Genomic DNA, 72,089 nt, shown 5'->3' with positions numbered 1-72,089 from the left:
AACAAGTGGAGATTAAATGTGCTTACTCCCAAGCTGAAGGCGTGTTTATATTTAGATGAAGATGCGTTTGTAAGTGTGAGAGAGAACATTTGAAAACGTTTGTCTGCAGATTTTTGTGACGTCCGCTTCAGTGCGGTGCATCTGTTGGGTTTTGGCTGCTGGTTTACTGGCCTAGTCTACTTGATTCCGCTCCAACCTCCTGGGGGGGGGGAAGCGTGCTGGCACTGCTACTTGGTGGCGAGCCTGAGCCTGAGCCTGAGCCTGAGCCCGGGCCGAGGTGGGGTGTTTATTATAGTTGAAAAATAAGATTCATGGCCCAAAACGGATCTGTCTTTTTTCTTGAGTCGCAGAAATATCCTGACGAGAGGATATGGACAAATACAGCTGTGTGTGTGTGTGTGTGTGTGATCTCTTTTATCTCTTTTATAAGTGTTTATTGGTAACAGGTGATGGGATGTTCCAGAGGTAGATTTGATTTCAGGAGCATCAGCGACTCATACACACACAGAGCTCAGATCACTTACAGACAGATGGAAGACAGTAGGACAGTTGACCCCGAGAATGTACAGAAGGAGCCAAATCAAATTTAATGTCATCCTATCACCACCCTGAACACCACACGATGAAGCAGGGTAACCGATATCTGCGGTGTCATCCCCACACACACGTTCTCCCTTGTGATTAATATGGACTCACTTTATTGTCCACAGCTTTTTAAAGCAACTACAACATATCTGCTCTTATTCTTAGTGCACCTATGGCAATAAACGCACAGAATGAGCTGTTGCATCGTCAAGGTTATTCCCCCCCCTTGAGGGACAATAAAGGTGTGAACTGATTACTGACCGTGTTTATACATGAAACTCTCCCTGAGCTTCGTTTAATTCCAAAAGCGTTGCCGTTGCACTTGCGACACTCCCTGCCAATAATAAGAAGTCCATGAAACTCTCACCATGACGAGTACGCGGTGAGTAAAGTGACTTTGTGTGACCTCAAAGCGGGGTGCTGTGAAGATGATTTATAGCGAGGTGACAGACGTATCTGTGTCATCGCCACTGTACAAACGTGATACATGCCATCGGATGTCTGGAGCTGTATTTTTACACAAACAACACCTGCATGCTTGGAATATGCATGAGGTGGTGTTGTGTGGTTGTTGGGTGAGAAATAGGCTTGGATGATATTCTAAATGAAGGATTTCTCTGTCTGTGTGTGTGTGTGTGTGTGTGTGTGTGTGTGTATGTAATAGGCTGTGAGGACACATTTTGATTTAAACCTATGTGTGTGAGGAATTATTGAACTCGTGCTCGTCCTCCGACTTTAAAGGGCGTTTTGGAGGGTTGAATTGTCAGGACCAGTAGTCCCAATGGAGACCAAAACCTGGTCCGAATGCAGCAGAACCTCATTTATAAGGAAGTGGTTAGGGCTAAGATTTGAATTGTAATTAGCTTTATTTAGGCTGTACAAATGAATGGAAGTCAAACCACTGTCCTAAGAATAGTTGCACAAACGTCTATGTGTGTGTGAGACATTTTTAGAGAAATAGAGCTCTTTAAACTAAACTTTAATCTTTGATGTGGCTCAACACACAGCGTACAGTGCATTCCCAAATATATACCTATTTATAAAACTACTAAAATACACTGCACAACACTGTGTAACATAAAAGTACCTAAATGTAAAGTGACATTGTGCATATGAGTGTTCTTGATTGCTTATTGTTGTTTAAGATGTTTATGGCTGTGGGAATAAAAGAGTTGCAGTGAGTGTGAGTGTTTCTTATGCAGGGGGTGAGTGGGGTCTCCTGTGATGAAAGTGGCTTTTCTTCTGACTCTTGGGTGTGGAGTGCTGGTAATTGAGTTTGATTCTTGCCAGTTGTTTTTTTTTTCTTGCTTGATTAATAATCCAGGAGAGCTTTGATTTATTCCTTACCGTTGTGTCGTTGAACCAAGACGTGATGTTAAAGGTGAGAAGAGATTCAGTGAGTGATTTGTAGACTCAGGAGGATGTCTTTCTGTGTCCAGGTACCTGAAGGCCCCTTCCTGCTGTGCTGGAACTGCTGCCATCCTTTTCCCCCACACCCTTGTCTCCACTTGGGTAGCTGTGGACATCTAGAGGCAAGGTGAGCACAGTGCAGTTTCCATCATCCGTGTGTCCATGTTTCCATTGATTAAGACTCTCCTCAAGGTTTTTTTTGATTAACTTAATTAGCATTGTCAAAAGTACTGCACGTCTTAAGCTAAGTTATTTAGCTTAACATACTTATAATAATCTAAAATGTATCAAATCAACTAAGTGGACAGTGGAAGCAGTGTGCTCTGGTTTCGTCCCACGGTCCAAAAACATGCAGAGGTTAACTGGAAACTCTAAATTGACCATAGTTGTGAATGTGAGAGTGTATGGTTTGTTTGTGTATGTATGGACTGGTGACCTGTCCCCGCAGCAGACAATGAATGAATGAATGAATGAATGAATGAATGAATGAATTAAGTGGACTCCCTTTCCTGTTGTAGGACAGTGGAATGAACACAAGATGGCACCAGAGCATTTCTGTTTGACTCAGTACTTGTGGACGGCGATAAGAGGGAAGACAAATGAGAGGGCACGAGAAAGAGAAACGAGAGTGAGTGAAGTCAAAAACCTCAGTAATGTTTTATGACAGGCAATTAGCCGAGAGCTTCCATTTAAACCAACATTAATTAAATTTATGGCAAATTGAGTTTGCACAGTGGAATTGCGTTTTTTCTTTACTGAAATCACTTTGAGTTGATTTACTCCATCTTTTCCACTTGGTTGCCCATAATTAGAGCCAAATGACTCAGCCCTCATTGCAGATGTCTCCCCTGGAATTTAAATACTTGTGTTGACTTGCTGCTCATCTGCCTGTGTGTGCGCGCGCACATATGCACATGCACACAGGCACAGGCCTGGAGGTCTTTAATGATGTTACATTAGATACTTGCATTTACATTCTGAGTGTACTGTGGCGTATGTTCTTCTCTTGGTGGCTGATGAATATACTTTGGCATTGGGTCACTAATGTTCTCAGTCTAGGCCGGCCAGTTTAGTACTTTTCTGCCTGGCCGACTGTCTGTCAGTGAGTCATGTTTGAGCTTCTCTCTGGCTCTAGCTGGGTAGGCGGGGTCATCCTTGTCTCTTAAATCTCAGTTTCTCCCTCACTGTCCTCAACAAATCACTCTCAAAGTTTGCCTTTGCTTCAGAGCACCTTGCCTCTCCTGGTGTATTTGAGTGGGAATACTGTACTTGCTACAGGTGCATTTATCATAAGCGTCAGATTTTAGGGACTCGCATACATTCATGCGAACACACATTTAAATTAAGTGCAGTATATACATGGTGCAATCAATAGGCATGCCTATTGAATTTACACTTTAATCTCTCCATCATCTTTTCCCAAACATGTTAAACTGTAAGCCCTACATTTAACCTCTGTGAATTTCCATTCCCCGTGTGTCCATGCTGCTCTGAACAATGACATGATCCTCAAATGGCTTTATTCTAAATCCCCCCTGAAATCCCTAACAACCACCGGCAAGAAAGTAACCCTTTCCCACATGCTATTATTCTCTTTCTTCCAAACAAAAGGCACTCCGCTTCCCGGCTAACAAGACTGAACCTATGGTCTTGTGGTTTGAACTGAACAAAACATTTACAGGCACCTTCTCTCCATCCGACCACTGGTAAAGTTTGAGGGTCTACCAGAGGCCATGAGCCCCTCTATTGTTGTGTGTGTGCATCTATCTATATTTGTTACCTCTTTACGGCCTTTTCTGGCAATCCTGATCTTGTCAGGACCAGTAGACCTCATGGAAACCAAGCATGGATCTAAGAACATCATCTCTGACGCTAACAATGTCGTAAACCATGAATACAGACTATTATCATCCGGCTGAAGGTACACGTGTTCCATATTTTGATAAGGTTAGAAGAAGTCTTTGGAAAGAACTCCACTAGATAGGAACAGTGGACTGACAGAGGGTGAGAGTGCAGAAGTGGGTCCAAGTGCAGAAGGAGATCGGGCAGGGGAGGGGGGTAAGTGCCAGGACAGAAGATGATCTTGGAAGAGCTGGGTCTTCGAGAGCTTCTTGAAGACAGACGGGGACTCCCCTGTCCCGGTAGCACTCGGTAGGTCATTCCACCAGCGTGGAACGACACACAGAACGAGTCTGGATTGTCTTGTGCGGGGTGTTGGCACCGGCAGACAACAATCAGTGATTTGAATTTGATGGTGGCTGTTTACTGTCTGTAGGTTTCAGGCATGTCCTGACAATAGTATTATCAAACGTGTTATCGTATTGTATCGAATAAAGCAGCAGAACCTAATTTCTAAGGCCGTGTTTCCCAACCCCGGTCCTCAGGGAACACTGCCCTGCATGTTTTAGATGTTGCCCTGCTCCAACACACCTGATCCGAATCAGGTGTGTTGGAGCAGGGCAACATCTAAAACATGCAGGGCAGTGGTTGGGAAACACTGTTCTAAGGAACTGGGCAAGATTAGGGCTAAGATTTAAATGGTGCTTGTAAGTATTGAGTTAGGTATTAAGGTCCTCACAACTTTAAAGGTCTTTTTGGGGGTAAAGTTAGGCATTTATTTGTGATGGTTAAGGTTGGAATTGGGAGCAAGGGAATGCATCATGCATCTATGAGTGCCCTCGGTAAGAATGCTGCGCAAGAATGTGTGTGTTTGTGTGGGTTCATGGGGAAAAAGTCTAAATCAGAACAGTGCTGTGGAAAAACAAAATTAATCACGACAGAGAGCCACCCACCCAGTTACTGCACTTGCATTCACCACACTCACAACAGCTAGGAGACAAAAACAAAGACAGCAATAACAATGCGAAGTGCATCAGGGACGCTGGTACAAAAACACCCCTACAATCTACAATATCTGTGAATAGAGAACACTGAACATCACAAACAGATTAAAGTATCAAAGTGTGTAACACGGCAGCATCCACATGATGATTCCGTTTACATTACTGTGTAGGAAAGAAACTGTTGGATACATTTTAACCCAAGGAATTAAAGGGGAAATGTGGACGTCCAAAACTGTGAGCTGAACACTTAAAAATGTAGTGCCTTAGTTGCCCTAGTGAAGGTTGCCCTTGCTGTCAAAAGGTTGGCAAAGAAGCAAAACATCGAAGAAAAAAACTACTATCACTATTCACTATTTGGATTAGTTGCAGTTCCATAAGTTTGATCATTATCAGGCAAAGCAACACAAATACATGTTAAATGTCTGTGCATGCGCTCGTGCGTGTAGCGTTTGCTTTGATTCTTTATGCCTAATATTGTTGGCTGGGTCAAATCTGCAGTGCAAGAAGAAAATATTTGGTTTTGATTAAGAAAAGAAATTGTCACTGACTTTTGAACTTGCTTTGACCCAAAGAGATCAGGGAAGATGGAAACTGGATATGTAGAAATGTGTTAGACACACAGGCACCTGTAATCCAAATCGGGAACTGCCGTGTTGAAACAAAAACGTGGTCCATACTGGGGAAGTTCAGAATTTATTTTAATTGCAAACGGTCAATATTTCTTTTTCCTTCCCCCCCGTTTTGAAAATGCACACATGTGACGGTATCATTTCTCACTGCTCCACCCTGCTGTGCACACTGGGAACTGTGCTGCATACTTCTGACTGTTCCTACATGTTCGCCAAGTGGCCAATTTAGCCTGACCAAACAGAAAAATTTAATATTACACTGCAAGTGTTTCAACAGACAGTCTAAGAGAGATGGAAGTTGTGGCTTGGTAAAGCCATCAAACAGAATTACCTGTGAGGGCCGTGCTAACCTCACTGTATATGTACCGTGTGTGATGTATGTTATTCTGCTAATTCAATCATTTCAATCATTTCCTACGGTTTTCTCCTTCACTTCTCTCGTGCTTTGCCAAGACGTGATTGACAGCTGTGCCGAGGCGGTTCTTTGTGCCAGTGATTTATGTTTCTCAGGTGCACATACAGTCAGGCGTCTTGGGGAAAATGTCATGACACAGAGTGTCATTTTGTTACGAATGTTATCCTTTAATAATGCGTCTCAGGTGAGCGTGCATCTGAGAAGCCTCCCCCTCGTGCTCCCGCGCTGTACATCCATCACGGTTGCTGATAACGAGGTGTTTGCTTAGTCTCACACGGAGATCCATCGCGCAGCAGTAACTGCTGACCGCACCATCACACGGTTCCTCTGCGTTTGGCTGCAGCCAAGTGTCCCGCTGCTCCCCCGTCCGCCCCCATAAGGCTGCTCTCATCATATTTTGTGTAACGTCGCAGAAAAACCTCATTTCCGCGTTCACCCCTGAAGTTCCCACTCACTGTGCGACTGCTGTGTGACAACCTCAGTCAAAACTTACATAAAGAACCCATTACGCTTTCATGCCCATTACGCTTTGTCTCTCTGTGTCTGTTTCCATGTTATTGGTGTGTGTGTGTGTAGGTTTAATGAATATATAAGTTAATGCTCTTCTGCCAATGAAAATGTGTTCTTTACTGACGCAGCATTTGGAACAAGGAACATTTTGGAACAAGACATTAAGTGAGGCAGAGACACATGTCATCAGCCAGGGACACGGTGGGGCAGGAGATTTATGAGTTGCTGAGACTGACACAAGCTTCACTTATGTTACTAATGTTGGCGATAAAGAATAATCATAAACACCCGCCCGCCACACCTAACATGTACACATAAAACACACAAGCAAATACTGTACTCAGTGTACACAGGTCTATGCAAATGTGAATGACAGCTTTCAAACACACACATATGACCACACATACAGAAACACAGTTCTGCCCATATGTAGACAGCCTTGTCATTGTCCTGTGAACACAACAGCAAAGAAATGAGCAAATGGGGACAGGGAGGGTTGAAAGATTCTCTGTGTTTGATTTACTTGATTTATTAGCTGCAGATTGGACAATTAATTGTTACCAGTCTGACAAAAAAACAGTTAGGATGCAGATTGAAACATCACGCTGCACCGCGAACGACGCCTGCAGACTTTAGGCTCCAGTAACCAGAGCCCAGGTGCTTTAGCTGTTCTGCCGCAGCATGTGTTGACCATGACGGGCTGCGCTCTGGCTCGCCTCAGGCCTGGAGGTCTTGGTGAGCTCCAGATGTGGTCTTTAGACCCTGGATGATTAGATACAGAGCGGAGGACCGACGAGACTTGGCTGCCCTTATGGCCCCCACCGGACCAGAAGGAGTGGGCAGAACAGGGCCATATATCATTGGTATATATGATTTAGATATACCAGACTGTCCTCATTGCTTTTTGATGATGCAATGGGTTGTTCTGCCATGCACGTTAATTGGTCCGTTTTGTGTTTCAACCATGTTTTATCTGTCCGTAAAACGCACCGATGTGTGTTTTATGGATTGTTTTTAAGCTACTCGATGGTAACCAAGGAACTAGTTAACTTTACGTCGGCCCCTTTTTGTTGTCATATGTCCTACAATGGAAAGAAATCTTCATGCAGCTCAGTTGTGTTTTAAAAACCTTAAATCTTTACAATAGGTTCTTTATATTCACGTCTTGTATTTTGACGAAGCTGCCTTGTTTTTAAACATACGATATCTAGGATTTATGATATTAAAGGAGGGTTGAATCAGAACTGGAAACTAAGGTTGCAGAGATTAAGAGATTTAAAGTGAAAATTAGGGTAAATTAAATTAAGCTAGGACTGTAGTATTTGGCAGATGGCTTTGATGCATCGGCATCACAGTCGGACTTAATCCTCAAAAGACCAGAGACATTTTTATTTTCATCTACAGGCCCCAATTCCATTAATCACTGGTTTATATATGCAATAAGAAAGTCAGTGAGCCATATACTGTACATTCCTGTGACGTGCACCATGCAAACACACTCTCTCACACACACACACACACATTCACACAGAATAATGCTGACATACTGTTCTTTAAGGGGCCTCGGTCTGCTGGTTACATTTTGTTCTGTAAGTCTGAGACTGAAAAATGGAAATCACAGTGGACTTTGGATAAGTACAGTCTAAATTTTTCGCTGAGTCCCACATTCTTCAATTCGTGTCTCTCATCAGTGTCTAATCGACATTTAGCTGCTTCACTGGTGCTCTGTGAGTGTGTGTGTGTGTGTGTGAGTGAGTGTGTGATATTTAATGTCTATCTTAGCAAGGACTGCTTTTAGTTTTAGATCTTGAGAGTCAGGATATTTTGTTCGTTCAGCCATACCTAGAATTATGATACAAACTTCTTTAATGAGGAAATGACAAATATAGTTTGTGTGCATGTGTTGTGTGTCTTCAGGAAAGAAAACCTTTGCGACAGCAGATTTTATTTGAGAGCGAAGGCAGAATACTTCTACTGTCTAAAACCAAGCTATAAAACTATGTGATTACATTTAAATAGAATATTAGTTGAACAGTTTCAACTGAATTTCTTTTGTCTTAAACCTGAGAGGGTTGGATTTGTTTCTGTATGCACGTTGCAGTACAACCCTTAATTTATAACCTCAGACTGACAAACTGATAATCTTCATATGGATAGTATGCACTTTTGCTGTATTATTGTTTGGATGCACCGTAGTTAGTCGATGCCTGGTGCTGACTCATAACCTGTTTTTGGGCACCTGGATGCCCCGAGTGCCTTTTTATTTGAGGTGACGTTGCATTCAAAGGAACCAGACTAAACATGCTTTACCTGCATGTTTGCATGCATGTGTCAGACTAAACAAGATAAGAAGTCGGGGACAGTAGATGTGGTTTAGTTTCAAATTTACATTCTGTAAGCAAACGGGAGGAAATATGCAATTAGTCCATCAAGGCACATGTGGCTTTAACTACAGCGGTCAGGAGTGAGCATCTGCAGAACCCCGATACTGCCTGGCAGGGCATTTTTTGTGGATCCAGGCAGATTGTTTGTGTGTACACATGCATCATGTTGATGTACATCTGTAACTGTGTGTTTTCATGCTCACGTGTGGCAGAGCCGTCTGAAGTCGGGATGTCGGCGTCTGTTTGCACAGGCCGTAATGATTCTGCCAGGCAGCTCTCCCATGAGGGGGCAGTGCAGTGGCTCAGAGACACACACACTCACATCACTGCCTCTAATGCATCCAATACTTCGTTCCTCTCAGGACATTATTCCCTCTCTCATATTTACTCAGGCCAGTTTCACTGCCATGGTAACCAGCAGTGTTTTGGAGAGTGCTTGTTTTGGGAATGTGTGTCAAGGGACAGATGAGCGAACGCACGGGACCCTCTTTGCTTCTGCAAGCACCCGAGAGGGTAGGAGGGCAAATGGAAAGTAAGACAGCAGAAGACCAAGTCTCTCTCTCTCTCTCTCTCTCTCTCTCTCTCTCTCTCTCTCTCTCTCTCTCCCTCTCTCACTCTCTCTCTCTCTGTCTCTCTCTGTCTCTTTACAAGTAGCTGAGAAGGTTGACCAGTCATCCAGGTCATCAGCATCTTCAGGAGTGTGCTGTAAAGGCAACTGGACTTACTAGAGTTAAATTGAAGGAGTTTCACTTCTTAATTTCTGACTAACTGGTGGACAAATCCAGGTATTTAGCCTTTTTCGGCAGAATACCAGTCTTGGGAGTTGTCAAGGTGTGAAAGAGAGTTCTTATTGGGTCACCCAATTGTGCTGAAGTTCACCTTTGTGGAGTGTGGATCTCAGACACTCAGTCCTGAGCTCTCTTTCTTGGATTTTTCAGTCAGAAATGAATAAACGTCTTGGATGAGAGCTGAAATGTCTTCAGCTTAAATCGAGCAAGTCCACTTGCCTACAGCTAAATACTTAAGTCTGCAAGTGAATTGTGTGATTGTAATAAAACTCTTCTGTTCTTGAGGATAATCATCAAATTAGCTCACGGTCCCTTGACAGTAGAGAAGAGACCAAAAAATTAAAAATTTAAAACATTTCCTTTTGGGAGTGGAACATAGAGAGTCATGGATCTGCAGAACACCGCTTCATTGTTGCACGCAATGGCTGCAGTGAAAAATAGGAGCTTGTGTCTTTTGGAGCCACTGGATTTTTTTTCTTAGGTCTGACCAAGGGCAGCTGAGGTTCAGTGGTATCATTGGTTGTCTTTCAACTGGAAGGTCATGAGTTCATTCCCTGGCTGTGACAGTCTGCATGCAGATGTCTCTGGGCAAGGCACGTAACTTCAAGTTGCCTCTCATGGCTGTGGCGTGAGCATGTGAATGTATGAATGTGTGAGTGAATGGGTGTGAATGGCTGTACTGTAAAGCAGCTCATCAAGACTATATGTGTTATATACCATTTACTATGATTTACCATTTCCTTGTTGCTCATGAAACCCAAAGACACATCATCACAGCAAGTTTAGAAATGACTGATTATCATTTGACTTTTCCTTAAATTTCCTCTTTAACTGTAAAATGACAGAATGACTTATCTGGATTTCATAATTATCATTTTAGAATCCTCTTAAAATCATACTCTTTTGAATCCACTCAGGACCAGAAGAGGGCAGTCATGTGCAATGTAAATAAACATTGACTGGCACCTGTGTATTTTCTCACATTAAGTATTTTATATTTCCTGTCTTATTTTGTCTTAAATGCCTTGTGGTGCCTGTGCACTGTCCTGGGATGGCCTCATGTGTTGGGTTTTCCCCAGTCAGTGAAGAATCTGGAGAATGTGTACGCACAAACGGGTCTAGAAGAGAGTGTGAAATGCTTCTGTCAGACACTTGGCAATCACACAATGGCTTTCACGCTGTCAAACAACCAGATTCAACTACATTTCGCTCACCCACACTGGACAGTATCTCTCGCTTCCTGTGACGGTGGCTACTTCACACAGTGGTGTTATTAGATTAGAAGTAGATATCCTGTGAATAGACCTGCCATTGGCCAGGACATGAGGCTGATGCAGAGTATAAGTCTGCTTCAAAGGGAGCGTCTGCTTCATGTAGTGGGAGTGATAAAACTGCCCTTCAATGTAAGAATGTTAATGATCAAGGCTGCACTGCTTTTGATGGAGGAATATATATATAGAGAGAGGGAGAGAGCGCCAAGTGAGAGCGTGTGAAAGTGAGTACCTACGATATTTCACAAAAAAGGCCACGTAAACCAGTGTTTGAACATGATCCTTATAGCAAAGTAACACATGGGAGACTTGACTCCCTATCTCTGGCTCCTTCCAAGATAGCAAGAAACTTGGGTGTCATGGTTGATGACCTTTACAGATCATGTTGCCTCTCTCGCCCGGTCATTACGCTTTGCACTATTCAGTATAAGAAAAATCAGGCTGTAGCTAACCCAACAGGCTGCCCAGCTCCTTGTGTACAGGCTTTGGTCGTCTCCCACCTCGACTGCTGCAACGCCTGCTAACAGGCCTCTCGACCTGTCCTCTACAGATGGTCCAGAACGTGGCGGCTTGTCTGGTCTTCAATCAGCCTAAAGGGGCACATGTCACCCTTCTGTTCATTGAGCTCCATTGGCTGCCCTCAGCTGCCCGCATCAAATTCAAATCACTGATGCTAGCCTACAAAAGGCTTCATGGGTCTGCTCCCACCGACTTAAATGCTCTCAGAAAGGCTTGTGCTACCCCTCAACTACTCCGTTCACCAAAGGGTTGTTGTCTGGCGGTGCCAACACCCCTCACAAGACAATCCAGACTCTATTCGTGTGTCATTCCGCGATGGTGGAATGACCTACCGAGTGCTTCCAGAACAGGAGTGTCCCTGTCTATCTTCAAGAAGCTCTTGAAGACCCAGATCATCTTCTGTCCTGGCACTTACCTTTACCCCCTCCCCTGCACAATCTCCTCTTGCACTTGGATCCACTTCTGCACACTTACCCTCTGTCAGTCCACTGTTCCTATCTACTAGACTTCTTCTATGACGCTTATTCCTCTTTTGTAAGTCGATTTGGATAAAAGCGTCTGCTAAATTCTTAAATGTGAATGTAATGAAGTATCAGTGAAGGCTGTCCAGTGTGCCTACTGTCCACTGTGGGTGCTTGACAGTTTGGGAGGTTTTGGAGGGCCTGTTGAGCTGTGAGAGGGTTTAATTCACACAGCCACTCAGGGGAAATTATGAATCAGATTGTTTTCAACGCTACTTCTTGACTTTGGGCTGGAGAAAAAGAGAGGGAGAGTGAGAGAGAGTGGCATGGAAAGAATCACACAGGATTTATGATGTCTGAGCCCTCCTGTGAGAGAGCTTTTCCTCTGACAGGCAAGGAAATACTTCTCTCCAATGTGTCTTCCTGCTGACACCAGTGCGTAACAGAGACATACATGTCCTCCCCTCCCTGTTAACACACCCCGTGCCCCCTCAATTTTCCTGTGTCACGCTCCATCTCACCCGTCTTCAAATCTGCTAGTAATGATGCAGCTCGGTGAAAGTGGTGAGAGTGGAGGAAAGACAAACTGGAAGGAAACAAACGTGGAGAGAAAAAGAGGGATCCGTCGAGTCCCCGGAGCCTCAGTGACTCCCGTTGCTGTGGAAAATGTGCGCTCATCCTCTCTTCATCTTCCTCCAGAGAGCACAGTTTCCAGGAAGTGCAGAGGTTATACACACATAGTTTGGTGCTGACCTCTCACCTTTGATTACCCTAGCATAGCCGCTAAGTGGTTCTCTGTGACTCCTTCACTCAGCCCGCAAGCTTCCTGAGCTGTTTTCACACAGTAGCAGGCAGCGCGATGTCACGCGGCTCTGGCTATTGTGGTGAATGGATAACTAGTGTAGATCGTTACACGTTTAAGATTCATGATAAGAGGGAATTATACACACATCACCTGTGTTCACCTCGAGGTGCAAGTGGCAGAATACAAAGTGCAAAAGGATGTTGTCTTGACATAGTCCAAAACTTTGGAAACATTTATTACAAAATGTTTCCGTCCATCCATCCATTTTCTACCTTAGGAGGGTCGCAGCGGGGGCTGTGCCAATCTCAGATAACATAGGCGGGGTACACCCTGGACAGTTCACCAGTCCATCGCAGGGCCACACATAGAGACAAACAACCGTTCACTCTCACACTCTCACATTCACACCTACGGTCAATTTAGAGTGACCAATTTACCTAATCCCCACATCACACCACATCCACATCACACCAGGGTGACTAAGCCTTTTCTGCAGCTGCCCCAAACCTGTGCAACAATTCACCAATTGAAATTAAATCTGCCCCCACCATTGAACATTTTAAATCACCTTTTAAAGACCCACCTCTTCTCCTTGGCCTTCACTTCAGGATGAGAATAGTCACTTCTATCTAGATTTTTACCATCTTTATAACCTGTTTATGCCTCGCCTTTTACTTTGTAAAGCACTTAGACCCTGGTTGTTTTGAAATGTGTTCTAGAAATACAGTTGACTTGACTGGACCAGATCCAAATGTTGCGTCCTTAATTCAGTTTTTGTTTCTTGGAGTAACTGCTCAGGCTCGGCCTCTGTTTGACACATTTCCCCCCACATCGACGGTACTTCACTGATGAATCATTACACTCAGCCCAGTGTAGCTGGGATATGCTGATCAACAGCCGGCTTTAGTTCTGTTGCCGTACATGAATGCCTGCTGCTGTTGGTGACCCCAGACTGTTTGTGGCTTTGCATTGTGTGACTTAAAAGCTCCGCTGCATGTGAGCATAACCAGCGGCTTTGCTCTTGTTTTTTCCTCTTCCTCCTCAGCTGACCCATTTATGACCCCCCCCCCCCCCCTTTTTTTTTCTCGTCAGGCCTGATATTAGAAAAGTTTAATCATTGCTGGGAGACACACAAAGAGGATTAACATTCCTGCTTCTCCTACACTCAAATGTTACCTTTCACCCTCCTGTTTCTCCTCTGTTTTGGTCTTTTAGGCCCCCCCCCTTTTTTTTTCTTCCTCACCTCCCTGCACCTTCTGCCCACTTTCATTCCTGCACAGGATCCCTGTCAACAGTCAAATATGTAATTGACTACAGTTCTATTTACACATATTTACTCCAGCGTAATGTCTGTGAAAGTAGTAGTGTACTACAAAATCAAAGCTGCATTGGCCACAGCAGGTAATTAATCATGCTCTTGTGATTCTCTTCCCCTTCCTTTGTTTGTTTGCATCTGTGCAGGATGTGACCAAACTGTTTGTGTTTGTACTGGACAGTTAGTTTCAATTACGGTGCTTCATCATGGAGGCTGCTCCTGCTTTTAGACATGAGGGCTGAAGACTGTGTGTGGTGTGTGGGCTCCCCGGTGCCATGTCCTCCAATACACATCCAGAATATGTCTGCTGTCTGTGTATGCTGTATCAACAGAGCATCTATATGCTGTCACCTACTGTACACAGTGCTCTCTGTATGGACACTAATAGCGGGGCTGTATTTCACTTAGCGGTGATTTTGAGGGCAGATTAGTGTAGTTAGTTTATGGCTCTGTCTCTCCAATCGGCTCCGTGTTTCTGCCTGTAGGCGATGGCGTGTACGCGTCTCTGCCCTCTCTGCACGCACACACGGTGCGAGTGTGTGAGAGAAAAAACACAAATAATATCTGATAAGACCTGATAGATCAGTTCCAACCAGCTCTTATCAGGTGTGGTGGAGGAAAAGGATGATGACCACACACTTTTTTGGGTGTATCACCTACTCCCCTCTAACCCAGCTATTCGGCAATGCGAGACAGTTTACAAATACACTTCAAGAAAGAGGAGTATTTAATGTTTCACTTTTTATTCACGCTCCAGCAGCGCCAGGCACACGTTTGACCCTCGTAAAATCAAATTTGACACTAATCCACTGTAACACAGGTTTAAAATCAGCACATAGGTTCAGTGTGTTGATAGTTAAGTGTGAATGTGACACTGATTTTGATAGTGAAACTCTGTGGTTTAAAAAAAAAAAACGAAAAAAAAAAACAGGAGATTGATAGTGTATCTAGGCATTCCACATGTAGATGTTTTTCATGAGAGGCCATGTGTGGGCTCACAGCAGATACTTTCACTGCAGCCAAGGAGCAGGCTAGTATTTCCAGAGTTTGTTTGATGTATGATGCTATCTATGGGATGTAAAGCACCACCTCGGTGCTGTCACCAGATTGATGAGCAGTCTGCCTGAGGCTATACAGTAGAGACTCTGCCTGCCTTTGAAGTTCTTTGTTGATGAAGTCTGTCGTCATTGTTCACACTGGTTTAAGTATTTTCTAGTGAGTAGCTGCAAATCCAACTAACTTAAGAATGTGTTTTTTTTATAAACTACACGATGAAAGCCAAGTGCTGCAGAGGGTGCCAAATGACAAAGTAGAAAAATATTAATTTTTATTACTGTGTTAGACCTCTCCTGAGCTACTTTGAACTCTGCCATCCTTTTTCTGTAAGTGTCTGCAACTTTGCTGGAGCAGTATGAAAACGTTTTTCCATGGAAAATGACATTACTGGGCTCTTAATTTCTGTCAGTAGTCGCAAGAAAGCACTGCCCGAGGCACCAGTCCAAGATGTCGAATTTAATAAGTGCCGAGATGTGACTGACATGGCCGTGGCATATGGTTCACATCATTCCTCCACTGCACCGTTTGAGTGACCACCAGATTCTGATGGATACGGTCAATGTCATCCTGCAGACGACCAACCCGTCAGCACATGGCACAAATTGATTTTCACCATGACCCGCTGCAAGTTAATGCATTTAAGACATGGCAGAAATGCACCCTATTGTAGAAAAGCTTCCGAAACTGCCCGAAAGACTTGCATATTTTGTAATAACCTTATCATCACCAGTAAAAAGCTACGTCCTACAGGGTACATTCCTCCCCCAATGCATTAATCTTATTGCAAAATTGTGTTACACAGTGAAAGAGCTCTTTTTTGTGAGCATTATCTTTTCTGCTCCATGGTCCGCCCTGTCACATTCTGACCTCTCTCTTTCCATCAGAGTTGCAGCAGCTTTCATCAGTCGTAGAGCTGTTCTCCTCAGCCTATCATCAGCTGTCGTTAGTGCTCTCAGAGGCCCCTGCTCTTACTCACATACACATGCACACTACAGGTAACAGCACAGGCCACTCTTTAGGTTAATGCCTTAATGCTTCACTACATGACAGTCTTCAGTTCTGTTTTCTTTGTTGTCTTTTGTGTCTAGCCCCCCTTCATATTTTGGAAACTTCATCATTGGCTGAAACCTTGCAGCCTTTGCTCCATGTTTTTGACCTCGTCAGGGGACGAGAACCTTTACCCAGAAACCCTAGCACACACCCTAATTGATTGCTTTTGGTCATTGACTACGACCAGCCATAACACGCATACATAACCAGCCTTTTCTGATATGGTATCTTCTCCAAAGGCATTTCTTGTTGACAGGTAGCCAATAAAGCCATCATCTCCAGGAGTGACACTGAATTATTGCAACCAGTCCAGTCTCCGTGTCACTGAGTACACACATCCATCACTTTGACAAAGATATGGCTGAGTTTTATACCCTTAAGACCTGTAAACAGCCCTTTAATCATTACTGGCTTCTTTGGGGTACATGCATATCCCTTCCACCCATACTCACAGTACTAGTTCTTTTCAAATACTCTTATGTAAGTAGTTTTAATCCTTTGGAAAAAAACTTTTTTTTTTTACTTGGGAGTCCTTTTTAAACATTTGGCTTGGGTAATAAAATGTGAGTGGTTACATACACTGCCCACAGATTAAACACATTAAACATTTACATGCCACATTATGGAGGGGTCGCTTCGCGGGAGTAGGCAACATTTTACATTTCAGGCAGCAGACCAATAACAGAGACGGATGAAAAGGAGTAATATATTTATATTTGTTTATACAGTAAGAATCTCTCTGCTACAGTGCTAACTGATTCAGTTAGCACTGGCCTCTTCTGGGGCCCTGTCTTTGGCTGCTCTGACTTGACTCTGAGCGCCTGTTGTTGTTGCTGTTAAAATGTGTTAGTGTTTGCTCTGGTGTGGGGGGGGAAACCTGTAAAAGTCTATTCTTAGCCTCTGAAAAATTAAATCAGGCAACCACCAAGCTGCTGGCTGTGAACTGAGTGACTGTGTCATGTTAGTGCTTGGTAAACATGGACAAAAATGTGCACACATTAGTGACAAAGCCGCGCGATTCAGGTGTAACCGTGACGTGTCACAGGCATGTCCATGTTGACGTGAGCATGTACACTGTATGCGCACACCCGTGTCTGTCTATGTGTGGATGAGCCAGCGCAGCACAGTTTGAGTGTTGTGTGATGAGTTTGGCACAGGAAGCCGTAGATTTGTTGACTTGTCCCTCTACAGCAACAGAGCCGCCAGCAGTGGGTCTACAGGAGAATATGAGGGATGTTGAGGGTGCACCACAGAACCGTCCTGCCTCCAAACGGATCGTATTCTAATGCAAATTGATACCCTCATATAATGTGATTTCATCATTCATCAATTTTGAGCAGCTACCAGCTCTTAGTAAAGTACAAAGCGCATGAAATAATCCGCTCTAATGGCGTCAAAGGTGGCACTGAAAACTCAGGTCACATATCTGAATATTTGGACAGTGAATGTTAGCATGGATTGAAATCTAATGCTTTGCCTTCCAGGCAAAAAGGGTTGGGTCTGCTGGTTTTTGCCACTGACACATTCAACAAGGGTAACTCATCCATAGCTTGTGGTGGTGAGTAAACAGACTTACTGGTCAATGGACAGTGGACAGAGTGATTAATAAAGGGCGAATGGATGAGGGTGTGCTTCCAGGAAGACGATCTAAGGGACGGGGGGATGAGGGATCAGGGCATTAGTGCGGGTTTTGCTTTCATAACAGAACAGCATAGTCCCCTTTCACTCGCAGGACACACTCATAGCCAAGGAATCTCCCTTTTGTCATGGCCGTCCATTGTGTATGAAATCAAGTTTGACCACTTGAGAAATGGTGTTATTCAGCATCACCTACGTCTACCCAATCTGTAAACGCTGAGCTGCTGTTGTCTTGCACTGTATAATATTGCTTTGTGTGCCTTGAGTGCATAATTCTGTGGGCTGCTGGCACCGTTTATTAGCTGGTGTTGACAGGCAGAGACAGCGGTTGTGTCGAGTGTGATGAAGGAGCAAGAGGAGCTCTTTCAGACAGCTGAAGGTCAAAATTACCAAGGGTTTCTTCATCACTCACTCACTCACTCCCTCACTCACTCACTCACATCGACCACACTCACCAGCAGGTAACTGCTCTTCCTGACAGCGTACACCACCCCACAATTTTGCAGGAAAATTAAAGCAGGAAAAACTGCAGAAATGTAGATCGAGATGTTCATACATGTTTGAAAGTCATAAATTGCCATTTCATGCAAAATCAAGCAATTGTCTGTGCATCCTTAAAGCATCTTTGTACCTGAGAGGCAGCTGCAAACACGCAGAAAAACAGAACTGTATTTCAGCTGTTGTGCATTGGAATGTTACCTGGCTGTAGTTAATCAGGATTTGTGATTGTTTTGGTCAAAAGATCAGTTTGTAACACTTACAAAGAGGACATTTTGTAACAAAGCATTGTGAAGTCGGTGCAGAAGCTACTTACATTTACATTATGCAAGTGGAAGGATTATACTGCTCAGCCTGTTGTTTGGCTTTAAAGAAAAAGAAAGAAAAAAGATGCCTTGATCCTGTGTATCCCATGGCTTCAACCTCTTTAGAAAACCGCAGAAATGCTCTGCGGTCCATGTGAAAGGAAGTCTGTTTCTCTGACTTAACTGAAAAATCAACATATAACAATTTTATAGTGTTAACATATGACACAGAAGTTGACGCATACACACCTTCTGGCACACGACCTAACGTACTACTTGAATTCCACTTAGTGGAAAATGTCCCATTCTTCATGTAGGAAGTATTTGGCTGTCCTTTGAGGCTGTTTTAGCTCCCTCTGTGATATTTACTGCCTCTCGGCATGATGAATAAACCTGCTCCTTCTCTGCAAAGCCCCTGCTGTCAATAGCACAATGCACTTTCAGTACAGTGTAACGAACATTGTGAGGTGCAGTGCAATTACAGAGCAAGGTCATGTTCCCTCTACGGTGTTCATATAGCTACAGCTACTGCCTTTCTGAAACCCATCTGGCTCTTCCAACAATTGTGGGTGTCTTCCGATTTTCAAGATGATTTGAACAGATTATCTGGCCAAATTATCCTGTAGTGTGAGGGATTAACAGACGCAATTTTAATGCCATCGGAGTCTTCCCGATTTCAAATCATTAAGTATTAGGGCGTGAGCAGAACCCCGCAATTATTAATGAGAACCAGTTTGACAGGGAAATGGAGGTTGCATACTTTAGTTTACAACCGCAACTTCTACAAGGCAAGTTGGATCATCAAGTCTGTGCTTTCTCAGGATTAAAACAATGAAAATCAGTTACGGAGTAGTAGTAGTAGTGTGGGGCAGACTTAAGTGGCCCCGGTGCAGAAACAGTGAGTGTAACGCAACATAATCTGTGTTGTTGGGTAACTAAAATGTTGATTATCAAGACAAGATACAGCCATACCTGGCCATCAGAGCTGTACCTATTGATGGTAAATTATATAAACCACATAATCCCAGGCTTTGAAGTACTATAAACATGTAATAACTGATGACAGGAAATGTTCTGTTATTCTCTCCTCTGTCTCTATACAATTGTAAAGTTTTGTATGTTGTGATTAGGTGAATTGAATTAATCCATTCATAAGCATGCATTTTATAAATTAAGTTTATTTGGTCTCAAACCACCTACAAACAAGGCCTTTTTCTCTTCACTGAGATATGCAGATAATGACACTGGAGGCCTGGGGCCTGTCTGTATTGGCCCTTTACTCTGTGTGTGTGTGTGTGTGTCATGACTCAGCCAAAGACTCATACAGCACAGAGGTGACAGCGCCAAGTTTTACTATAAATGACTAAATCATCAAGATAAACAAAGCAACCTTCCAAGCCCAATTTTATTCATTAAGAGTTGGAAGAGTAAGGTGTTCCTTCACCAAAAGGCATCACCATATCCAAAAAGCGGTCGAAATGTACCGTATAGTTCCTGTGTGCACTTAGACAATGGAGAACATAAGCAGCAGCTGTGAGTGGAGACGATGTGCAAGGCCAGCGCAGGCCCACAGCTGACCACTGCAAACAAGCAAAAACCACCATGCACTCCAATCCACACTGGGAGCTTCTGTTGAGTCATTTGGTCCTCCCTGTTTTATTACAGTGGGCCTCATGAGGATCGAAGGCTCAAAGTCAAACTTTCCATGTGATCCTCTAACACCAGGAGACATAATCAGAGAGATGTTGACTAGAGTTTTGAAGTCTTAAATTTGATTTTTGGACCTCTTACTTGAATGTGCCTCTTGGAGTGGGAAGAAAACTGGAGTTTTGAGCTTTTGGGTTCAATCATCACAATCTGACTTTTTTTTACTTTTGTCGTCCCCTGGGAAATAAGGGTCACTTGTCCAAACAAATAGTTCATGGTGTTACAGGACTATCTGGACGTTTTGCAAATGTGAGATCATCCATGTGTGGCTTAGCGCATTTTGAATGTAGAAACTAAATTGAAGACAGAAAAGTGCTCAGAGGGAAGCACCGGGTGTGAAGGGGACTTGGCGCTGTAGTGTGTTTAATGTGATTATAAGGCACCAGTGGTACATTATGGTTCAAATCCTGAACATTCTTGGTACTTAGAGTTATATTTCATGTCCAAAAACGTCTTGTACCCCAGCAGTGGCGCTGCATCCTCCACTGACAGAGTTAGGTGACTTCTCCAAGTTTGAAACACAGAGCTCCAGCTCTTACATAGTTTCACTTCACAGATGCTGACTGATGTGTGGTGAAAACGTGTTCCTGTTTCCTTCCTGGCGCAAGGCTCTGCAGAAAGCTCTTCTCCGTGTCTTTTAGACTCTTATACTCTGATCTCTGCAACAGAGATGCAGATGCAGACATTGTGAAGCACAGATAAACAGATTGCAAGTAAATTGAGACTAAAACAGTGTGACAGAGAGAAAAACACAAGAAAACAACAGAGCGGAATGAGGTGGTCAAACATGGTAAACTGAACTGACTGACCTTGTGTTTGTCTTGGCCAGAGATCAGTGGGACGATGCATGCAAGGAAGAGTCTCTGACAGATAGATCACATTTATCAGGGTCTTCATTTCATACATGTTCACAAGTTTCCAAAATCAAGTAAGCTTAACTAAAAAAAACCCTCCCAAAACATTCTTAATCATTTACATCTGGCTTACGCTGCCAGACGGACACTAGAGTCTTGCGGGGGCCATCTTTTTCCCGTGACCTCCTCTGCTTCCATGCCTTTGTCTACAGAGGTAATGGGTGGTCATCCATCCATCCATCCATTAACCCACCCACCCATCTGATTCATCCATCCATGCATCCACCCACCCATCCAATTCCTCCCTCCATCCATCCACCCACCCATTGATCCATCATCCACCCACGATCCATCCAACAATAAAACACCCATCAAAAATGATTTTCTGGGCACAAGGACAGAACAATCTGTCTGAATATTTTGATGAATCAGAAAATCGGTCAGTAATAAAATATACAATCGTAGTTGGTCGTCTTTTTTCAATGCATGTGTTATGACCCCGTTCAGACCCGGTCGTAACATTCGTCCTGAGTGTGTCCTTGGATCCAATCACAAAGGCCACATTTGAAAGTGGTTTGAGGATTCATGTGGTCACATTCTTGAACTGCAAAAAAATGCAGTCTGTCCTAAAGATGAATTACAGACCAAAGACCAGAGACCACCTCCTCAGCTGATGTCCACTGATCTGCTGCAGTTTCATTTCATTTTCACGCTCATCAGCAACCATATTTTGATTGATTTGTCACCACTGACGCAATGTTAATACTGATCATCATATAATTAGTTTTTTCTGAAGGTTAAAACTTATTTTACACACACACAAACACGCTGACATGTCTGTACAGTCAGCCGTGTTCAAAAAAAACATCTGTTTGTTTTCACAAACAGTCATGACAACACCGCATATTTGAATACAGGGAGGGGAATCCAGATCTGATCATGTGGCCCCACGAGAGGCATCCAGGATACATGTTAATGACACATGCGAATAGTCGGGTCTAAACAAGGACTATCTGTTTGTGGTCACACAGTTGATTTCTGTTTGACACTACCTTGTCTCAGACTACACAAAACCTCAAATTACACATTGTAATACAACATAACTCTGGGATAAAACCTTTTCCATTGTAACAGGCCTTCCCCTGTGTGCTCTACTATGCCAAACATGTGCTGCTCCTTTGAAAAGTTGGACCATTAATATCCTCAAACATTTCAAACACTGCAGAACGATCGCTCCGAAACTGGCTCGTTGCTTTTGGTGGGGTAATTATTTTAGGCAGTGGGGAGTGTATGTACCAAATTTTTGGGCGAGCAATTTCCTCATGGAAAGGAATCAGATGATTTGCTGTCTCTATTCGCACCAGGGAAATACCAGCAGGGAACATTTCAGGACTTTGGTTACTGTGTTAATATTTATTGAGGCCGATTTTATTGCAAAAATGCTCATTAAAATTGCGAAGGCTTTCTGATATGTTGTGAAATTCAGTGCGTCATTTGAGATTAAAAATCAGAAACACATTTTGGGATCAACATGCGTCAAAACAAGAGGTGTGACGCTGTGTATAATTTACCTCATTTTACCCTTTTGTAAGACTGAACTAATCACATTATTCTACGCCTGCGTGAAACAACCATAACCATGACATTAACATGTATTTTGTTGTATTAGTGGTCTGTGTGATGACCGCGATTCATTACAAGCAAATCCTGACATAGGAGGTGGATTGTGACGTGCCGAAGCCTCTGAACCAGAATTGCCTTTCCTGTCACTGAATATACATATAACAAATAAAAATTGCCTGTACTGTCAAACGTAAGAAAAAAGAAGCAGAGAATTGGATGTAAAATATGTAATTATATTAGTTATAAAATTAAAAGGAGCCCCACATGGTTGGTGTAGTGGTAAGCATTCTTGCCTTTGCTGCAAGAAGACGCAGGTTGTGACCCGATTGGAAGAAGGGCCTTTCTGCATGGAGTTTGCATGTTCTCTCTATGTGTGTGTGGGTTTTCTCTGGGTTCTCCAGCTTCCTCCCACAGCCCAAAATGGGGACTCTAAATTGACCATAGGTGTGAGTGTGAGAGTGAGAGTGGGTGGTTATTTGTCCCTGTGATGGACTGGCGAACTGTCCAGGATGTACCCGACCTATCGCTCTATGTCAGCTGAGATTGGCACGGCGCCTCCCACCACGACCCTCATGTGGAGGATAAAGCGGTAGAAGATGGATGGATAAAATAAGGAAGTGCAAGTGCAGCATGAGAGGGATCCTTATTACATGTTTAATGCGCAGATTGTTTTTGGAAAGTCACCTTTGGGTCGACCTACATGTATAACACCTGCCACAGGGCAATGGTTCAGGATGGTTTTGAGAGGGTGAGTGACTAAAGCATTAGTTGCGACAAGATGGAGTAAAAAAAAGTGAGAATTTGGGAATTTCCTGTTTTGTATAACAATAAATAGAATTTCTTTTGGGTTTTGGAAAATTAGTCATACAAACAAGCAGTAGAAGACGTCACCTTGAGCTCTGAGAAATTGGGATGGGCATTTTCTTACTCAAATGTTTACAGTGAGTTCAACAAATAAAGACCAGATAATTCAATAATGGAAAGATTCAATCGTTGCAGCCCTAAAGATACCGGAGAGGAACAAATAGCAGGCTTCACATCAGAAGAGGATGACACACGATGTCATCGTCTCAGATGGTTCAATCATAACACAGTGGAAAAACAAAGGTCTTCTCCTGTGTATTCTATATGATTGGTGTGTATTGTTATGTTTCAGAGACATCCAGCCTGGGTTAAAGGTTCAACACATTCAAAGTCGGTACACCTCAAACATCTGGACAGACCCATGATTGGAACACACTATGAACAAAAAGGAAGGATTCATGGGCAATAAAGGGATTTTATGTAATTCCATCACTTTTAAGATCTGCACCAATTGAAGACATCCAAGTTTATCGTGTTCTTTTTCTCTTTGGGCTACAACCAGTTTAATTTTTATCACCATGTCAACCGTCCAAACAGTAACACAAAGTTCCGTTGTTAATGGGATCAAAGTTATTTCTATGAGGGGCAGACAGGGACGTTATTCAAAACTACCTCTCGCATACACGCATGAAACCAAAAATCTTCACACGAGACTGAAAACCACACACACACATACAAGTGAAAGGCTTTTACACAAACAACTTAAATACTTTCATACAAACAAGTGGAAAAGTACTGATCACCTACAGTACTACATTGGTTGTACATCAATGTCAGTGTAATAAAAGTTTTATATATATATCGATATGTCAAGTTTTTGTTGTTTTCTTAGTTTAAAATAACTACAGTTCACTTGTTTACCCATATACAGTATTTATGTAATGATGGTGTGAGGTTGGACCAGGTTTTGGTTTATTCTGCATTATTACTTATTTTTGGTCAAAGCTGAGAGCACCACCTCAGCTGTGAAACCGCACAATGACATACATAATAATGGAAGACAGCCTATTCTGCTGTCGACGGCTTCTCACCCATGCCCTCGTCTATATCTGCAGTGTTCCAAAGTATAAATATCCAGACTTTTTTGAGTTTATGTAATGCTGCATACCCGTGATGGAGTTGTCGTGAATGGTCCGTTGGGTCATGAAGGAGTAGGAGGACACTTTGGGGGAGAACTAACAAGAACACAGGGACTTTAACTTGACAATAGCAGAATGCCACCCAAACACAACCACAGTGATTGTCCCGGTGTGTTTGAAAAGAAACTGACAAGGAGAAGAAGATGGGAGATTATGTCAATTAGTGGATGCAGGGCCACCTGAGCAGACTGTCTCGTCTCTCGGGGTCTGATGGGGGTTCAGAGGTTACGACCTAACTGCCAAAACATGGAGCCTGCTAACTCTCTTTCACAGTAGGGCTTTGACTGAGTGCGTCGTTTTATTAGCCTGCTTGGCCACACACATTAACACCGTCACCAACACACTTTCACCTCCCTCTGACCTTCTGCTCATCCCTGCCTGACCTTGACCTCTGCTGTTGTGTGCCTAACAAAAAGGAGAGAGAGAGAGTGGCGCGAGGTCAACAGGTCTCCAAGGGAACAGATTTATTTATTGGCTGATGCTCGTCTTTCCAAAACAGGCGTAAATCTGCACCGGCCGAGTGTGTTTTTTGTGTGAACCTTTGTTTATGTTTATGCCTTTGTGACAATATTTGTTTTGTCTGTGCTTTCTCGGCGCTCCTCAGCATGAATACATGTCTGGCTGCACTTCTGAGTACATCCTCTTTGATCTCTGTGTGACTGTGTGAGGGCGTGTGTGCGTGTTTGTATGTGTGTGTCTATGCTTTCCGTGCGGCCGTAAATCTCCGCGCTGACATGTTGGTTCAATTGGGAAACGGCAGGTTTGGGACTCACTGATGGCGTTCACAGATGGCTGCACGACCCTGCCCACGGGAGGCCTTCTCCTCCACCTGCTAATTTATTCATTTTCCACTGCAGAGGAGACACTGAGGCCAATGTGATTGTTTCCGAGAGCCAGAGTCCCTAGAGAACAGCGTGGGTGTTTTCTTATCCACTTTCTTCTCCCCCCCCTCCACCGGCCTTTCTCCTCACTGCTTCTGTCCCCCTGCCCTCTTTTTGCCAGGTCAGAGTGTGAGTGTGTGAGTGTGATTTTTTTCTTCTTCCCTAATCTAATCTCATCACCCGAGTGCAACAGGCTGGCTGACAGGCTTTGAATGTCATTGTCACAGGGTCATTGTGTTGCTGAGTCAGTGTGAGACGCACAGTGTTGCCAAAAAGAAGAAAGGCTACAGTTTAAGTGTCATTTGTTACTTTTTCCACACAGATTCACATTATTCATCTTTGGTGAATGGTATCAAATTTAAAAAAAAATGTTCAAATGCAGCCTAATTCGATTGCTCAGAGTTGGTTGGAACTTGGCTGAACTCTTGTTTGAAGCCCCAGCACCATTTTGTCGGTTTGCAACCTGAAGCTCAGAGTCCTCACCTGCAAACAGGCTCCTATTGGACGATACTAGCTGTCAATCACACTGGTCTCCACTCATGTGTGTCATACTTTGTTAACATAATTTATATATATATAAAAAAAACTATAATACTTTAACTCCTCAGTTTGAAATGTACTGACCTTAGAAATCAAATTGGCAGTAGACTAATTGTCCCATAGACCTTCGTTTAAACTGAATTCTTTTGGAACTGCAGTTACCCCCCCCTGGTGGCTGTTAAATATAGTTTCACTTCCTATTTGGCTCCAGTTGGAAGTATCTGAAAACAGGCTCCAAAAATCAATACAAACAGACCTGACTGAGGGAGCATTTGTGTGTATACATCAGCAGTGCAGAGGCGGGTGGGGGTGAGAGGTATTTATCCCATCAAGCTGCCGAACGACAGTAGAATTCACTTCTGGAACTTTTCATGGGCCTTCCTCTGCGTCTGTGAGGCCATCTCGCTTCACTACCATCTTAACACCGCTACGCTAAGAAACACACACACAGAGTCATGTGGAGCTGATAGGCTTAGTCAGCACTGTGTCAACTCGTTTGACGGTGATGTGAATGAAACAGACATTTGTTTATATTTGCAGGTCATGCACTGCGGCTTCAGATTCACCACCGTGTGTAGACTGATTTCTGTCCCCACAACATGGATGATTCCTAGCACACACACACACACACACACACACACACACACACAGGTTTGCACATTCTTCTTAGACCACTGCACTGACCTCCATTTGGACAGCCTAAACAAAGCCATATCCCTAACCTTAACCATAGCCATAACCAGTTAATGCCTAACCCTAACTGTAACAAATCGTATCCCCAACATCCCTCAGAATTTAGGTTCTGCCTCATTAGGACCAGGTTTTTGGTCTCAATGAGGACTACTGGTCCTGATAAGGTCAGTGTTTGTGCCAGAAAAGGTCCTAAAAAGGTAACAAATACAAATACCCAATGCATGCATGCACACAAACACACGCCAACATCTTTAATGCATTTTACTGCTGAAGGCAGGCCAAGGCTCAGAGTCAGTCCAGTCCTTGTGTCCATGTGCTGCTGTTTCCAGCTTCTCTCACTCTCCTCTGCTCTCACTCTCACTCTTCTTGTAAATGAATGTCCAACTCTTGCTGCTCTCGCTTCCTGCAGACAGGTGGTCTAGAGGTTCAGACCAGAAGGAAGTTGGCTTACTTTCTAATGTTGCCTTAATGGCACCTTGTGTGGTGGGTACTAGAGAGAGGCAACTCATACAGATTCTCCTGACTCTCCAGGATCTCATATAATGGTCTCTTTCTGTGAAGGTGGACCAGTCAAATCTGATTCACGTGAATATGGGGATGTACTGTATGTGTTTTCATGTGTTCACTGGCGTGTCAATGAGTGTTCGTGTCTGTGTCGTGTTTCAATCGAATGAGGACATTATTCCAACTGGTACTGATAAAGTAACATCATCTCGAAAGTAATAAAATTATGTTTTGAAGCGGCCTCCTTTCCAGGAACAAACTTGTAACAATTTCCATTAGCCATAACCTTAACTAATTTCTCTTTGAAGAAAATGTGGTTTGTTGCCAGTGCACGATAACTTCAGCAGTAAATGTCAGGATTTTTTTTTTTTTTTTTTGCCATTTGCCAAGAAGAGGGCTTCCTTCCAGACTAACATTTTTTCTCTAAACTTTTCTCTCCATCCGTCCGGAAAACGACACTAAAATTACAACATCTGATACTAAACAGTGGGGCTCTGTGTATTTGTTCTTTTATTGTTCATAAATTGTAAAGAAATCAAATAAAACCACATTGATGTGATTGATTTAAGATCACTGGAGGAAATCGGCGTTTCTGAGCCGCTTGTTTCAGTGTAGGTATATAAAACAAATACTGTAAACCTGATTTACGGTGTCCACATTCAGGTTTTATTAGCTCATTTTTTCCTAAATGAACTTGGTTGTAATTTGATCACACACACACACACACACACACATATCACTGGGTTTTGTCAAGAGAAATGACGGGAAATCTGCAAAGTTAGAGATTAGGGGAAGTTAAAGTTAAAAGGAAAGTATGATAAATGAAAAAGCAAATGACAAAAGTGGATCGTAGAATCAATGATCATCCATCATCCTTTCATTGTCTACAGTTTTTCCTCTCAGGTTGTGGGAAGAGCTGGAGCTACTCCAAACGGGAGGAGAGGCAAGTGCATATTACCAGCTTATCACAGGGCCAGTATATCATAATGTAAGATGTAAATAAGTACGTATTTTCTACATGGCGATGCATGTGCGCGTGTTTTAAGTGCGTGTACGCATATTTGTTACCTCTTTAAGGACATTTTCTGGCAGAAGCACTGACTATGTAAGGACCAGTAATCCAATCATGGCTAGATTATGATTTGATATTAGGGTTAGGGTTGTCCAAATGGATCCTTAAAAGGATATGAACCTGAACCTGTGTGTGTGTGTGTGTGTGTGTTTATTCATCTGTGAAAAAAGGTGCTATAATTATCAGCACGCTGCAATAAAAACAGACAATGTCACCTTTCTTCTACAGTTTGTGTGAGAGCCTGTGCTACTGTTACTCTATAATCAGTGAGTGTTATAGTTTGATTGAACTGTGAGCATGTGTGTGTGTGTGTGTCACAGGTCCCTCATCAAGCCCTTATTACCTACATTAAGTGACCTTTGAGGAGGTGCTGATGGGTGTCTCTGATGCCCAGCCAAGTTTCTCCCAGGCTTCCCCCCTCCCCCCCCAGCTTTCTTTATAATTTCCTTCTAAGATTTAAAAACACCCAAAGCATAAGAGCTACATTGGTTCTCAAAGCAGGGTTTCCCAACCCTTGGTTGACATCAAATCCCAAGGACTTTTCAAGTACTTTCCCTCAAACTGATGGACCCACACAGCTTAAGATGGAACGGCAACTTGAAAGAGCCACTTCGCCCATGGCGTCCACTTTTATTGATTTGCAGCAAGGGATCTTGGTCAAAGCCAGTCTTTGTCATTTTCTTTGGTGAGCCAGAGATCTTTTGCATTTCCCAGGCATCACGTCATTTGCTCTCTCTTGCCTAACATTACTTTAACTCATTATCCTGCATGGAATCACACATCAACAGCAGAGAGGGACAGAGGACAGTGTCCACAACACTAAGTCGTTACGACTCGACGTCTGTTCTGCGTCGGCCTAGCCTACGTACATCGAGTACAATGCAGGGCGCATGAAACAGTAGGTGGCGTCGAAACAAACAAGGGAGACATTTTAGCTTCTATTCTTGCACAAAATCCAAGCGCTTTCAGTGACCGCTGTCTATTTAGGGTGATTCACAAACTTTCAAGGATTTCAAGGACCCATGGAAACCCTGTGAAAGAGTGCTGACCCCTGTCCAATAAAGTCTTCAGACCTGCAAACATTCCCCTACTCTGTGCTGTGTCACAAATGATCCGTCTAAAGATTGTATTATGTCCGTGTCCCTCTGGATTAAGCTCTGGGTGGTTTTCTGGTAAAGCTCGTCCGTTACATTGCAGCCTCCTGTCGGTCTACATCAGCGCTAACTCTAAACATGGAATACGAGTGGTTTTATAGGCCCAGGCTGTGTGTAAAAGTGAGAGCCCAGTGTGGATATGGGAAGTAGCAAAATAGGATTTTACTCGTTCCTTCATTTGAACTTGATCTCGTGGGGACATTTTTAAAGACAATTTTAATTGTGAGCAAATCAGTGTGAAATTATTAGTGAATATTTCAAAGTTTTGCACCTGAATATAAAAGCAAATATCAAATATCCAGGAACCTTATAGATTTACATAGAATCATTTAAATAATGAATGACTGTGGGATTATTTATCATGTCTTCGTGTGCATGTTGTGGTTTAATTGTAATGATGAACAAAAATCACATTTCAAAGGGGGTCTCTTAATAAAAATTTGAAATATATTTTATTCATTTACTTTTTTTGTGAAACAAAGATGCATTTAAGTAACAAATCTACTCACAGGTTAACTGATTAGAGAAAGTCAAATTTTCTTTTTCTTTTCTTTTTTTTATTTCTATGGCAATAATGAATTTAGGTGTTATGTATGTATGATTTCTGTTTTCATACCGTAAAAGTTTAACTGAAGTAAATAAAAATAATAAAAAAAAATCTACAAGTACAAAAAAAGAGACATTTGAAGAGTGATAGTGGAAAAATAGTGAAGACCAGAGACTTATCATGCCAACATTGTTGGTTCTGTCCAGAGTCTCTTTCTCTCTTTCATCCGCTCGTATTTTCAACTCGTTTTAAGGAAGACGTCTTCTCTGCCGTGACCTCCTTCTCTCACCACTTCAAAATACAAAACAAATATTCAAGTTACCCTCTTTCAGGCCACAAAAAAACAAAACAAACGGTGCTGTACAAAGTCAGTGAAAGCATCATCCAGCCTGCCGGTCTTTCTCGTTCCATCCGTTGTCTTCTTTCCCAGCAGGAATAAAAGGGGGAAAAAAGCCTGTTTTCTTATGATCTATTATTGTTCTGAATCACCTACTTTTTACATTATTAAATCATACAGTTTTAAAGTGGATCATCTCTGCTTTGATGTTGTTCCTGGGAGCTCTGTGCCCACCTGCTGCACTGTAGTGATACAGAAACAAACCCTGTCTTCTCTTTCAGTTTTGTCTGCCTATACTCATCACGTTAACAAACTTGTACTTCCAATAGTTACCTCACATTTTTAGATTCCTGCCTCTCAATGCTGCTGCTGTATTGATAAAGATGTAAGATATACTGTACAAATGATTGGATCTGCTATATTAGAAAAGGAAAGGAGAAATCTTAAGGATTCTACAAAGATCCTGTATGTTTCTTTTTCTTCCTAATTCTTATAAATGTGTTTTTTTGTGTGTGGGGGGGGGGCTTTTATTTATTCAGAGGGAGAATGAAGACATCATAGCTTCTCCATCATTAATATGTAATATCTCTGATTCATCTGAGCGGATAAAAACTCCCCCCCTTTGACTACCTGACGAAGCTCAGGAAAAAAAAGCTCCACTGTCCCTGTAGGACCATGTCACGGGCTGCTTAAACATTTTGCTGGGGGGGGGGATGCATTAGTGGAAAAAGAATAAGGATTAATGTGGAACAGGGTGGAGTGTGAAGAGTGTTTGCCGTGTCACTGGAAGACGGTGTGGTAGGTGGGACACTGATGGGACTTCATGTACTTGATGGCAAACTTGAGCTCCTTGCTCTTCTTGTCCCACTTGTGAATGGACATGAGCAGCAGTTGCTGGTCCACCTTCCGGCCCATGATGAGGAAGTTTGAGTTCAGGCTGTCGAGCTGTGAGCACGGGCAGTTGGCGCCATTCTTAATGTACAGGGTCAGTTTCTTCAGGTCCTTCTTCCTCAGCATGCCCTGCTTCAACACTCTCTTTTTCTTTTGGGCTGCAATCAGCTTCCGGTCTCCCTTCTCCTTCTTCACCTCCTTAATTTTCATCTTGAGGGCTGAGAAAGGCGAGAAACACACACACACACACACACATATATATATTTATTTATTTTTATTTTTATTTTTATTTTTTTACTCAACACAGATATTTATACTCAGAAACTGTTAATGTGTCATTCACCTTCCGCTGTTTCCTCTGCTTTGAGCAGCTGGGACATGTTCTGTTTTTCCTGCACTAACGTCACCGAGCTCTGTGCTGTGCCAGAGAAGGAGCTATTTTAAACCTCTCCTAGGTATCATCAATTAACCTCTTCCCAGCATACAAATGCAAAAATACACCCTGTGTGTGTATGTGTGTATGTGTGTGTTTGTGTGTCTGACTTGGGGAAAACCCATGAGCAGTGAGAAAGACATTTATGGAGTTACAGCAGAGGAGAGCTTTAACTCATTGACTCATGGAATGAGGGGTCTGTGTCAAAATGATAATGTTGACCGGACTCTTGGTCTTTTCTTGAAGCATTTTTAAAGTTGCATATGCCACACAATAATAATGACCTTTTATTTAAAGAGAAATGTGACACCAACTGACCGACTATCCACCTGCTACTACATTTAACAATTTCTGGGTTTTTTTTTTAGCAAGGCTTTTATTGTGAAATATTTGCAGGACCAGAGACTGTGTATTAAAGTAAGTAAGTATTAATGTTAAAGTAGGGGACACTATTGAAAAGCAACCAAAACGAATGAATCTAATCAATCAACAATCAATGAATCTATTCTTTTTAGATATTTTAATGCAGAAATGTCTTTTTATTTCTTTTATAGGTTGAAATATTGACTTTTAAGTCAAGTGAAGTAATTAAAATGATCTTGACTCTTTATTACTGAACTCTCATGCTTGTATTAATTGCAGTGTTATTGATTAGTGGATTAGTATCTTTTTTTTTTTAACAGATTATGGGAAGTTTGGTTTCAACACAATTTGGTATATCAACCCAAATGAAGAGATTCGTGTTAACAAGTTATTTGAGAGATTAAAATTGATCTTCCAAGCAATGGATAGTGGAATTGTCTGGGTGAACTGGGTTTTGAGAGATGAAATCAATCACAGGCTACATGGGCAAAGGTGCCGGGTCAGCATGAAACATCGCTATGTACCCAAGTCTGCTGGAACATTGCCATTACACTTCTCGCCTGCTTGTCTGCAGTTGCATAAACAGCCGTACACTCTGAGATGTGTACAGTACATGTGAAGTGATAGCATGTTAAAGAAGGAATGTGTGTGTTGAGTTGCCTTCCTGATTTCCTTCACTGAGGATATCAGTGTATTGCTGCAGTTGTGTGCTAACACATATGGGTGCACTGGTGAATGAATGCATTCATGATGTGCAGTGTATGTTTGGCAAAGATAGCAAGGGGTCCTCGCCGAGTCACTGTTCAGTTCCCCAGCTTTGGACACATCAAGTCAGAAGAGGACGAGTGCAGGTAGCAGCAGATGAGAGCAGAAGGAGGGAGAAGCATGCTGTCATTTTGAGGTACAACAGATTTGCTTTGAGCTAAATCGAGAACCCTCCCTTGCTGTGTGGACCAAGCGTAGGCTCCATGTCCTTCCAGACGCTCATTCGAGCAGCCTGGAGACAAATCCCAAGTTTAAAATGCTCCGAGGGCGAATAGTGTCCGAAGATGAATAGGTAACAACATTCATGAGGCGTGAGATCAAACTGGAATCAGCAGTCGGCCTATAGGATAGCAGTGGTGAGTCATTCTCGCCTTGATCTCCAGATACACATATGTCTATGTCATGGTTATCTTGACTTCTCAACTCATCCTCATGCCTCCTCCAATCACATGCTCTCATAGCCAATAAAGTGTCTGGATATGTGCCTTCCCAGTGTATTCATGTTTCACTCTAATGAAAAGAAAGTGCGTTGCTTTTTATATCCCTGAAAACACCCTCATGTTAAAAGACTGAGACGTGCAATCGAGCAGTTTATCAAACAATGTCATGAGTAATAATCAGGGATGAGTCTATGGTTTGGCTGCAACCCAGACACACTGTGAGCAATGTGCACAATGATGTATTTTGTTGTTAAATGTGTTGCATCGGGGTAATTTTGTGTTGAGGATTTATAACAGTTAAAATGCAGGCAGCACTGATCTTACTAATCATTGTGAATCTTTCATGTTTTTTTGTTGTTTTTTAATCTTTTTTGTCAAAATATCTAGCGCGGTGCTCAGAATAGAGAGCAGGATGTCAGTAACTCTGACGACTGTGGCGGCAAACGTCTGAGTGCGATGGGCCAAACGTCTACATGAGCAGAAGAAATGGCGTAATTATAGTCTGGCTCTGTGCACATTTCATGACTGTGCTGAAAGTGGAAAGTCTGGGAAATGGTGTTAAACGGACAATGGGGATTTGAAGCTTTATTATAAGAGGAAAAGTTATGCTAAAAGAGGGAAAACGAATGTCTCGTGTCCGTGACCATAAAGCTATTCATCAATGTGCCGCATGTGGTTCGATGAAGGAAAACAAAAAAAAACCTAAGTGAAACTACAGCTGCAACAATTGTTTTCACTCTCAATTAATTTTTGGATCATTTTCTTGATGACTGATTAGTTTGGTCAATAAAATGGTCAATCAATGGTTCCAAAACCCCAAATGTCCTCAGATATTCAGCTTTTGCAGTTTATTTATTTAAAGAAGAAGCAAAGACGCCACAGAACATTCACATTTAAGAAGTGGAAAAATCGAAGAACTCAATTTAGGCAACAAATCAACTAAAGGTGTATTATATTTTAATATTGCATGGTATCATTTGTGTCAGCTTTGACTCTTTTGAATAGCGGGTATACTCACCAAAGTCACTTGCGCAGTAATGCTCCATTATGTTGTCTGCTTTCATCTCATTGTCACATGGAGGGCACACCTTCGACACTGCGGGGGGGGGGGGGGGGGGGAGAAAAAGTAATTACTACACTGAAGCACTTCTCATCTGGTGCTGCTAAAACCAGATTAGCGAATATCTAACAGCTAAGTTGAGGTCATTTTTTAGTCAAGTACTGTACAGTCGGCAAATCCCCGTCTGTGTCGGTATGAAATTGTTAAGCCCTGACCACTTGTTAGGCACTTATTTGCAGCCCCCTCGACTTGTCAGGGATGATTTGCTGTGGAGTGAATATAGAGTCCAGCAGGCTGACTGATGTTTGCCCTGCAATTACACTGCAGAAAATGTTTTTATTCTGGCCGTTGTATATTTTGGTGCTGCAGGCGTGGTCACGGCTGTGCAGAAAGGTAAACGCTGCAGCAGCAGCAGCAGCAGCGGCAGCAGCAGCGGCAGCGGCAGCTGGACAGGGTGAAAAGTGATTCAGTAAACAGACACAGCCGGCATTTAGGCCGCACAGCAACCGCACATTGTGAAACAGCAAGGGGAAACCAAAGCAACAAGTTCAATTTATTTTTAAACTCAAAATGTATGGGCTGCTCAGAAGTGTGCATACATAAGGGTTTGCAGGGTATCTGGAAAACACAAGATAGGCAATTATGTTGTAAGTACTGTGATAAATCACATGAATTATGATAAATAAATACTGAAAGGTCCTGTGTGTAACATTTAGGGCGGTTATTAGCAGGAACTGACTATGCTATCCATAAATGTGTGTGCCTGAGTGTATAGTAGCTTTAAAGTAGTAATCATTTGGTTTTCATAGCCTTAGATTAAGGCTTTTCTATGTAGTTTAGGGAAGGGCCGCCATCTTGTGCCGCCATGTTTCTACAGGAGCCTGAATGGACAAACCGGCTACAGTGTGCGTTTGGCCTTTTCTAACAGAAGCCCACTATACAAACAAAGAAGGCCAACGTAGTTCCCTGAGTGAAGGTGTGCTGCGTTTGTTGCAATCTGCAATTTCACCAGAAGATGTCACTCATTCTTACACCCTGGACTTTTAAACATTATGTTTTTTTTAATGTTTTTAATGAGAATTATTACCATTTTCTTATGGTTTCAGTGAAAATAATTTACCATCTTGATGCCTCTGTTAAGACATGTTCTGCTACTCTAAACAACAAGTCTTCCGACAGGGATTATTGAAATTTAAATCTGAAGAAAAGTCACATTTAATCAGCGTAAACATAATCATTTCAACCCAACTGCAATGTCTTTAATCCCAATCCTCCCACGTACTGTGTAGAGTGTAAAAATATTACGAAACTTATGAAACATTTTTCAAAGCCTTCAGTCTCTTCTCTGTCTGTGTGTTAGAGAGAGAGATGCTTCACGCTAAATTGCATTTTTCCAAAGGCTCTCCAATATAAAATTTTGTTATGACAAGTATTTTTAAACCCTGTGTAATCCCAAAGGAAGTGGTTGTACAGTACACATCAAAATATCCACGTAACATAGCTTGGTTACGGCTGACTGAGAGAGCAAGGTTTAATATTAGACAAGGTCATGGGGAGGAGTCGTATAAACATTTCCCGACACCTATACAGCAGCAAAATACCCCCCCCCCCCCCCCCCCCCTTCCTCTATGTGTCACATTAACTGACACACACCCATGTGAACACACACTCGCAGGACTATCCTAGCTCCTGGGTTAAAAGTCAGGGTTCAAAGGTTATCACCCCAGCCCAAACCTCTACGTCTGGGCAGATAATGAGAAGGGGTCAAAGTTTAGCATGCTTCGCCGCTCGGGTCATGGGGAGGTGAACCCCCTTACCTCAGCTGAGCGTGCTATGTATCATGTGCGCACATTGGAGGCAGTTGGACCATGTTCTTGTCGAGTTACTGCCAGTTTTCTCCTTTGAGGGTTCCCATGCTTTCACATGCAGGAGAACCTACAAGGCCTAACAGGGCCAGGCCTGTAATTGTGTGGTGCTGACATGAGGACTGGGGCAGGAGCATGGAAACACACACACACACACACAGATTGAGAGACACCAGGACTTCTCTGGATTTGTCTGTTTTGAATGATTGCCTTGAAGCCGTTGCATCTTATTCAGACTCTGCAGGAATTCATTCTGGTTTCACAGGGGTGGTATCTTGGCAGGGGGCCCGGTTGCGCTGGTGCCAGAGCATGTGTCAGGAGGAGCGCGGTCCCTCCATGAAACTTAGCTTAGCTTGGAGTGGAATAAAAACTGTTTGGATGCTGCTGAGAAATCAATTAAGCGACAACCGCCCTCATCACTTTCAGGCCTGTGTCGGGGGAATCGCTGTCATGTTCTGATGGAAATCACTGCTGCGTGGCTTGGCCGAGTGTGTTCTCCTGGACCCGGTTCTGCTCAGCAAATATTTTGACGTTAGGTCGTCGGTGAACGTCTGCCATCATCTCGGAGGCGGCTTCGTGTTTTTCTTTTCTAACCTCGGCGAGTGATTAAATTGTGAAAGTCACATTCTTGTTTCGACTTTGAACTTGACTACCTTTTTGTGCACCGCATTTGCATGTTGGATTCATCGGCAGAAACATTAGCGTTGCCAATCACGGTGAAGAATGGCCTAATATTGTTTGAGGGTGAGGAGGTTTGGCTCTAATGATTAAGGATAAGAGGAGAAGACGGATGGGAGCAGGGTGAGAAGGGAGGTGGTCTGTTGGAAAGTCTCTCGCTGTTAATCCTCAAACTGCAAGCCAGAGTGGAAGTGACGTGTGGCAAGATTCCAGCTATTTAACTGCTCAGCTGAGGTCAATAACATTTTCTCCATTTCAGTCTCTGACCCCTGAAGTATCCTTTGTCATTTGTCTTCCCATTTCTGTCCGTCCTCTCTGTCGTCCATGTTTAAAGCTGCAGTGTGAAACGTTGTCAAATGAGTGCACACAGCGCTAAGTCTGTCAGCTCCACATGATTCGCTCCGGGTTTCTCAGCAAAGCTGTGTTTTTTGTGTCTGTGGTGACGCAGAGAGGTGCATTTTACGTCATGGCTGACAGAGGCAGAAGCTTTAGTTTAAGGAATTAACCCCAGTTCTCTGAAACATAAGTGAGGTAGGGAGATGCCAAAAGAAATGTTGAAGGATAAAGAGAAGGGGTTATAGTTGTTGGACCTTGAATCGTTCTTTCAGAAAGCTCTGCGGGCTCACCCTGAGGCATAGCAGAGGGAAGTGTTGTGAAAGATAATGCAACATGAATTCATGCGATGATGTTTGTACTACACAAATCAAGGTCATCATTAAGTGATTTAAAAACAAAAAAAAGCAAAAACCCATTTAATATTACATGACATCCAAGAAACCTTCTGGGTTATAAAGTTGGGGGACATCTTGGTGACACGTTAAGCTCATTTTCTCTGTCTCTAAAGATCAAAAGACGTAACAGTATCGTCATGTGATCCCTGACGTGTCTTCTCCTTGTCCCCTGCAGCCTTAGCGTCACACAGTTTTCTGTTTTAGTGTTACATTAAAAGTATGCTCGGGTCACCGTCTCATGCCTCATTTGGGCCCTTAAAGTTATGAGCAGCAACACTTGCGACATAAAACGGTACTGTGCCGAAGATGAAATGTGGCGCATGATTTATGTCGGACGGACTAACATCTGTTTAAATGCAACATGCAGGCAGATAGAGGAGTTCAACAAGGCCCACGCCGGGCAGCCCTCGGGGCCCCTAACACACAGCTCACTCCTGGCATCCGTAGGAATCCTATACAGAAGAGAAAAGGGTCCAGGCAGTCTTCCATGCACAGACCATTGGATCCCCCCTTTTTCCCTTTCATATAGCTGCCAGGGCCACATGAGAAGTGTCCATTGTGCTGCTGGGGACCTGACAGTGCTGCCCGTCTCCTTTAGCACGGCTGTAACTGACACTGATCACCTGGTACGTCTTCCACACCTTGTAATTTCGACAACATGCAAGTTGTCTTGTGGTGTGTTTTTCTGTGGAAACATACTGTATAAAATGAGTGATGGCATGAACCTTCACTTCTACTGATTATACCTGTACATTTTCTGATGCTGACTATCGATAAAGGTTAATTCCATGTGGTGGAGTTGATGGACGGCACTGACTGTGCTTTGCCTCACACACCGAGCTCAGCTGGCCTTTTTTGCTCCGTGTATTCCTGGATTGTCTTTTCTCCAACAGCCTCCTTTTTATCCCCTGGTTCGGTGGAATTTCTACAGACTTGTGGTTCACATACAGTGTTTACACGCCTGTTACACTCACATATGCATGCACACACAAACACACACACACGCCTTAAAATCATCCTCACAGAGTTAGTGAACCTATCTCTGTACTTAGCCTGTTTGAACATGTCATGTCATGTAATTGCAGAATTGCTCAGATATCACACTTGGACACACTTGTGTGTGTGTTTGTGCACCTGTTTCTGTGTGTATGTGTGTTTTAACTGTATCATAATATGGTTTAAACCCAAAAGCTTGTCTGATAATCTCTTAACAAAGTGTCAGTTCCTGTGCTATAAGGTTTTTATTTAATGTATTGGACTCAAAGGTTTTTAATTCTACTTTTTACTATTGACTATTCAATGTAATGATTTATTATTTCAAATGCAATTCAAGATGTATTTCTCAGCACTCTCTGAGCAACAAAAATCCCTCTGTGTGTTTTCATCTTGCATCACTTTCCGTAATCTGCCTCTGGTCATTATTGAATTAGATTGGATCAACAAACAATGGCCTGTTTGAAGCAGTGACAGTTTGAGCTGCCTTACATTTCAGTGAGCAAGTATAAGACCGAGTAATGTCTCTGAGGAGACAGAGTGTCACATATTTGATACCAGTCAAGGAAAACAGAACAACCAGCTGTTAATGGATACGCCCGAATATACTGACACATTAATAATATTAATACAAACATAATATCAAACAACTTGCTGGGATTGACTGAATGATGTTTTGGCTTTTAATCCAATATTTGAATTATATCAGTCTGTGAAGGTTCTCAGTCATCTAGGTCATAGTCATCTCCAGTATTTAGCTGTAGGCGAGTGGACTTGCTTGAGTTAAGATGAAGACGCTTCACCTCTCATCTAAGAGGCTTCTTCACTTCTGACTAACTGGTGGAAAAAAACAGGTATTTAACCTCTTGAGGCCGAAACCTGAGTCTAGAGAGTCGTTAAGTTCCAACAATGCAGATTGCCCCCCCCCCCCACCACAACCCCTGTATTATATCAAAAGAATAGCTCAAGAAGACAAAGAAAAAGATTCACACTATTTAAAGGGGAACTTTGCTTTTTTTGCCTTTTTCTCTGTGGAGCTCCCCCTACAGTTTTGAAGTACATATTTTTTACGACACCACCATACACACCCTCCCTTCCCCTCTCTTGGCCATGTGCTTTTTTTAACAGAACCCGTGAACACAAGTTGTTAAAAAATGCTGGTCTTCACGAGACCTCCTGATTCTGAGGACTCCTGGTCGGTAGCCCCGATCTTGCAAGGCTGTCTTTCTGCTAAGAGAGGGTAGAGGGAGTGGAGACGGCCTCCAATCTCCCCACAACAGGACATTTACTCTGCAGCTGTTGAATTAGGGTACAAGTCCTGCATCGTTCCACTGTAATCACTGAAAGCAATTACAGAGCACAAACCTCCACCAAGATTGCAAAACTTTCCGGTCGTGTCAATACCCTCTGCTCTGTCACAAGATTAATCATTGTTCGAAAAAAAAAATACTGAAATCGTATCCAGATCACCACCAAAATCTAATCATTTAAACACATTAAAAAACAACCTCCTTGGCAGAGGTAATAAATCAAATATTAACATAAAGGGGCATTGAAACAAATTGATGAAAAATGACAGTAAATGGTTAAAGGTAAGAAGTGGAACAGGAGAATAATACGCTGTTTTCTTTGAGTCCTTGTTAAGAGCAGCGAGGCGCACACTTTATGCTGCAGGAAGCGGCCTTTTCTCCTCTTCTACGCACTGTCTGCCTCTCTTTAGTCTCCGGCTTCCCTCTCCTTTCACTCCGCTCCACTCGGCTCTCTCACGGAACAATCAGACTTTGGCCATTCCCATTCTCTGTCTGCCTCTCTTGTCCTGTCATGTCGACTAATTAGTGGGAGCTCAGTAATTGGCCTTCTAGCTAATTGGCCTGCTGGCTGCCAGACCCAACAAAGGCTAATCATGCAGGGACACAGTGGGGACTGTCCCCCCTCCACTGTCTAAAAGTATCTCATCAACTCCCTCTCTCCCCCTCTCAGCTTTTGTGAAGAGGCTGCTTAAGTAGTTGCAGTAGACACATGCACACACCAACGTCTGCGTTGAGTTCCCATTCATAGCTCACTATTGGTCCATCTGCCCCCCCTAACTCGTTGTCAGTGAAAGATTATATAACTTTTTTCCACTTTAGATCCGTCTTAAAAACCTCAGTGAAGTCACTTTTCTTATTTTATCCATCTTGGCTCTGCTGTTCGCTTATTGGCAGCGGCGTGTGCGTTGCATGCATGAGTTCAATTAAGACATTCTCCGTTCACTCAGCTGTAAGATTGATTGATTAGCTGTTGATGGTTGTCTGCTGATAAAGGTGTGTGTGTGTGTGTGTGTGTGTGTCACCTTTGCAGTTATGGTTTGTTAAGAACCACAGTACATTTATCTTAGTGGTCTGGCCTCTGGAGCCACTCAGTCTCCTGTGTGTCTCCGTCAGTCTCTCCCTGAGGCGTATCTAAATGGCAGGGAGCCACCCTGAACTGTCCAGAAACCTAGGTACTTTCCCCTGTAACCTCTTCTTGCCCCCTCTCTACCCCCCCACTGACCCCTACCCTCTCTGGATAGTCTCTCACTTAAACCTTTATCTGTCGTCATTGCAGTGCAGAGCCTCGCAGCCATTTCCCAGCTCTCGCTCCTTCTGACTCTGAACTCTCATCCGTCTTAGTCATGCTGTCAGTGACGAGTCCTGAAACGTGCAGTGCAGAAATGTTCCTCATGTGTTTTCAGTTAATGTGGGTTTTTTTTTTATTTCTACACAACACAATAGTGTAGTATTTTATTTTCTTTAAACGACTGTTTATTTTGTAACTGAACATTAAATGTGTCTTGCATAATATAACCCATCACAACAACAACAACTATGAACGAGCAACACAGCGTACCTTTGTCCTTGAAAGTGCTGCGAAGATCAGGTGTGTTAATCACGATCACAATCAGAAAACTCATCGTCAGTCATGACAGAGTACTTTGTATTCATTCATATATTAATATTAATTTTGTATTTATTCAACTTGAACTGATTGTGATGTGGTAACTGATCTTGTCACAGGAAAATTGAATTAGAGGTTGTACAAAATGTCAAGTTAAGGCAGAAACACATCCTACCTGCTGTGAAAAAAAAGAAGAAAAAAGGCCATGATTTTGATGAGTGACATTTTTAGTAGCTGTAGTCGCAATGTTATGCTCTGAAACTATTTGTTCTGTGTACTTGAATGAAAGTACGTGTGTCAGACTGGACATATGTGCACATATCCGCCCTACCTGGTGGCTGTGTTGCTTGGTTCCCAGTGAACTGCATGGGGATGCAGAGGTCGTTATCAATGGGGAACTTATCACAGGTCAGCATCTCTGGCCAGGGAAAGCCATAGGTCTCCATCACTGGAGCACAACTGTCTCTCACGGCCTCACACAGTGAGCGGCAGGGGTAGATGGGTCTGTCGAGGCACACTGGTGCAAACAGGGAGCACAGGAAAACCTGGGTGTCAGCATGGCACCTTTTGGCCAGAAGGGGCACCCAACTCCCCGCCTGCTGCTTGACTTCTGGCATGGTCTCGTGGTCCAGGAGGTTGGGCAGCCTCATCTTCTTGTAGCCCACATTGTGGCACAGACGCAGGTCAGCAGGTATGTCCACACACTGGGGCTGCTTGGTGTAGAAACGGCCGTTGTGGAAGTTGTCCGCCTGCCAGCTGTAGTAGTCGTACTCGTCTGCGGCTGAGACGGTGAGGAGCGAGAGGGAGAGGAGCGTCAGGCCCAGTGCCAAGCTGAAGGAGCCCTGGGTTAATGCCCACCTGTGGCTCTTTTGTCCGTGTGCCATGCCTCTCTGAGCTCGGACAAACAATTTACGAAGGTTGTATCCAAAATCTCCAAAGTGACTCAGTGACAACAAAATGCAGAGAGAAGAAAGAAATGAGTGGGGCTGGCTTACAAGCTGTAATCCCTTTTTTTCTCCCGAGTATGGATGCGGCAGATTGAAAACCAAACTGTTTAATTTAATTCCCTCTTTCCCTGGAGAGTCAGCGCTGTTAACCTCCCTAAAACACCTCCACACGTGTATGTGTGTATGTGTATGTGTGCCTCAGGTAGTGGAGTGGGGAAGTTGCACTCAAGGAAAGGTGAGCACACAAGTAGGACTGCTTTTTTTTCTTTCTAACTTTCCCTGTGCACAATTTCTCTAGTTCCTTTCCTCTTCCTCTGTTGGAACTGTCTCCAGCCTTCCCCTGCTCTGTCTATCACTCTGCAGCTGTAATAAGGAGCACCTTGGTTTTAAGAGGCAGTAGTGGCTGCTTTTTTTACAGCTGCCTGCCCCCTAACAAGCTCCCAGACCACTCACCTTCCTACTGGCCTCCCCTGGACTCACTCACAACAGCCTCAGCCAATCACAACAGTGGGGTGGATCCCACTGGCCTTTCAGGACACTCCTCCTGCCCCTTATCCCCAATAAACCCCTCCTTTAGTACAAGTTAACATGAGAAACAGAGAACAAGATCAGACTAAGTTTCTCCAGCTGTACCTTTATGTTAATATTGATGAGATGTACTGGATTCTTTGGTAAGAGAGCGTTTATGTCATCATCCTCTCAGTAGTTTTGCTTTTGCACTTTCTGTGGCTCAACATGCTCCACACAGAACAAATGATGTTCTTCCTCCCCTTCAATCCTGTTCACTGCATTAGCTTAAAACAGTACGTCATAACAGACTCATGAAGAAAACTATGATCTAGTACGACCGTAAAGGCAAGAATTCACTTAACTGTGTATAAAAATGGACATAGTCTTCTTATTTAAAGAGTGAAGTCGTATGGAATTAGCACGTAGCCACCAGGGGGGGCCACTCTGAATCGGAAAATGAGCGCGAGTAAACATATTCCTGAGGACTTAGTTTAAGTCTTCTTCAATAGAACATGATGTTAAATTTGTAAATTTGTATATGTTCTGTTAAGAGGAAAACAAATATATATATGTTATATGAGTAGACGCTGTGTGATTGACAGCTGGTATCGTCCAATAGGTGCCATATCTGCGAATTTCAGTTTTTTCCAACAGGAAGACTATGTCCATTTTTATTTATTTTTCTTATTATAGTGTAGGTACACAGAAACAAGAGGCAGAAATGTAACATTCTGGATGCCAGAACACAGGAGGAGAAGTGGGAGAGGCAGGATCTGCTGCGTGCTACAGGTGGTTAGGTGGTTTACCCACGCTATGCAAGTATGGTGGCTGTGAAAGGAGGCGCGCTGCCCCTTTGTCTCCTTCCATCAGCGCTGCTGACTCAGTGAGAGCCTTCGCCATGGCAGCCAATTTTCTCAATGGGTCGTTTTCGGATTGAATAGCACTGTAGCATTGTGGGCAGGATGTGGGATTCATGGTTCACGCAGAGGGGGTTCCTGCATCTTGCGTTTTGATCTATGTTGCACATTAATGCTTTTCCTCATGTGAATGTATCCCTGGATGCGGGCTCGTAGCAAGATAAGATAAAAGATAAGCGGGATTGACTGGACACATTGTGGCTCAAACTGTATATGGTTACTATTAAAACTAACATGAAGTCAATTATTTTTTTATTGTAGTACAAGGAGAATAAGGAGTCTGGGAAAGTGTGTGTGTGAGTGTGTGTCTTGCAGACAGTTAGAGGTGAATCAGGGATAGTATTGTTTTTTTTTGCCTGTAGCGTAGAAGATAAAATTCCAGAACCAGCAGTCTTTCCATAAAATCTAATTCAATAAGATGAAATAAAAGATAAAAACGTGGTTTGATATCAGGTGACCAGGCACATAAGTAAGACCCTCAAGTCAACATGATTCAAGCGCCCATATAGTTTTATAGTGTATTGACCGCACTTTAACTTTCCAAAGCCAAAAGGGATTATGAAAAGGATTCTTATATGTACTAATCATTTTTTTTTTATTTGACAATGGAGTTGAACATGATTCAACCTTATCTTTCAGCCGCAGTTAGAATCCCTGTTGAAGCATTGAAGTGTGCAGATACCGTGGAGTCATTTTTTTATGGAAACCAAAAAGCTGCCAACAGAGCAAAGACGCTCAGTCTTCCCTTGGAGCAGTTTTCAGACCCTGCACTATAGAGAAATGAGACGGCGGTGAGCTGAAGTCGCCCCAGAAATGTCGTCATAGTTATAAAAAGCATTGTTGAGTGGATGTTTTTTTTTTGATAGGCTTACAGCCAAACTGCTAATTGACCACATTTCCTCACCTCGTCTCTTCCATCCCTCCACTTTTGATTTCATTCTCCCAAGTGTTGCGTATGCACAGATAGAAAGTGCTGCGCCAACCTTTGCACTGCAGCTAATCAATATTACTCACAGCTAATAATCTCTTGGCCTTTAGTCTTTCATGACGGCTGCTGAGATTGTCTTACTATCTCTGCAGTGCGGCGGTGACCTATTTTAAGATTGCTAATGTTTCCTCTTGATACTAGCACAGTGTACTGCCTGCGAGTCTGCAACAAAAGTGTCTTTCATGGTAATCAATCAACAATGGTTGCCTCCTCTTGTTCTCCTTTCTCTAACTGGCCCCTGTGGCCACCAGCCAATCATTTCCACTCTTTAGTTTCCAGCCCTCTGATTGGACAAGGGCCACCAGATTAGCTTGAGCCTGCATTGTTGAGCGTAAAGGTTTAGCATGGTTTGAAAAGAGTCTCGGCAATTGTGTGTCTGTCAGTGTGTGTGTGTGTGTGTGTGTGTGTGTGTGTGACAGGCAGATTCTAAAGGGGGAAGGCTGGAGGGTGTGGGTGAGGTGGTCAGGCACCCAGATGATATGCCCTCCAAGCGGAGTTTGAATTCCAAACCACACAAGACGACTGGGGGGTTGATGTACATTATTGTGCACTATACATGTGACCCACGGTGTATTCAGAGAAATCTATTGCTTCTTTAGTGAAAGCTGAAAATCCAGCTGTCGTGTTTTCCAGCTACTTATTTTCTTTGGAGACTCAAAGCCAACAAATCTAAGATAATCTAACGATTAAGGTGTAGGCTACAATAAGAACATCTATCCATGTTAAGAGGGGAGAGGTTTTATCCAACACGCACCCCCACCTTCACACACACACACACACACACACCCTTGCAAAGCAACAATGGGGATTAGGTTGCATAACTGTCAAAACATGTGTGAAACTCACAAATCAGTGTCTCCCACAAATAGTTTCGCCCCGTTGTGTATTTGTTATGGTGCTCCATTAGAAGATCATCAGTTGTGTGAGTGAGTGGGAAACTGAAGTAGCTTCCACCGTGTGACTCTTCCCCTTCATGTGATGTTCCTAGAATAATATTTTCTCCCATCAAAATCAACATTGCAAACATCCAGCGGCGAAAACGTCTCATAACAGGTTTACCTCAAAGCCACATAAAATCTATGATTTCCAAAAAAATGACCTTGGATTGGATGTTATGACGGGTAATCTGCCACCATAACCCCGCTTGTTAGCAAACACAGCTCACAGGGTCAGGCAGTTCACAGACGACAGTGGCTAAAGATCCGTTATCTTATGCGCGCAAACACAGACGTAAAAGAAAAGATTGATGGCCTGAGAGATTTAGTTCCCCGACTGTGTCGCGCACTTGAGCGTCACCAGGAAACGTTGGATTTCTGCCTCCGTCATCAGGTCAAACTTGTTCACAGAACCTCGGTCTAGGAAGGACTTTGTCAGAGGGGACTGTTGCACGTAGTTGCTGAAATGTGATGAAATTATGTTGGAAGACTTTAGCACCACACAGTCACATAGTGCTAAACCCCGTAGATGCCTGTCACACCGGGCAGCGGTGGAGAGATATGCTGACAAGTGTTTGCTCTCTTCTGTGTTTGGCCGTCACGCGCACAGATTCGCCGTCACCGCAAGTATTTTTCACTTCGTGTTTGCCCCCTTTTTGTCTCTCCGTTTCCATGTCGACTCCTCCGTGTCTGTGTTCTTCTTGTTCCAGGCATCAGATGCTTCTCCATTAAGTGTCAGGGGGCTGACACGGGGGTCAGAGGGTTCACCTCCCTCCTACACCGAGCCACGTACAAACACGCACATGTCCACGTTTACACCTTTCCTCATTGTCAGCTAAAGCTTATCAGTCTTTGCCAAAGGCTCAATGTAAAGAGACAGAGAGAGAGAGAATTTTATTTATGTCTGTGTGTGGGCAACATCAGCTTCCAGTAAAAACCTTTGAGTGATAGGACACTTCCTCTGAATCTATATATGCACCTGTAAACACAAGCAGCAGCAGACCTCAAACAGACTGTTATTGTATCCAGGCCAGATACGATGACTGTCGTCAGTATTTTGAGTAAAACTTTCTACCACGGTGCTAAAATTCACACAATTGTCACGTGTGTGTAAGTGAGAGAGAGCACGCTTGCATATTCAGTTCAATATCTCTCCTTGGGGGCGGAAAGAAAAGTGTTAACGTCAGCTGGGGTATGTGAGTGTCAGCTCCAGTCTCCTCTCAAGCAGCATATGTTGATTGTTTTGATCCCCGCTTCTCGATTTCATTCACTTGTGTGTGTGTGTGTGTGTGTGTGGACGGATGTACATATGTGCCGTTTGAGCGCGTGGTCAGCTGTTTTGTGAGGAAGTAAGACGGGAGTGCAGAGCAGCAAACACACTCCTTTAATGTTTGAGAGTTCAAATGTTTTTCGCAGACCTCCTGACAAAGCACAGTCGCACCACACTTGGCGACGCTACACGTCAGAATATGGAAACTTAACGAGGGATTTCACCAACTTCATTAGCATTTACCATTTGATCTTGTTATTTTTAGGGAACTGGGATGGGATTAGTTCAAAGTAATTCATTTGTTTTTCAAAGACTCAACAGAAGCCCAGAGAGTGAAACCTCAGTTTCGTTTGTGGTATTGCGGGAAGCCTAATGTCGAACGCTCAAAGCAACCGCAGTCCAGGCTGAGCCCGGGCGATGTCACGGTTCACATCACTGGATACATGTATATGCTGATGCTTCTAAATGAAGGACGTGGACTGCTTTTCAAAACTCTCCAGATTCCCCTTTGACCTCTTCTGTGCGAGCTTCTGTGCAGCTGAGTTATTTTTTTTGGTCTCACTCCAAGCGTTGCTGTTCGTGATGTGAACTCAAGCGTGAGAGAGTTGCGCGTTCAGACCGTCACTGTGATATCTGTGATTTATGAGCTGAAGACTTCACTGTCAAACACTTTCTCATCACTTGATCTGTTTGTGTGTTCATGTTGTGGTCCGTGTGTGTGTGTGTGTGCAATCTTGTCTTTCAACATATAATCCCAAAATATGTCAGTGAGGACAGTGAGAACCCATTCTTCCTCTTAACGCTATCTTTCCATCTTTTGTTTATGTGTGTGTGTGTGTGTGTGTGTGTGTGTGTGTAACGACCAGGGTCATCAGTTAAAGGATTCGACCTCACCTCTTGAGAAATAGGGAGATAGAAGTTTCAACAAACAGGAGAAGGATTTTCTCATATCTCAGTGAAAGATCGCATGATAACATTTTTTGGCCGATGGAAGAACAGCGCTTGGCATTCGTGTCTACCTTCAACACCCGTTCTAAGACCTTCACAACGGTCTCTCACTCACTGGCACACTGGCAGCCAAACACTCAGTTCAGTCAGTTCAGTCAGTTCAGTGAAGAGTGAGATTTTCCTGATAATTCCTGAGATTTATCGTCTCATATTGTGTGAGTGTCCTCCTTTAATCAGCTGCAACGCTTAAAGAGTTGCCATTTAAATGCATCTGATAGAGCAAGGCTGATGGCTGAGCACTAATGGATCATTATGGGAATTGTCTCGCGCATTAACTGGGCCAGTGACTCTGTGTCACATCATGTTCCTTCCCTTGCTTTTTGCACTGTAAGATTTATGAGTAAGACTATTACTTAAACTGTCCCCCACAGAGGTGGCCTTGCAAAGGTTATTGTCACAACCTTTCACATTTATCAACACAGACAATTCTGACACAAATTAAAACCAAGAGAGGAAGGGCTTTTTTTTTTTTATGGTGCCATCGCAATAAAAATTGTGGACGCACTCCGGTAAAACCAATTTTATGGTCATGAGAACAGGACACAGGATTACTTTAGTTCACCACTGCAGACATCCAAGGTTTGTTTGAGGCAGACAAAACTATTTTTCTTTTATTTATAATTGCACAAACTGCATTGCATTACTACATTATGTGTAGATATTTTGCATTCTGGTCATTCAGATGTGCAAAACTGTTGTCATCCAAAGGTCCTTTTTTATTTAATGTCTTTGTTTGTCTATGTTGTTATGGCTTTTTTTATCGTCTTGTAAACCAGGGTCACCCCTGATGATGATGATGATGATTGCTTGACTTGAAATAAATATAATTATAATCTTTATTTGTATGCATGTTGCATATACTCAAACTCAAAAGCCAGAACAAAACTAGACGTCATGAATAAATGGAAGTGCAACAGGCATCCAAATCCTTTCCTTTCCGAGGTGTGTCAGGAAACTGCTGTGGCCCGAGAGGATGTAAACAATCCTTCTTTCTTCTTTGTTGGTTTATGGATCGGGTTTATGTGGTTGAAGAAAACTTCAAAATGCAAAACACACAGAATTATACACTTATACAAATGTATGTTTGGTTCAAATGTTCCATTTCTGCCAACAATTCCTCGTAAACGTTTCACACTGGAACATAAACTCCCCGTAACAGTTAATCAACATTTTATTTCTGTTGTTGTCATTTCGCTGTGTAAATGACAGTTTTAATGAAGACCTCAACGTTTGATGATTTTATAACACGTGCATTAACACTTCGTATATTTTTGTTGCGAGATTTCAGAAATCTCACGTGTGAAGCCGAAATAATGGCCTCATTATTCATACCCACTGGGCAACTCGGATAGATTTTAAATTATTACTAATAATCTTCTATACTTGAACTGTCCTTGAGCAAAGTGCATGAATGGAGCAGTTAGTGGTTGAGCACGAGCCGACGCCTGGGCAGCGCAAGTGATTTGTGCATGACTGGAAGAATGTGACACATTGCATAAGACCATATGTCCTGCACAAACCCAGCCCAAATAAATGAAGCTAAGAACAAACTAGTTAATTGTTAAGTACAATGGCGCTTTTCACTAATCCATTGGGCAGACGTGCTACTGTACTGTGTTAATGGAAGAACAGCAGTCTCACATTGGCAGCGAGGCGGCTGTTCCAAACCACTTCATCTGTCCTCTTCCAGTCTGGTTACCATACACCGATGCTAGTTTTGGACAACGCCAGCCTTGGCATCAGAAAAACATCATTCTCTCCTTTCTCTCGCTCTCTTGCCTCTTGTGTCGCTGTCTCTCTCTCTCTCTCTCTCTCTCTCTCTCTCGCTCTCATGCACGTTACCCCACACATACCAATTTGCACAGATGAAAAATGTCAAGGGCAGACCACCTGGCTGTTCCATGCCTGGTCAGAGGAAAATCTTCTTGTCCTCATCAATGAGGCACAGTGTGCAGGAGTGTGCTCTGTCCCACTCACATATCACAACCATTAGACAGGCATGCGTTGGGCTGGCTCCAGGGCCGAGCCTGCAGCTCCGCTCACTGAAGACCCATTCAAAGTAATCGACACCAACACCACCAATTTCACAAGTGCAAAAAAAAAAATGTGTAACAAGGAGAACTCGCGCTGTTCAGACGATCCTTGGGTGGATTCACTAGTGTGGAAATGTCTATTTAACAAGCCCCGAATAATAATGTTGTGCTTGGTTAAAGAAGCAATAATGTTCAAGCCATTGATACTTTATATTATATTCAATATACTTTATATCGACAACTATGTGCGTCGTGAGACTACTTTTTACATCATTGCTGTGCACCAAGCATTAAAAGACTTAACGACACTGCAGGAGGTTAGCTTGTGGTTAGCATTGTTGCTGTATGCACTGTCCCTACTGTTTGTCTGTGTTTTACATCTTGTAGATGCAGCCCATGGCTAAGTGGAAAGGGAACTTGGCCTGTTGCCGGTTCGAGTCCCCAGCAGGTCAAAAAAGGGCTGGGCTACCCAACCCCCCGTGGCTGCCCGCTGCTCCTAATTCTAGGAAGGTTTCTAGTAGAGGATGGGCTAAATGCAGAGAAGGAAATTCCCCTGCGGGACTGCTTTATTTATTTATTTATCTGATGACATGAAAAACAGAGACCGAATATGTGAGGCAAACCATGATGTGCCCAGCCCATAATATTTCTCATCAGGCAAATACATGGCAGCAACTCAGTGCACCTTACATGGTGCCACTCCTGCTACTTTATTATGCACAGTGTCCTATCTGTCCTGCCTTATTATTATCATCATTATTATTATTATTATTGTTGTTTATGATTAATTTTTGTCTTTTTTTCTCACAGATCTGCACAAATCACACGGTAACATGTTGTTCCGCCCTAGACTATGTGCAGATGATGCAACAATTATCCAATCCATTCTACATTCTCATATCAAAAATCTAGCTTTAACCAAACTGCCAATGTGTTATCTAAACTGGTTGTAGATCATAATATTCAAATATCAGCTGGATCTGCGTCTTCTCTTGGCTTTAGAAGAGCTTCATGCAGATGCACTGTGTGCATGTGCTACACTGTGCGATAATTCAACATGATCCCCCGGTGACAGGCGCTCTAATTTACTATCACTGAACTAAGTCAACACAACATATTCAGTGGTTTTGGGTGTAGAAAAAAAAGGAGCCGCAGGCTGTAATGTGTGTGACAGATGTGACAGAAGTCCTGGTTGTAAACAGGATGAGAAAGAGATAGGACAAACACTCTTGAGCAGCTGTGGTTCACTTCACGTTAGAAACAGGCTCAAAGTGTTAAATAACATACAGCACTACCTGTTTTGGGACTGGATTATAATATAGCCTCATGTTGTGGCAATGCTGGCATTTCCCAGAGGAAGGTTTTACGCTGTGTCTGTGCATGTGCATGTGCACACGAGTGTCTTTCATGGCTGTGTCATTTTAGATTAGCAGGCTAAACTCAGTACTTACTGTAATTAATCTTAATCTATCCAGATGGGGAAAGGTTTCAGTTTCATCAACTACAAGAGAGAGCTATTACTGTGTGTCCTCGGGGTCATTTCTCCCGTCCTCTTGTTCTTTTTAGTGACAGAACCAGTGACAGCACTTTTCAGGACAGACTCTGAGTCAGAGGACAGTTATTTTACACCCCCCCCCAGCCCCCCGCCCCCCTCCTGCCCAGATTCACGTCCATTCTTGGTGCTGTCATGTGCTTTTTCTTTTGGCAGGTGGTGAAGAGCTCTCTTGATCTTTCTCCCCCCTCCCTGATTGTCTCTGTCTCCACATTCATTTCTCGGGTCACTGCTTTGATTATTGTTGCAGTCTGGTTACACTTTGTGCCATTTGACAGATATAATTTCCCTTCCTGTATCCTGACTGCTGTCATCCTGAACGTATAGGTTTTTTTTTTTAACAGCACTAATTGTTTCCATTGGATACAGCGCAGTGTACATTAGACATGGCACTGCAGCTTTATGGACACACAGTAACCACTTTGTCCTGTCTTTACAAAAACTTGTAATAAATACACAGCTAATGAGGACAATAATACCTCTACCTGGAAATGAACCAGAAATAAATGTGCTAAGTTTGGTTATTTTTCTCACTTGTTTGCACAGACTCAACGAGACAATTCGATTCTGACAACTTTCTGGAAGCCGTGTTGGATTAGATTGATCACCTCAGCTTCACTTTCACTGCAGACTTTTAAATTGGAATTGGCAGAATGTGAACCCCAGCATAGCTGCAGGACCACATTCAATAACCCCCCCCTTTCATATTCTGCAAGATCCCAGACAAATTTATTAAAGTCTATTTTTTTTTTCTGCTTCCAGATAAAATTGTCTCATTGTTGGCTCCGGCAGTGAAACCATACCACAGTTTTAGTGCATTAACCGCTACTATTCTCTTTCAAATGCAACCCAGATTTTTGAGCACGTGGACAAGGATGCGGCGCTGCCATAACGTTGTAGCACACAACTTTCTCCTCTCATTCCCACCATGGTCTCGCCTCGATTTCTCTTTCTTTACTCATTGAGAACGGAAACACATCTCTTCTGACGCCTGACAAGTGCGCTATACTTTGCCTCCATCACTGCTGGGAGATGATGGGACATTTGAAGGAGGGTTAACGCTCATGTTCCTTGCATGGGAGAACAGGAGAAGGTGTAATTTCCTGAGTTTGAGGCCTAGGTGGGTTCTAAAAATATTCTGGGCTTGCATAGTTGGGGGGGAAAAAAAAGGGCTGGTTGATTAAAGCTACTCGAGCCAAGAAATTGGCTCTGATCTGGTCCCAGGGGCCACCCTGTGTAGCTCAGTCTGTAAACCATGACTCTTATTTACGGATCATCAAAATGGAATTCCTCAAGAAATAAGTGACACACCGATAAATTTCGGATGCATTTCTGGGATGATCCAATAATCACAAGGAGCGGGGGAGTGACAAGAGGAGACATTACCTGTGTAATGTGTAATTAGCCGTGTAATTAGATGAGGCGAGTCTGGAGAGTTGGTGATCGCACACAGGTGCAGCTACTCACTCCAGTGTAATGACCAGCATTTGTGTGTTTGGCCCACGCTGCAGAGCTCAGCGGCGGGCAGGGAGCGGCCGTCCTGAGCGAGGAAAAGCACAAAGCACTTCAAAGCAACAGAAGACTGGCAGAGACAGCAAGATGACGGGGGAGATAGCGAGGGATCAGCACATGAAGGGAAACACAGGAGGAGGAATATCTCTGTAAATTGCACTCTCTAGAGAACGAGAAAGCAGAGGCAGCATACTGAAGTTATTATCTTTCCCTCGTATCCAAACATCATGTTTGTTTTCATTTGCGCTTCGTAACGACTGATGCTCCCACAGCCAGGGGAAGTTCTCTGTTAATGTATTCTCCTGCCACGGATATTTTTATGATCTAACAAAAAAAGTACACGTCTGTCCCCGTGTCTCAGTCTCTCATGCGTCCACACACTTCAGCTATAGTCTGATTAAGTTTGAGCAAAGTTGCCAGCAGTTCTGGGAAGAAGTGGGCAGGGTCCTGTTCTGTTTGGCTGCTTCCAAGTATCTGTGATAATACAAAGCCTGTGTGTATGAGGCTTTGTGGGTGTTCGCGTCGACATCATTGTGTGTGTGTGTCTGTGTTATTCATTCATTTGTATGTGCTCACAGGCTTGTGTGTGTGTGTATAATGAGGCCTGACATTCACCCTCCATAGACGGTGTTCCTTTGCATTCGATGTTAACCCTTCTCTGACGTCTGCATGAATGAATGCTCGTGTGTTGCTTTTCTGACTCGTCTGTTTAGAGCGAGGAGTCGCTCCCCTTGCAGGTGGACAACAGATTAAAAGTCTAAATACTTGGACCGATCAGGTTCCTCTCAGAATAAGTCTGATTATACAAAAGTGCAAATTTGTCAAAGTCCCATTCTCCGGCTTTCTCCTTCAGATCTCAAGTACTGTTTTCCCTCAAGTTGTTGAACTGTATGTTTTGATTAAAAGTGTTGCGCCACTGAAACTGAAAATGGTGATTATGACAGTGCGGCAAGGAGTTGGATATATTAAGTTCCTTCTGCATTTTTTGTTCAAACGATGGATGAAAAACTGTTCTTTCCATTATTAGTCTCAAGCTCGGTCCTTGTGATGTTCATTTACTGAATAATAGGTTATACAAGAACAATTATGCATATCACGTATCATGCAATCAATCACTGTGCATCAGGTGTTCGGGAAAAGGGACAATCTGGTGTGTATTGTGTCCTCTTTCTCCCCCTTTTTATCCAGCTTTTGTCACTTTTCATCACCCTGCTTTCCTCTGTTGTCCACTAGAGGGGGCTGTGGGCACAGTTGATCTTTGGCCTCTTGCTGACCTGTCCTGCTGAGTTGTTTCTGGATGTAAACTCTCTCCTACAATAGAAGATTACTGTAATTCCTCTGTAATAGTGGAAGGGATTTGCCTAAACCTACTGTAATGTAAGTATGGTGCCTGACGCTTAATGAATCGAGATGACACAACCCAGCCGTGAAGTCTTAGCGCGTGTGCTCAATTGGTGTCCATTTTAATAAGACACCACATCATACCTGCCGCAGCCTGAGCGTTGACGAAATGCACGCTGCCCGAGGAAGAGTTTGGCGACGGCCTGATAGCGCGCACCTCTCGGGGCTCTGCCATCTGCTCTGCCATCTGAACCCAGGAAACTGGCTGCCTTCACCTTTACCTTCTACTACAATAACTCCACCGGCTGATCGGATCAGCAAGAACACGAGCACGCCCTCCAGCCTGAAATCCTGCTCACACTGTGGGCTCCAACGAGACGCGGCTGGCACGTCGCCCGACGCCTTACGTTTGCTTATGATTACAGTCATTTTCATATGGTAAAGGCCTGCGTTAATGTCTGACTTAATGTCGGAGACATATGTAAGCTGATTGCTTGAATCCATGAGGCTCCTTCTTTGGCGGTAATAAAAATGTCCTCTGCTCTACCAGATGGACACCTGGTGTCTCTGGTTGCAAGGCAGCTCCTCGCCCGCAGATTTTCAGCCCATCCCTCGCCCCCCCATAAACAAATAGCTGCCAGATAACTGGCAGGCGACTTCCCTGGATATTTGATGGAATAAGTGCATTTTAATCTACACAGAAACTTGGCTGTGAAAAGTAGATCAACAGCCAAACAGAACCTTTTTTTTCTTCCTTTTTTTCCTCCCCGACAGGCTCATTTTTCTCTGTGTGTGTCTGAGTGTCTGCTGCTGGTCGTGGTATCATTACACTCCATCACATTAGAGAGCAGTCTATCACTGGGCTCAATCCAGCAGCTTTCATGCTTGTTGCTGTCAGTGTTACTGACAGGGCCACTGTGCAAAGTCCGGAAAAAGCTCATAAATTCTGCGTATTTAAAAACGACAACTTTTTGTGTGTGTGTGTCTCTGCCGCCTGCGTTTTCAAAAGCACCAAATCAGGACCTGAGAATGCCCAGATGCCAGGTTTCCTAACCCTTTTGTTACCTCTGCCAAACGGATTATATATTTTTTGGCTGTGTTTGTCTTGACTGTCTATCTGTGAGCGGCGTGACTCAAGAAGTACAATAAATGAGTGATTTTGATAAATAAGAATTCTCTGGAGATATGGCCCGCGGAAACAATTATATGATTTTGGTGGTGATCCTGATATGGATCAGGATTCAGAATATTTGTTAACCTTGCGAGATAGAGTCGTGTATAGACACTGTGGGAAACTGTGCTGCGTTGGCGGTGGTTTGCACTCTCCGAGTGCTTTCTCTTGTTTCACTCCTGGTGTCCTCTGCTAACCCCAGTATTCACTCAAGATGGAGTGGATCTGGGAGTCTCCAAACTTTTAAAACCACTAGTTTTCTTGTAAGGAGAAAGTGTTTCTTCTCTTTTTTTCTCTCTGGCTCTCTCTTCTCGATGACTAACTGTTTAGTCAGACCCTCTGTCTTTATTGTTGAGAATAATCTGCTGTGTTTCCTGTGTGTGTGTGTGTGTGTGTGCGCTCACGTCGCGTCATGATAATCCATACTGCTGAGCACATTCTGGTTTAAGAGCTGGAAAAATCATAGACGTGGCCGTAAAGGTGGAAAATCCCTGGTAGAAATAATTTGTATCTGGTTTAAAATCTGTTAACGATGTAAATAATTAATAGCAACGCGCGGTGACGAGCTGGATTTTTCTTTTCGCCTCACTCATTCTTGTTTGACTGCTTACTTGAAGTAAACAGTTTCTCATCTCAGTTCTGTGATCCAGAAGAAACCACACAGCGTTTGCGAAACAATCCCCTCTGACCAATCACGAGCGCTCCCTCGCAAACAAGAAGCAGATTTATGCAACGCCATTCGAGTATAACGCAAAAAAAGGCAACTTAAGATGAAGCCACAGGGAGCAGCTACAAGCTTAAGAGAGCGTGAAATCACATCATAACATTACAGCTGTTAATATAGCTGTGTGTGTGTGTGTGTGTGTGTGTGTGAGCTCATGGCTACAGTTGAATAACCGTACATTGTACCTTTGACTCTTCGGGCCCGCGACGTTGCGTTGGGTCAAACTTTGCTCGACAGAACATGAGCAAAGGCAGACACGGAATACATATTTAGTTTTATGGCTCAAATCAAACTGTGCTGAAATGGTGTGACACAGAGTATTAGATGGAGAGAGAGAGAAAAGGTCACAGACAAACAAATGACTTCATTTTCTCCTCCTGAAAAAACAACTCATTGATTATTCATTAATACATTTCCACCTGCAAAAAGGAAAAATCCCCTCTGCCTCAGTAATGAGTTTTATTTTTGGGACTTTGTGGACTTTTCTCTCTTTACGAGACACAGTAGCAGCTGTTAAGGTGAGCGCAACCATGGCAACAAAGCAGACGTATACGTACGTAAGCGCTCTGTGAGTTCCTCTCGCTCAGTGAGAAGCTGTGTCTGCCTCGGTGTACTGTCAGGCTGGGATGTTTTCTCTTCTATAAAGCCTTTTCCACATGTGTCCACCTCAGACGTGCGGGAGCTGAGAGAGCCATCAACCATTCTGTCTCAGGACACCAAAAATAACAATCATTGCTGCAGCCGCTGTGTGTGTGTGTGTGTCTGTAGATTAAAGAGATTAAACATAGTTACCAAATAATCAACCAACACTTGCTTGTTCACACTGTGACTGTGTGTTTTTAGCAGGGAGTGGCAGCTGCTCTCTGTGTGTGTGTGTGTGCCGCTTTAAACAAAGCTGGATATGTCTTTATATGGCAGTGGAGCGCCGTGTGCATCGGTGGCTGAGGCAAGAATCTGTTGGCTCGTCTCGTGCGTCTCATCTTGTTCCCCGTGGCAGTGGACGGATGCGCTGAAGCACCGCAGTTGTCACCACAGCAAACGGGCAGAGCAGCATCGTTCAGAGAGACAGTGAGAAGCCAGTTCAGCATCATTTTGAAGTGGGAACATGATGAAGTGTTTGAGTTGCTCAAAGGCAAAAAAAAAACCCGACATAATTAAAGGATGAATGCGACCCTCATGAATCATCGACCCTTGTGGTGGAGTGAGCGGCAAACAATGCAGTCACATTTCCGTGCTCATAAGTGAGGTCACTTTGTGACAAGAGGCTTTCAAATGTGTTTCATTTCTCCTTTGAATGACTCTGTATATTCCTGCAGCATTTCCTTAATATCAGCTTGTCCTGGAGCCACGTTACTGTCAGGGGAATCTTCCCCCACCGCTAAATTAACAATATTGTCAGTCACTTGGGATTACATGAACACAAACCACATCCTCTCTGTCTTATTATATTCCCTATACAGTATATATGTATTATTTAATCTCTCTTTTTCCCCCGTTCCCCGTTCTCTTCCCCTGCAACCTCGGCGTCTGACAGCTCAGAGGAACGACATCCTGCTGATGCCTCTCCCTTGAACTGAGATTTATTAGAGAGAGATCTGTGTTTGCTCCAGTGCATCACACCATTCCAGCTGTCGTATTCAATTTTATTATAATATTTCTTGGAACCAATACATATTTACATACAGCTGGATTAATAATTCGTTCTGTTATTGTTGTCCATGTCATGAGTGATGGTTTTTTTTCAGTTGTTATTGAAACACAGCCAGGAAATCATGTGTGGATTATTACAAAGAGGAAGTTTCTCATCGTTTTTGATTGTGTTTTGGCCTTTTCGAGACGTAATATCAGCCTCTGTAGTTTATCTCTCCGCCTCAGCTGCAGCTAATGCATCCCTGTTATTTGTCAATTGGATCAACCGAGCGCTCACTTTTTCACTTTGATTAAACTCTTCAACACAGGTCCTCCTTTTTCTGCAGATGTCCTTCATCTCCACTTTGGAAACGTCTTCTGTTTATTGTCATTCATTTCGACTCGTTTTCTTTCCCCCCCCAAGAATCGAAAATGCTTCATTTTCAGCCAAGACAGGAAAATTGTTTCTGGTCTCAGCTCGAGTAATTCAAAGAAAATGCCTTGGCTTTATCCTTTGGTCTTACCCAAAAAATACAAACCTCTCCAACTCTTCTTTTCAACTGTGAATATGACTTTTTCAGTGAGTCTGAGTTGATTACTTTCCCCAAATGCCCCTGCTTTCATTCCTCCTCAGCGGCTTGTTCCAGTAATCGTGTGTGAATTGAGATGCTCGAGTTTCCTCAAGCGTCCTGTGCAAAGTCAACCGATATCTCAGCAGGTGCCAGCCAATTTTATATCAGATACTAGGACATGCACTGCCTTTCAAATGAACTCCGGTTTGATTGAGACAGATCAACATTCTTGCAGGACCATGTCAACTGCTGAAGTAATCCAAATAATCCAGTCTGTATTCGGAGGGTGTGTGTCCGACAGCTCCAAATGCAGATTTACTGAAAGCGATGACTTTATTTAGTCCGCTATCCCGACGGTTGGAAGGTATTTGAGGAGATGTTTATTTGCTTTTCAATATTCCAATTTAATGTAGTTTTTCCTGGTTTGAGAGTTCTCATTTCCTGTCATGTTGGAAGAGAACAGGATCTCTTTCAATATGCTCCTTTGACAGTATTTGTGTATTTGTGTGCGAGATTCTCAACTCGCGGTTAAGTCAATAGGAGGAAGGGTGTTTGCTGTGGCACAATGCCCAGACGGAGTGGAGATAAAAAACAAAAAAAACACACGCTGTGTGCATGAAGACAAATCCTGCGCGTTGGTCCCTCGCACAGGTAGCATGTGCATGCAAAAGTCGTCAAAGCTGATGTCATTGTAAGACACATGCAAGCTGTGCTGCACAAACAAACAGGGCTCAGATCTCACCAGCGCTGGATTATGGACATGGACTGCTGTGGGAATCTAAACCTCACAGGAAAAACAATCTGCTTTAACAGTTTTTGGCTCTGATGCGACTGCAAAGACAGATCAACATTCCAGAACAGCCAGCACACACACACACACACACAGCCTTAAATATGAACAATACTTTTTATAACAAAAACCACATGCAAACAGACTGTGGGACATGTTAGAGACCCTTTTGCACACTTACTCACTGCATACCTAATGGTTATTATAAAGAAAAATGCTATGTCATCAATATTTCCGCACAAGTTTTTATTTCTGTTCAAAATGGGTGGGGAAAAAAAAGGAAAGCCTGAAAAACTGAAACATATTGGCAAATAAGAAAGGGCTTAGTGTAACAACGCGGGTCGGGTGAACTGTGTTCCACGGCGCAGGTGACGATTTTATTAACCTTACCCGTCTGAACCACATGGACCAGGAAACCCTGAAAAGTGCTTATTAACGCTGCCTCAACGCTCCAGTCTGGGGACGCGCGGAGCGAAAGAAACCACAGTAATACTTGGGTGTTTTCTTAAGTTCAGTTTTTTCTTTTTTTTTCTCTGCAGAGTCAGTATCACCGTCTTCAACGTTTCACAGCGCGGGCTTCAAATGGAAACTGACAGTTTTGGAGAAAAACGGAAACCAGGGCTATTTTGCTGAAATAAATATTTCATGGAGAAAGACATTTGAAAAATACACTTGTGTGTGTGTGTGTGTGGAGTTCTGTGGGTCATTATGATAATTTATGGCTGTAGTGGAGTTATTATTTTCTGCTGAAGTGCAGATACTGACACATTTGAAGACCAGGATGGGGTTTAATATGAAGGCATCTTCTTTCACTAAACTCTAAATATGAGAATAAATGCACACGAGCAGCCGTGGAGGAAGTTTGACTGTAACAACCCAGAAATTCGACTGACACGCTTTCATATGCACTGGAAATCCAAAAAGCACTCAACCCCCGAAAACCAAGGCCCAATATCTTCCCTATCTTGGTTAACATTATGACCAAATGAATCTTCCTGCGTCAGTCCTGAAACCAAATACAAACATCTGTGACAACTAACTAGCTGACACAAAACTATGTGCTACAACTTCACCACAATAAAATAAAAATCACCATCGAATCTCAGTTTCCATCAGTTAATGACAGAGTACTTTAAAAATTCATGACTGCACTTATGCTGGCTGCAGCTGCGGCACGCCAGAAAACCAAGTTTTCACAACATGAGGAGAGTGAGCATTTAACACGAGAGTATTGTGATATTTTATGGTGTATTACTGCATTTATATTCTTTAAGGCACTGCGTCAGTATAGAAATACGCTTGACAGTGCTTTTGTGTCGTCCAGTGTTGCCAACTTAGCGACTTTGTCGCTATATTTATTGAGTATTCAGAGCCCTCTAGAGATAATAAAAAAAATTTAAAAAAAAGAAACGACTAGTGACAAATCTAGCGACTTGTTCTGGTGTTGTTGGAGACTGTTGGAGACTTTTGGAGACTCTGACATGAGAACACATATTGTTTCACTTCAGTCCCTTCCAGCTGCGGTCAGAGCAGGAGATGTTCGCTGCTCCGCGTCCAGATGGCAAACGCTGGCGCTGGCTAATCCGTAAATGTAAAATGTTCCTTTGTCTAAAATAAACCCCTGTACTAAAAAATAATGAAATTAAATAAATAGAAAACAACCAAACCATAAAAGAAGAAACTAACTAACTCTGCCAGAGTGTCTCGTTTGTAGTTCCAAACCCAGATAAAGGAGGAGGGTTGGAATTGTGACATTAAAAAAACAAAACAAGAATCTACAAAAGAAACTTCATTTGTAGATTTAAACATATTTAGGGTGTTTTTTTTCCTTCATTTTGAGTCTCTACCACGACGCTATTCCTCTCTGCTACAGCGTCCGTTACAATTACAAAAAGAGCTTGAATTAAAGTCTATGGGAAATTTAGCCAGTGATTTATAACAACAGTAAACATAACAGAAAAGTGAATGGTCTTAATTACTAGTTTCAGCGGTTCCCTTTTAGAGGAAAATAGATTTTATTCTTAAGTAAGTAAATAAATAAAATCATTTGTGTCAGAGGCTGAATTTAAATAAGCCTAACCTTGTAGCCGTGTAAACAACCGCTAAATGCCTCTGACTTTCTGACAGTTTGACATGTTTATGTAGCGAGGTGTGTGGATTTTTGAAGTGTCATTTAGTTTTTCCGCGAGCGCTGCAGCCTCACACGACTGCCCGACACGTTTCGTCTCGATGTATTAAGTTCTGTCCACGTGGAATTGACAGTCTAACTGTGGAGGTAAAGACTGTGGGCTCAGTCATTTCCCTGAGGCTCAGGTTTGTGTGATGTGGTTTACATGTGTGTGAATGTGTGACTGAAAGCCACGAGGAGAATATGGAGAACGGGGGAACACACACTCACATGTGTATATGACACGTGAGTGTGAATACAACGGCTCACACCCACACAAATCTATGCCAGTGTCTGATTAGATGTGCGTTTTTTTCTTTCTTTTTTTTTCAAGCAATCTGGGGCCCGCAGCAGGATCCTGGCAAATAATATTAGTTCTGCATCATTTTCATTTTATTACAAGCTTTTCCATCGTATTCTTTGTGATTCCATTTCCATTCATGAGAACCTGCTGCTGCTGCTGCTGCTGCTGCTGCTGTTGTTGTGTCTTTGTGAATCCATCTGTATGTGTGTTATTTTCATGCCTCAGAGTGAATCTGCCAGAAACGTGATCTAAGAACATCATGGGGAACAGCGGTGCTACAGTGACAGAGAAAGATACTAATTCCAGCACATGTCATGAGTCATGATGTTAGAATATAAAAGAGAGGGGGAAAAAAAATGTTTTTTTTTATAAATATCTTTAATCTAAATTCATTTTTATCGACTGAAAAACGTCTCCTTGTCACTTTTATCTGACTGTGACATTTTAAGCCACGCTTTTACCTTGTAAAATATTAAAAACCCAGTAAAATGCAGTTCACGAGAGAAAGAAAAAAGAGGAAATGGAATATAGTATCTCGGAATAGGATTTGATGCATTTTTAATATCAGCACAGTGTGACCTTTTCACCAGTGATGTTATAAACATAGTACAGTATCGATGTGTACTGTGCATTTATTCAGCATTGTCTCAATAAAAGCTAAACTAAAAGGTTCAATGAAATATTCTCCTGAGGATACAGCATTGTATTTCTATGATCGGAACATTTGATTATCAGTATGAATATCACCTCCTGGTGTTCAACTCTTTACCTTTTAGCAAAGAAATAGTGAGTTTCACTGATGTGGTTAGAGTGGTTGCAAATGCATATGGAAACCGACTTACATGAATTATTGATCCTATCTATGAAATGTTTAAGAGCCCCCGCACAAAAGCTAAGTAAGCCAAAATCCCCCTCACTCCACTCACCACGCTCAACTCCCCTTCACTCTGTGACCAAACTCTACAAAGTGTTTAGCTGCAGGAGTGATTTTATTTGCAGGTTAGTGAATGCATTTGGTTTGGTTCACTTTCACACAGCAGACCAAACCGCCTGGACAATGTCACGCAGCACTGACCAGGAATATTGCATTTCCTGCTCTTAGTAAACCGCACCAGGTTCTACGTTTTCAGGTGGACCAGAGATCGCTTCTTTGGTCCGCACCAGAGTTTGGGGCGAGCTTTCACACCTGTCCAAACGAAGCAAACTATCCATGGAAACTAACTCTGGTCCGTTTAAAGTGGACCAAAGAGCTCTGGTGTGAAAGTGCCCTAAAATGTAGATAGTAATAGTAGCACCTTTCAAGGTATTCAAGGCTGTGAACGGAAAAAGCGAAACAAAGGGCAGAACAAACAAGGGACAGGGAATTATGGATTTCTACTGGGAGAAGGTTCCAGAGGGTGGGAGCTGCCACACTGAATGTCCTGTCACCATAGCTTCTCAAGTCGTTACAGGAGATGGAGAGCAGACGTGAATCTGTGGATCATAGGTGCTGAAGTGTCAGGGGTGGAGGAGGTCACACGTTGACTGTGTGGATTTATAAGTGAGGAGGAGTTAGTTTGTATATGATGCAGAACTTGACAGGAAGCCAGTGCAGCTGAGAGTGTGTGGGGGTGTGGGGGTGTGATGTGCTGCCAGAGCTTGGTGGGTCGGAACGAGAACTCTGGCACCAGAGTTCTCCATGTAGCAGAGCCTAAAGGACGTCACGGCAGTGGCTTTTATGTATTTATGTATTGTAATGAAATGTATGCATGAATATTGCCACTTTGTGCTGTGTTATTATTATTATTTTCTCATATTTTTGTACGACAGTGTGAATGATCCAATAGAGCGTTTTGAAAATGTGACCTCGAAAAAGAGCAAATTATTCACAGTTCATGCATTAATATAGATATATACATATAATTAGCATATCCCCCCCCCTCCAATACCCAACCCCCACCTTATCTCGCGGTGACACGCGCATCCACGCGTGCACGCGCGCCCGTGTGTCCACTCTGTCGGTGCCCACACACACACACACACACACACACACACACGGAGGCTCAGCAGAGTCAGGTTGTTGAGCAGAGAAGCGGCTGCAGTCGTTTTTTCAGCCCGGGACAAAAACCCTGTAGCGTCTCATTGCAACATGGCGACAGAGGTAAGGAAGACTAAACCCCGGAAATCATCTCTCATTACATTCATGTTATTGCTATTTATTTATTTATTTATTTTTCTTAAAGAAGTGCAGGCTGAGAAAAATGCGGTCTTGCGGAATGAACGTCTTGTTTAGTCGTGCTTCCGATCCCCCCTTCCACCACCACCCCCCCGACGTGTCGTGGTTCGTGGTTTCATTTTCAGCCAAATCAACCACCTGGAGCTGACAGCGGACAGTAGTTCAACATTTATTTATTTATTTCCACATGAGTGTTGCTCAGTTTCACTTACTTTCATCCCTGATTGGCTCTTTGACTCGATTAGATTAGATTAGATTAGATTATCCTCACATCAGCAGTTTTACCATAACTATATGTTTATAGAGGAGTTATCTTGATCTGTTGCCAGGTAATAAATATAACCTCAGATTGAGCAGAGGAGACTGAGAGATGATGATGATGATGATGATGATGATGATAGAGCAGTCAGCACCATGGACAGGGACAGTCTGTCTTTACTTTACGTTCTTTAGACGTCTTTTCTCCATTTTACGTGAGAGACTTGTTAGGTTTCCATCACTCCGCATTTCTGATTTAAATATTAAAATTATAAATGGAAAAAGAAAGTTTTAAAAAAGAAGAAGGAAAAAACTTAAAAGACGTAACAACACATGTTGGCGTTAAAGGTAAATGTGAATTAATACAATAAAAAAAGAGTCAGCAAATAAAGGATTATCTAAGGATTATGTTTAAAACTCACGTTAGTGTAATCTCAATGCAGCTGCTCTGAAAAAATGGTGGAATATGGTGGAAATATGGGAAATATGATGGAAGCCGTGGACGTGAGGAGGTATGTGTGGACAACACTTAACACAAGAGGCAAATATTGCTACAGTAATAAAGGGAAAACATATTAATTACAACATTTTGTAACACTTTATGGTAACATATGTTTTTTTTGTGACATTTGCATTAGTTCATCTACTACATTGTCTGAAAGCTATACAGTGCAAATCAAATGAGCGTATAACAATAACAGTTGCATTCTGCAGTTGTTTATGTTTTGCATTAAGTCATGTTTTTTGGAATGTGGGTTAAGTAGGAAGGGAACTTGGCTTGTAACCGGGGGGTTTTCGGTTTGAGTCCCCACCAGGTCAAAGGGCTGGGGTACCCCTGAGCAAGGTACCCAACCCCCATTGCTCCCTGGGCGCTGCTCAGTGAAGGTTCCGAGTAGAGGATGGGTTAAATACAGTATATAGAGTATATATGTGTATATATATATAAAAAACAAAGGCTCCACCCAGTTATATTTCAGAGGATAATTTTCATATCCTGCCATGCACACTATCAACAGCATCAACAGTGTGTGCTGATGTATTTTTAGCCTCAGTAACGCTCACTGCAACGTCGTCCACTCTCCTTCTTAGTGTCCTTGGTGCTGTGACCATAATGCTGAAGACATACTGTAGCTGCTGTGCTTGTAATAATAATGATGACGTCAGCAGAGGGAGACAGCTGTTGCCTTGGTGCGAGTTTGGGGGCAGCTCGTGCATCCAATATGTGATTTTGTGTGCATATGAACTGCACGTGGGTTCAGTTCAGTACGTGTGAAGGGATTCATGTGTGATTGTGCTGCAGGTAAAGGTGCAGTGGATGTTGCCGAGCAGGATTCGCGGTCGTTCGTATTCTGAGCCAGCATTACTTGGCCGAGCGGCCGTGATTTCCTCTGGTGGTCTGCCAGGATCTGTGTCCAAGCCCTATTAGTTCCACTCACACACACACACACACAAACATACCATACACAGGCACTCGAGCGAGGACAGATTGCATGTCCAAGGTCCATCATTTATCCATGGCATGTTTAATGTGAAGAGGCTACTGCAGCCTCCCTCCCTCTCTCTCTCTCTGTGTGTGTCTCTGTCCTTCAACTCATTTTATATCAGAACTTATTCATTTATTGTTTGCCAAGTCAGCAAATTTAGTGGCTCATAGTGCAGCTGTGCCGCATGGATAATGTTTGGCTCCATTAAGTCCATTTCTTTCGTATCCTCCTCTCCTGGCTCATGTCCTACACTGTTAGGGAATAATGTGTCGGAGTACAGAGATCATCACCTGGGCACGTGTCCATGTCTCTACTGAATCAGCGTTCCACCTTTCTCCAAAAGAGGTCTCCTCTTCCAGATCACCAGTTGCCGATCTTCCTCCGTAGATGTCATGGAAAGTCGACCGTTTTGTCAACACAGTCTAAACTCCAGTGATTTATAGACCTCAGCTGAGATCATCTTGGCAGTGAATATGAAAACTCTGCTCCCGGTGGGCAGGAAACCAGATCGCTTCTGACAAGATGAAACGAGGACTTGACAGGTAGAAAAATGGCGATGGAGCCATGAGACGAGAACTAAACGTCATTTACTGCCGTACATGTTTGAATCTGTGTGTGTGTGCACACGCTCTCCTCCACACTGTCGCTGTGTGAGTTGGAGTCAAGGTTAGGGTCAAAACAGAAGGACACGATAAAGGAAAACATCACATTTGCAGTCTATTTCATTTGAACAATATTATTTGGGTATTGATGCATGTCAGTGGCTATTTCCAATCAATATATGAAATGCATATGTTTACACTTGAGTGAAATTGGCGCAGGAACCTCCTCCATGAGATGACTTTTTAATTAAGTGTTTGTTGAAACCACAAATATACTGGATGTCGACCCACAGAATAGGAATTAGTTGAGTTTGAGGTTTGTGTTCATGCCGTAGCTGTTTCTTTCACTTGTTTATATATATTTTTAGTCTCTTCTTTATTCTAAGTCTCTTACGTGGTAACACATCTTATATTATACATCTTTATTTTCCCTTGTTTTGTGTGCTGTGCACACAAGCTTCACTAACTCTTCACTAAAAGTAACGGACGTGTGGAGGGACGTGATTGTGTGGGTGGACGGCGAAGTCAAACGGTGCAGTGCATCACAAAGCAGAGGCTTCTTAATGGAGTTGTGTGTTATCAGTGTGACACTTTAATATTGGCGTCTGCTTTGTGCACTATATTTAGACACAGGAATAGACTGCATTTGAACCCTGATCTCCCACGCAGCAGAGTAAACAGCAGCACTCTGCCAAACAGCAGACATTAAATCTTTGAGTCTTAAATGCACGGACAAGACCACTCTGTCGGCGACTGAGGAAATATTTCATGAAACCTTTTCCTCTGTCAAAGCAGAACTCTCTAAAAGACTCGGGCAGTTGAAAGTAACTTGTAAACGTTGCACAGAGAGAGGCCGTGATTATCGTTATGAACAGTTTTTCGACTATAACTAGCAGTTTATGACAAGTCAAGTCAACTTTACTTCTAGAGCACATTTAAAAACAACCGAGGTCGACCAAAGTGCTTCACAGATTTAAAGGCGTGGCAACAGAAAAGGTATAAAACATAAAATCAATAAAAAGTAAAACAGTAAAATAGTGACATAATAGAATAGAAAAATGGTAAGAGTTTGGCACGTCTAAAAGCAGCTTGTTATTAGACCTCAGAGCTCGGGGTGGAGCGTGAAGAAAAAAGAAGTTCTGACAGGTAAGACGGTGCCAAACCGTTAAGAGCTTAAAAAAACAACAGTAAAATGTTCAAATCAATCCTTAATACGAATAGGAAGTCAGTGGAGAGAGGTGTGATGTGGTCTCTTTTCTTTCCTTTCCTATTAAAAGGCAGCCTAAGACCTTGTGAGGGAGATAGACCCTCACCTTGTTGATGAGCCTTAGTTGAAAAAAGGTTGACTCAACAACGGCCGAGATTTGTATGTTGAACACTATTATTTTAATCCAGTGTGTGCATCGTGTGTGTGTGTATGAGTTTGTTTGTACTTGTGATTGCATTACTTTACATTTGACTGCCTGAGACAAAAGATAACAACTGTGCAAATCAACACTGTAAAGATCTGTACTTGTCAGTGCAGAACCTTGGTTCTAGATCACACCGTGATCGCCGTAATGTTGATAAAAAAAAACCCTGATTTTCTACCATTTATGTGCAATTTTGATCAACTCCTGGAACAAAATCCTGTGCGTGCTCACACAACCACTAACAGACTGACGCTCTCACCTTTGAGAGGCAGCTACAGTTTTCACAAATGTTTAATTCATGTTGTAATGTGACGTGTGACAGGCGTGATATTGTCCAGCCTCAAACACACTGCGACACATGTTCTCATCTGGCCTCGGGAGTCTGGACTCGTGAAATGGGAACAGAGTGTTGCAGTGCGTCACTTTTGGACGCTGGACGTTAAAGTGTTGTTGACCTTTTTAACCATGACGTCCCCAGTAGACCAAACAGTTTGAATGTCTGGAACGCACGTTTCCAAGTTCATTACGGCCAGCGAAGTGGTGGGAGAGATATAAAATAAATGGACTCCATGATTCATGGGTGACCCCAGAGGGACGTGACGGCTCCCGCCTGCTTTGCTCAGCTGCAGGCAACACGTCGCACGCAGCAGAGATGATTAGGTCAACAGCAGGTCAGAGCACAGCAGGACTCCCACACTGTCCCGAATTAACCTGCTTCCTCCACATGACGCTCACATACAGTCATACTGGCAGCTCAGTGCCTGCTGATTACGTTTTAAACAGCGGTGGAAAAGAAATTGCGGACATTTTTGTCAACAGAGACGGTATCGAAGCTTCTGCAACTTGCTGAATATGTAAATTCTGATCATATTTTTGTTGTTAGAGAAGTAAATAATCTGATTATGTTTACCAAACACATTTGCTGTTGCATAAAGTTCACTCTGATGATTTAGAAACTCCTCCCAGAACCACTGTCAACTGCTCTCCTCCATCTCTTTCTTTCGGTCCTGTTTTCCATCATGTCATTTATTTAATTTCTTCCTTCTCCCTCCCGTGTGCTTTTCTTTCATCTTCCCATACTCTGTGTCTCATTGTCTTCTTTCCACTTACATATTTCTCTATGCTTTTCTTGCTATTGTTCTCATCTCCTTCCCTCGCCGTCCTGCTTCTTGTTTTTCCCTTGGCAGCAAGACTGAACTCTCTCATGAGAAGTTTTTACGGCTACAGTGAAACAACTAAAGTCCACTCACACACACACACACACACACACACACTTCTGCAATCCTAATGAAGCCAATACTTGCGGCCGGTTGATTCCAACGTGAATAAATGATGCCCAGCCTTGTGCTGATAGTTGCCTCTTTTAATAGAGTGGCTTGTTTGTCGTTATGGCCTGGAGACAGCACAGGGAGGGCGTCGGTGACAACGACAGGGAAAGCAACACGGTGGATTGGAGGATATTAAAAGCTCTGGCAGGCAGCACGATCTCGCGGCTGTGATGCCATTTTGGCTGCAAGCAGATGAAAATAGCAGCTTGGATGCTATTCTTGGTTGTAAGTGATATACCCTATATAGACATGAAGGGCTGGCACTGTGCTGCGTTTGCTTGTGTGGGTTTAACTCTCTTGGGCTCACACACACACACACACACGCATGCAGGTAACCTCAGAGACACTGCATGCTTTGAATAATAACAACGCGACAGAAAACTCACCAAACGGTGGCCGCGATGTCCACATCCTTATAATTAATAAATGTGGCTTTTTTAAAAATGCGACACATGCAAAACTGTGTGAAAGTGTGAGAGGTGGAGAGTTTTTGTATAATTATTTTAGAAATCAGTACAACCTCATTCCTTTGCACTGTTTCAGCTCTTTTTCTTCATCCCCCTCTCCCTCCCTCCACATACTCCTACTTTATCTCTAATTACCGTCCTCCTGAGGGGAGTCATTTAGATCAGTAAGGGGGAGAAACATTGGTTGTATGTTGTATGCTTTTTAGAGGAAATGCGTGTTTGGGTTGAAAACACACCACTCTGCACCAACATGTGTTAATAACACTGGAAACAGCTCAAAACCTACCGACCTGTGCAGGACAGAGATGTGGGCTCGTTGATCAAGTGTGAGTGGATCATTAATTTGACCCTGGTTGGACTGAATCACAGAATAGCAAAAAAAACACAACCTGACATCACTTGAAATGTTTTTTGGGGCACAGATGTGAAGGTTTCTTTGTTTCCTCTCTCGTTCTCAGTTCCACAACCTCCAGGAGCTGAGGCACAGTGCAACGCTGGTAACAAAGGTGTTTATTCAGAGGGATTACTGCGAAGGGACCGTCTGCCGCTTCCAGACCAAGTTCCCCTCGGAGCTCGACAACAGGGTGAGCACAAACGTGAACACGCGCATAAAAGAAATATGCAATTATATCAATTATGGAATTATGGAACTCGCCTCAAAAAAAAACAGCCACACACATTTCCGCACACTCCAAAGATGTCACACATCTTTTGTGCCCATGTTCACACTGTGTGTGAATAGTGTCTTGCCCAAGGACACGTCGGCATGTAGACCAGCGGAGGCAGGGATCAAACCCACAACTTTGAAGCTGACAGAGGACTCACTCCACTACCACTGAGCTACAGTGGCCCCATCTTGTGCCTTAACTCAAAAACACATATTACAACTCACTCATGTACAGTATAGCGGAGATTGTCATAATTCAAAAGCCATGACGCTGATTTGATACCTGCCAAAATATTCCGATTCCAAACTGAAACCACAAGCCTGCTCTTATTCAATTATGTTTCATTCCAATTTGAACGACATTTACTGCTGTAATGTGCAGGTAATCGTACGAGTGAGAATTCTGTATTCCTTCTCAAACACTGTCATTCTTTAAGTAATGATACTACAGCAACTTCTTCTGCAGGGTTTTAGTTTTAACTCTGCAAGCAAAACTAGAATAAAGAACTAAAGAAAGAGAAGTTCTTTATTCTAGATTCACCTTTACTCTTCTTATATTGCTGTATTAGCATCTGTGAATGTTTAGCTCTCAGTATTTTAAGCAAAGAGACAAAGTTTGGAGCAGAATTCATCTGGTTTGTTTGGCAAAGGAACAACTTGCTCCGACATTCACACAAGAGCACGTTAACTTTATCACTGTCTGTTTGCTGTGTGCACGCCGTCATATCTCCAGTGTCCGTTTGTCTTTGCAAGTAGATTGAGCGAACCTTGCTTGAGGAGACGGTGAAGACCCTGAACTCTTGTTATGCCGAGGCCGAGAAAATCGGAGGTCAGTCGTACCTGGAGGGATGTCTGGCCTGTGCAACGGCTTACATCGTCTTCCTCTGCATGGAGACACGCTACGAGAAGGTAACAATCCTGTAGATACCTGATGATAGAACTTTGAGTATGTGAAATGATCTTCTCTCTGTACAAAGATGGAACTTGCTGTGAAAAAGAATATCTACCTCAGATGTAGCATAGACTGGGCAGGAGGCAGAGTCTGGACAGATCATTAATCTGTTGCACTCAGATAACCATTCACACCCACAGTTAATTCACCAGCACTGCTCTGTTAAAGTCTCCTCCATGTCTTTGGTCTGTGGGAGGAAACCCGAGCACTCTGAAGAATCCCACACCTGCACCCTGGGAGAACATGCACACTCTTCACATGGAGGTGCCTGCAGGCTGCAGGTTATTGCCCTGATCTGGAGTCTCTTTGTGTACGCTTGAATATTTTTTCAAAGACTTTGCAGAAGCATTTTTTCTTGCTCTGACATTATTCATTAACAGCTGGTTATTATAAACTCCACTTCCCACTCACAGGACTTATTTACTGGCATATTTTATGGAGGCCAGCTCTCTCACAAACACATTTTAACTGTGTGTTCTAATGCACTCTGGGTCTTTGAGGTTAGAACGTGTTATTTGCACCCACTCGCATGGGGCAGCAGAGACAAAAACAAAAAAAACTCAGGAGATATGATCTGACTCCCTCTTGCACAATGTTCCTTTCAGCTGCCCGTCCACTGCATTTTGAAACAGACACCAAATCCCACACCTGTGTGCCTGTGGGCAAGGCATGGCAAGCCAGCTGTGACATGACATTTACCTTCGGCACAGCCGAGATGTTCATCTTGAGAAAGGGCAGTTGATTAAACTGCTGCGCGGCCGTGTTGCTGCTTGTCACTTGCACTTGAGATGAAGCACCAACA

At 43.1% G+C, this 72,089-nt stretch overlaps 2 protein-coding genes across 2 annotated transcripts in view; one reads left to right on the top strand and one right to left on the bottom strand.

The window, feature by feature from the left end:
* Positions 1–29,984: 29,984 nt before the first annotated feature.
* sfrp5 (secreted frizzled-related protein 5) lies at positions 29,985–42,862 on the bottom strand. The gene is made up of 3 exons (XM_058651221.1): positions 41,864–42,862; positions 34,308–34,385; positions 29,985–31,506 (listed from the first exon to the last, which is right to left on the bottom strand). Exons 1-3 carry the CDS (start codon positions 42,414–42,416, stop codon positions 31,178–31,180), a joined length of 960 nt encoding a protein of 319 aa, XP_058507204.1. The 5' UTR covers positions 42,417–42,862; the 3' UTR covers positions 29,985–31,177.
* A 21,061-nt stretch (positions 42,863–63,923) lies between these two features.
* golga7bb (golgin A7 family, member Bb) overlaps positions 63,924–72,089 on the top strand; it is a 17,972-nt gene continuing 9,806 nt past the window's right edge. The window contains exons 1-3 of the mRNA XM_058651223.1: positions 63,924–64,042; positions 70,127–70,252; positions 71,092–71,244. Coding sequence (XP_058507206.1) covers positions 64,031–64,042; positions 70,127–70,252; positions 71,092–71,244 — 291 coding nt within the window. The 5' untranslated portion in view covers positions 63,924–64,030. The remainder of the gene's footprint in view (positions 64,043–70,126; positions 70,253–71,091; positions 71,245–72,089) is intronic.

The sequence above is a fragment of the Solea solea genome, chromosome 15 (genome assembly GCF_958295425.1).
Source record: "Solea solea chromosome 15, fSolSol10.1, whole genome shotgun sequence".
NCBI lineage: Eukaryota > Metazoa > Chordata > Actinopteri > Pleuronectiformes > Soleidae > Solea > Solea solea.
The sequence above is the reverse complement of the archived record's forward strand: the minus strand, read 5'-3'. Positions and strand labels throughout refer to the sequence as shown.

What these genes read in the sequence shown, in the direction of transcription:
- sfrp5 (XM_058651221.1), bottom strand. Translation starts at nt 42,416, where the DNA reads ATGGCACACGGACAAAAGAGCCACAGGTGGGCATTAACCCAGGGCTCC. An exon ending in CCAAGCAACACAGCCACCAG is followed by an intron (nt 34,386 to 41,863) that starts GTAGGGCGGATA and finishes CCCCCCCCGCAG; the next exon opens with TGTCGAAGGTGTGCCCTCCA. An exon ending in TTACTGCGCAAGTGACTTTG is followed by an intron (nt 31,507 to 34,307) that starts GTGAGTATACCC and finishes CGCCTTTCTCAG; the next exon opens with CCCTCAAGATGAAAATTAAG.